Source organism: Pinus tabuliformis, chromosome 5_2 (assembly GCF_031772625.1).
Source record: "Pinus tabuliformis cultivar Carrire ecotype Pingquan chromosome 5_2, CPIR1, whole genome shotgun sequence".
Classification (NCBI taxonomy): domain Eukaryota; kingdom Viridiplantae; phylum Streptophyta; class Pinopsida; order Pinales; family Pinaceae; genus Pinus; species Pinus tabuliformis.
The window spans coordinates 100,822,176-100,894,264 of NC_142306.1; the positions used below are offsets into that span (position 1 = coordinate 100,822,176).

Consider the following 72,089-nt stretch of genomic DNA (forward strand, 5'->3'; position numbering starts at 1 on the left):
GGAAAAAGTGTTAGGAGAAGACCAACACAAGGCTACACTTAAATCAGCCGCCAAGAGCACGAATAAGAACTTTGGAGATGAAGAGGCCCAAGCACAAGAGCAAATGGAATTCCCTTTAACCTACAAAAGGAAGGAGAATTCAAAACATAATGAAAACTACCAAGGAAATGGAAGTTACTAATTGCATTGCAATATCATTAAGTTGAGGATGATGCAACTTCTTGAAATTGGCAATTGTCCAATTATGAAGGTTGATTTTACCTAACCAGAGCATGGAGGAATAAGGCAATGGAGGGTAATGAGCTAAATTAGTGCATGTCCTTGTTGGCGAAACAATTTGATTACACTAACTACCAGATGTTGTCTAACAAGACATAGAATGAACTAGAATATTTGGAGCCATAGTTAAATTTTTCCCTTGCTGGAGAACCCCACGAGTGAAAACACAATTGACAAGAAATATGCATAAGAGACAACTATGAGTTGAACACAGGCTGGCCTAAATGATAATTAGCATGCGTTAGGAGTAGAGTTATTAAGTTTATCATGGGGGCGTGTTGCCACATCCCTCGATCCTTTGGCTAGGTGGGACAACAACAACCCACCCCTTGCCACCCTTTTTGTCTCAATAAGCACCCCAGTTGGGGATTAATGATAAAAGTAATTAATATACAAATGAAAATATATACATTTGTAACAACATTCTAAACCATGAAGATTCATCCCCACTTTATCATGGAGATTCTTAATCTATAAATTAGATTTGTTACAATACTATGAGGCAATACCATCGCTTATCAATATCATTTGCCGAAAAAACCATAACTCATTTCATATAAATTTTGTTCATACGCCATTTTTGAAAATTAATGAATTTAATTAAAAGGAAAAAAAAGACATAACTACTTTGGAAATTTTAGCTTTTGATTTGTGTATATCACTAAGAATATTTTAAAATATTCTATTGAGGTTAAATCCCTACCATCCACCTAATAATTATTGATAATTAAATTAAATTCTAAAGGCTTATTTCAAAATAGACATTTTATCGACATAATCCAAACAATTTATTTAAGAAAAAATTCACAATATGTAAGTTAAATTAAAAGAAATTTAAATAATAATGATCCATATCCCTACCCATTATAGTTTAGAACTCCATCTTTAAATTTAATAAATAAACATATAATAATAATAAGAATATTTTTATACACATATAGTCAATTAGGAATATCTTAAGTGGTTGGGAGCAAAATGGTTGTTATCTCCCCTACCCAAAGCCAAAGTTCAATTCCTTGGTAGTGACATGATGATAAGAAATATTTTTGTAATGGCTATTTTTATACTAACCCTTAAAGAGAGGATAATTTCCCTTAAACTATAAATAATATCTATAAATTAACATTCATTTTATCATACAAAATAAAATAATAATAATTTATATGAGTAATTATGATATTTAAATTTAATTAACAAACATTAAAAAAACTTAATAACTACAATAAATTCCTTTTTCATATATATATAATCAATACTATGCATATTATATTAAAAAATTAGTATTTTTATACGCACATATAAAATAATATTTCAATTTAGTGGTTTCGGCTCTAGTGCTAATGACATTTCCCAAACTCCAGAAGGAGATGCAGATTCACCCGCAAAGGTTAAGGCATAGCCATGAATATAAGTGTCACTATACTATATAAATTAAAATAATTTAAATTTAAATTTAAATTATAATATTTTAGAATTTCATATTTAAATTTAATTAATAAGTATAAAAAAATTAAGAATTAAAATAAATTCTAGAATTTATTGTAATTCAAATCAGTAATTATAATATTTTAGAGTTTTATATTTAAATTTAATTAATAAATTTAAAAACTACAATAAATTCTTTTTTTTTTTTTATATATATTTAAAGAATTGATTGTAATTCATATATATATATATATGTGTGTGTGCTAGTTTTTAAGGTTAGTTTAACTTGTTGAGCCTTTGTTGTTTAAAAACTTTTGCTATTGAAAGGTCACACGTTCAATTCTCTAGACTTTTAAGAGGTCACAGTGCTTTCTTGAGCCCTCTTAAGGGGTGAGGGTTCCTTGTTGAGCCCAAAAAAAAATTTGATCTTTTCGAGTGGATCTACTTAGTACAAATAGTATGTAGACATCCCATGAACCACATAAAAAATATATAAAATCTATGTATACCATATTAAAAAAATAAATTTTAAAAATTTATAAAACATATCCAAAAAAAATACTAGAAATAGTATATTATTAAGAATTAACATGCATATGCATTTATCAAATTTTCAAAGAAAAATACAGAAACATATGTAGTGTATTAGCATATATATAGATTTAATATTAAAAAGACCAAATTATGCAAATTTGGTAAATTTTGCATTAAAAAACTTTATTGCATGAGAAATTTGATTTTTCTATTTTTAATGAATCCCAAATTAAAATAAATATATAAAAGTAACATCAAAGTGGTTAAAATTAACTATAAAATATAAATATCTATTGTTTTTTTGTTTTGTTTTGTTTTTTTTTTTCCTGAATAAGGCTAATTCTATTATAATACAAAAAGGTCAAAAATTACATAGGAGTTACAAAAGGGCCATGGCTCAGTAATCCTGCCCAGAAATTGTTCATTTACCCAGTTTACATCTTCCAAAATTGAACACCATCAAAATTGAATTACTGTCTTCTGTTGTATCTATTGCCTCTAAGACTCGAGACCATGACTCTAAACGGTGCATAACAGGGACCCGTAGACATACAGACATATAAACCCAAACGGCCGACACATAGACAGACAGACCCATGCTGTCGAACTGATACATAGACACAGAAAACAAAGACAAAATATAGCTCTTACGGCCTAGGTTGCCGAGAGCAAACTTCTTGTCTTGCTCATTCATCATCCGTGGTGTAGGGCGCTTCCTCAATTTGGCACCCAAAATGTAGAGAGTCATCAGAATCAGAGAGAGGGATCATCACGCTGGAAGGCCGTCCCTGAACAGGCGCGCTTGGACCTGCAAGAGCTGGTGGACAAGCTATGGGGGAGCTTTCCCTGTCAGGCTCGCTTGGACCTGCAAGAGCTGAAGGACCGGCTAAGGGGGAGCTTTCCCGGACAGGGCGTTGCAGGTCGATAATAGGCCCTGTCCCATGAACAGGAGGAGGAAAATCCAGCGTGGCTTCTGCCGGTTCTCTAAGAATATCACAATGCTCAACCGTTACAGAGATAATAAAAGTGGAATTAGCGAGAGCGCAGGGAACCCGATACCTGACCATAGGATGCTCGTCATGCCCACAATCCATTCTTCGTTCGCTTTCCATTCCTCTGCCGCGCCCAGCTCTATTGCCATGGAAATGTTGCGGCTCAGAAGTAACTTCGACGGAGGAGGAAGGAGAAGTGGGGGCAGGCCGCTGGATGGTGGCCCGTCCGCGAGAGCCTCCGCGCCTACTGCACATTCTCTGTCGCTCACCCCGCATTTCTGAATTCCGAAAATGAACTCGCGTGTCGGAACCTGGTGAGGAGGACTTAATCGGGACGAGGGTAGACAAATTGAGCTCACGACGTCGATTTCTCTGGCATATGGCAGTCCCTGAGTAGGCTACAGAGCATGGATGCTCTTGTTCCCTTCCCCACTCCACCAAGTGATGCACCAGTGAAGCAGCAGTATGCCAGACGAATGCAGTGGTATGCACAAATGCCAGAGGAGTTCCGGGTATATTAATCTCCATCGCGCAGTTAACCAGGCAGTGCAGTATGGACGACATGACCAGCATTAATGCCGGCATTAGTTCTACAGCATGCGAGCCTCCTTTATCTACCGCGGGGTACTGCATGTCACTAATGGGCTGACACCTGCCCATGTGACACCCCATCTGTCCGCTACGCTTATTAGACACCCGCATCCGGGAAATATCTAATAGGTTTTATTACACGTAATGAATAAAAATAGAACTGCATGAAATTGAAAATATCCCATTCTAAATACATATGTTTTGCATATTGTTTTTAGTAAAAAAACAGGAAGAGGAAGAATTGGATGTTCACTATCTACGCTCTACCACAACTAGGTAGAAATGCAAATCACATATTCAGTGTTCGAAACCAAATTGATAATTTGTAACATCACTGGCTTATCGAGGCTCGAAAGGAATCAATATTCCAAGGGAGAGAACCAGGCATTCTAATCTACATTGTGATCACCCGCACAGAATTTGCATGGGGTTTGGAGTGATAGTATCATGGTTTCAATCCGCGCCTTCCATGAACCAGAGTCTCTTCTGCTACTTGTACTCTGGTTATCTCAGTAATAAAGTATGGATGATGAAGGCGGCTAGGTAAATGGATTGATAACCCTGTAATTTCTCCTATCCATGTCCATTGTATATGACTCCAGGGTTCCATGAAATTACACTTCCAGGCGACGACGTCATTCAGGACTTTTGACAAACGATTGGTGGACAATAATTGGATAGGGTGCAGGTCAAAAGCCTATAACCAGGCACGCGGTTTACATTTCGTTCACAAGCACAAACGCACAGATTACCATTCATCCGGGAGACCAGACAGATACACAGAAATGAGGAGGCAGGCGATCTTAATGCCGCTAAAATTCTCCGCATCAATCTCCAAATTAAATTCGCTGCAGTTACAAAGTTCACCGTTTTTTCTATCTTCCTCCCGATTTGTGAATGGACATTATTTATGTCGCGAGCGCCATAGTTTAACTGCATCCGATCCAATTCCCGCCCAATCATTTGTAGAGAGGAATGCTTCCGCTGATCCACCATTGGGTTCTTCATCAATTCATTTATGGGCTTTGGTGCACCGAGTTTACGAAGTAATACGCCAATTTGGGTGGCAAAAAGATTCTTCCCTTAAGAAGTTATCGGCTAAGCTGACCCCAGAACACGTTGAGAAGGTTTTAGAGCTTCTCACCGACGCCAAAACTGCCTTGCAGTTTTTCCATTGGATGAGGCTGGTCCCTGGTTATAAGCATAACTTTGATTGCCATGTGATGCTGATAAATTTGCTCCTCGACGCCCAACTTTTTCGGTCAGCAGAGCATATTCGAACACTTATGATCCAAGTCTGTGCCCGAGTGGAAGAAATAGAAAAAGTAATGCAATTCCTTAAAACATTGCAAAATAAGGGTTTCAAGCTCAATCTGCAAGCTTATAATACTTTGTTAATAGCTTTGGCAAGGCTCAACATGACCGATACTGCAGAGAGGGTTTATAGGGAGATGCTGAACAATGGGATTGAGCCAAGCCTTTTGACATACAATACTATGATTAATACACTCTGCAAACAGGGAAAAGTGCAAAATGCTAAACAGCTGTTTAATCGAATTCTTCAAGCAGGTTGGTTTCCCGATACATTCACTTACACGTCCTTGATTCTCGGGCATTGCAGGAACCGGATGTTGGCCGAAGCATTCAAGGTCTTTCAACAGATGCAGGAAGAGGGCTGTGCGCCAAATTCAGTGACTTATACGACTCTCATTAATGGTCTATGTAATGAGGGTAGAATAGATGAGGCTTTTCGAATGCTGGGTGAGATGGTGGAGAATGGATGTGAGCCCACTGTTCATACTTATACCATGCCTATCACTGTTCTTTGTGATGCAGGGAGGTTAAGAGAGGCGTTCATTCTGGTTAATAAAATGGCGGAAAGGGGCTGTCAACCAAACATTTATAATTATACTGCATTGATCGGTGGATTGTGCAAAGAAAACAGGCTGGAAGAAGCAAGCGAATTATTCAATAAAGTATTGGAACAAGGCTTAGTTCCCAATGTAATCACTTACAATACCCTGATTAACGGCCTTTGCAGAGAGGGGAAATTGGATGCTGCTTTTGAGGTTCTTGAAAAGATGGAAAAGGCTGGTTGCAAACCAACTGTTCGTACCCACAATGAACTGATCTATGGGCTTTGCAAAGAGCGGGAGCTGCAGAAGGCTATGATGATTTTTTATCGAATGCTTAAAAGTGGTTTGGCTCCTACTTCAATAACATATAACACTTTGATTGATGGTTATTGTAAAGAGCGTAAAACCAATAATGCTTTTAGGCTCCTTCATATGATGGAGAAAAATGGTTGCGAGCCTGACCTGCACACTTACAGTGAATTGATTCATGGTCTTTGTAAGGTGGGCAAACTGGAACAAGCCCACGAGTTATTTGTTAAGATCCTTGAGAAAGGTCTGACCCCAAATGAAGTAACATACACTATATTGATTGATGGGCACTGCAAAGGAGGCAAAGTTGACATTGCTCTTGTAATTGCGGAGAGGATGAAAGAAAATGGTTGTGAACCAAATATTCAAACTTACAATGCTCTGATGAATGGATTTTGCAAGGAAAATCGGGTATATGAGGCAGACAAACTGTTTAAAAAACTGCTAGAGGGGGGCTTAGTTCCAAATGTGTTTAGTTATACAACCCTGATTGATGGATTTTGCAAAGCAGGTGCAGTGGATCATGCATTTAGCATCCTTGATGAAATGGTGCGTCAGGGATGTCAGCCAAATCTTCAAACTTATAGTGCGTTGGTTCATGGCCTTTGCAGGGAAGGGAAGCCAGAGGAAGCAGAATTACTTCTTGAAAAATTCGAGAAAAAGGGTCTGAAAGCTGATCAAGTGACATATACCTCTCTCATTGATGGCAATATCAAATTAGGTAGAGTTGACCATGCTTTTGATATTCTGAGAAAAATGATAAGGAATGAATGCCAGCCTAATTATCGAACTTATAGTGTACTTGTGAATGGACTTCTTCGTGAAAGTAAGACGCAGGAAGTAAAACTGATTGCTCCCGAAGAGGCAATTGATGTTTCGGATCCTGAAGAAAATGTTTTCAATATTAATATTGCTTTCAAGCTCTTGGATAGAATGGTAGAAAAGGATTGCCAACCTACTGTAGATACTTACAGTGCATTGATAGCTGGACTATGCAAAGGAGGCAGGTTGCACGAGGCAGATCAGTTGGTAAAAAGTATGTTAGCGAGAGGCTTGCTTCCTCATAAAGAAATATATAGCTGTCTTATTATGGCGTATTGCAAACAGGAAGAATATGAGCATGCACTAGATATTTTACATTCAATGAGCGAAAATGGCTTTGAACCTACTCTATCAATATATAATGTAATAATTCCTGGTCTTTATAGAGAAGGCAGGACAGAAGAGGCAGAAAGATTGTTTGATAATGCTATTTCTAGTTTTTCCAGTCCGGATGAAATTACTTGGACCATACTCATTGATGGTTTTTTAAAACAACGTCAATTTGATACGTGTCTTAAACTGCTCCACAGGATGGAGGAGAGAGGCTGTGAACCTAGTGTTCAAACATATTCTTTATTAATCAAAGAACTTCACAAAGAAGATAAACACTTGGAAGCAAAAGCGCTTGCTAATAAGATTATGGAGAAAGGATTTGTTCTGGATGAAGCTTTTTCATGAATGATTTTGACAAATTTTAATGTTACCTTTGTGAAAGGAAAAAGCGCATTTATGAGACAATTCAGTTGTTATGAGCTGCAGGGTTGTGTATCACCAAAAACCTTGGGGGGAATTGAGTTCCTGTGGACCATAAGTACCTTGTAAGATGGCAGGAGAAAATTGCTTTCCTCGTCAGAAACAATGAATAAATATTCCTAGTGTATAAGCTGTGATTCTGTGGCTACGGGCAAGAAGATGGATCAGAGTTAGGTGGTTTCATGCTCAAACGATATGGACCCTACAGGCAAAATTATGCTTATAAGTGAAATGCGGGAGAAGTTCCTTCCATGGCCCCTATCATTATTGCCGGCGCCAACAATATTTAAGAGCCACAAGTGCCAACGATTGGTAATTTCTCCAATCTCATGCTTTTGGTTTTTGCCTTTGATTATGAAGTGTATATGAATTGATCCTGAATTTTCTGCGTATAATGAGGATGTCATCCCAAAGAAAGAATAGTTGATAGAAAGAAGATAAAATAGGTTATTGCCATGTTGTTTGTTGCCAAATCTTATATACAAATTTCTGGTGAAGCAGATAATGGGGTTTCAGCAGAGTGGGCAAATAAGCTGGTTGGTAGGCAAATCTTTAACAGAAGCCAAGAATCTTCAGATTATGCTTTCAAACGGCCCTGCATTACTCTTATAATGAATGAGTTCCCCAGATTATATTGTATTCTCTTATTTGAAATTTCTTATTCATTTTGTGTAGATTCTCTCTCTCTCCTTCTTTCTATATATATATATATTTCTTTTTCCTGTTGCCATGTTCCCCCCTCTGACTCGTAGGCAAGAATGAGATTGCTAGTGCTTTGTTAGCCCCAATCAACAATTATCTCACGAAGAACCCCAATCAACATTTGACTCATGAAGATGAACATGTCACAAGTGGGAACTAAACCTGTATGGGAAGGATAACAGCCTCTTCTCTGCACCACTCGAGATCTAATTGACATATATTGAATTTGAGCTGGCAAAGCTCCAGGCTCGAACATAGCTGTGTGCTTACTATGCACCCATGTTTTCACTTTGGCTTGGGAGGTCCACACTGGCTGCCCGCATTCTCACAGTGGCTTGGGATGTCCACACTGGCTGCCTGTGCTCTCACTGTGGCGTGGGAGGTCCCCATTGGCTGTTTATAAATTTTTGGTCATTGCAGTTCATCTGCTTATATACATGTATATATTGATTTTAATCTTGTAAAACTTAGGGCTCAAATGCAGCTGTATGCTTATTATGCACCCACGTTCTCAATGTGGCTTGGGATGTCCACAGTAGCTGCTCACATTCTTACTGTGGCTTGGGAGGTTCACACTGGCTGTTTATGAAATTTCAGTCATCACGGTTTGTCTGTTTATACTTTTACTCATACCTGTGCTAGTGACCTGGAGCACTCCCCAAATCAGCCTCCTAATTATCAATACAATTTCAAGCCAAATATCTTCCATATTATCCTTCCCAGAGCCTTAACTATATTTAACAAATATTTCAGAATGTATTCTGAGAATGGTTCAGGGTGCCGTGCCTCAATTTCCTTAGTAAACTCCTTTACGTGATTAAGGTCCAAAACTTACTTTCTCAACTTCCTCTGGTAGAAGTTAAATTTTAGAATGAGTTTCAGCTTCCCTCCATTTCTCAGGCTGGATTTCTGCACATGGGATTAATAAGTTGGTTCCTTAAACTGGGTATATAAACATTGTCTTGTTTGAACTTCAACTTATTAGTTTATAGCGGCAAATTCACATGCATCCTGTCATAAATTGCTAGATTTTAACAAACTTTTGCTTTTATATTCAAATATCAAAGTCATAGTTCTAAAACCGTCCGATTTGAACTGGTAACCGGTCAAACCAGCCAGTCAGCACCCCTCCACTATCAATTTGGCACAAAAATCTGGTTAGGGGTCTCATTGGTACCAGTTAGGTCAGTAGGGGTACATACAATTTTTTGCAGCTTTTTTTACTACCGTTAAGCCCAAGGCCACAAGTCAAAAGCCTTGTAACAACCATGTGAGGCCCTATATTAGGTGTCTTAGACTTGTTTGGTTGGACCATGACTAGTCCCTTTGGGTTATGTTGACCATGTACATGTCAACAATTCCAAGAAGCAGAGTATAATGCAGTGGATACAATTTTTTGAGTCATTATCATTATTGTAATTCCAAATTCTGCTATTATATTGTAAAAATGATTCTAGTATGACTATTAAGCCATGTAACAACACCTAGGTAAGCCTATGATTCTTGTCAAAGGGTTTCACTCTAGGGAGTTTTTTAACCTCTCCAATTATTTGTGTTTGTGTTAGTAAACACAAATAATTGGCAGAGTTTTATTCCCAAATATACCCCAAAGCTATGGTGGAACTCATTGATAATGTTTTAGGTGAGTCCTAGTGTTATCGAGTCTATGTATTTTTATCATACTAGATCATGTGTCTTGTGTCGTAGAGTTTGGTTGAGTCTTAAGAGGTTGTGTCTATTTGTAAAATTCTCCTTCTAAGAGTTGATTGTTGTAATATCTTGATGTAAAAATGTGTTTAGGAATATTTTTGTTGAATGGTTCCTCACAATTAGAACACTATTAGCAAAATATTTTTTAGATCCACTTAGAGGGTGGAAAAATATTTAATCCCCTCTTGAGTCTATAATTTTATTTTATGGCAAAAATAAAAATAAATTAGCCAGAAATTGTGAAAAAATAAAATGAAGGGAAAAATTAAATTACCCTCCAAGTGGAAAAATTATTCAAAAAAATAGTGAGGCTATTTTTCAAAAGGAAAAATGCAAGTAAAAAATAAAAACCTCATTTCCAAGGCCAGATGGACCAGTCCAAAAATTCGTTGGGCCAGAGAAGACTATTTTTCCAACAAATATTTTTTTTTGGATCAAGCAGTTAATTATTTTGCACAAGTAACGATAATTCTATTTTTGAAGGTCCTCTAGTGGTCCAGAAGTCAAAGTTTGATCTCTCCAGCACAGTAAACAAAGAAAATCGAATTCTTTTGGAGATTTGTGCTAGCTAATCAAGGGTTCAAATTTTTTTCACAAGGATCAAGCCATGGATCAAGCTACTCGCTGTTATTTTCCACTTGGAGGGGTTGATTCCTATCATTATCTATATAAGGAAGCTTTCTAGCTCCTCATTGTAACTTCATCTAGTGATGTACTGAGCTAAGCTCAGTTGGAATTTTTTGGATTAATAAAAAGTCTTTGGGGTTTCAATTCAAGGTGTGTCTCTCTTGATGATTCATGGTATGTGTTGAATGATTTTAATGCTCTAATTGTGTTCATTATTGAAGATTATTAGCTAGGAGTTGCAGGTCTAAGGTGCAGGAAGGAGAGTCGCAACTATTGGGAGACCTTAGGAGTTGATTGGAAGGGCTTAACAAGGGGTGTTTAGAAGCTCTAACCAGGCAGCCAAGGTGACAGTAATGTGACACCAGTTCAAAGGTATGTGTTGATGAGTTTTGTTGCTAGGTGGATGGTGTCCTAATTAGGACAATTTGTATTGGGCATCTTGTGGTTTGCGAAGGGCAACATAGAGCGGTTGATAAGGACTTTGGACAAATGTGAGTTGGGTGAAGTTTTGGTCGCCTAAGTGGCACCTTGATGGACTAAGGTGACTACTAGAGGAGGTAGATTGCAGCTCAATGTTTGGCCAGCCAGAAGAGCAGATTGTTGTAGTCCGTGTTCATTGTTGGAGAAGTGACATTCGATGGTGATAGGTGGTAGGCCTTTTGCTCTATGTTAGTCTTTATTGGATTAACGCAAGAAGACTATAGTGGGAAGAAGTCCTTGAGTAGCTTGGAGCAACGCAAGAAGACTATAGTGAGGAGAAGTCCTTGAGTAGCTGAGGAGCAGTAGTGGGCAGTTGAGAGTTGTTCACAAATGACGTTGTGAACAACTCGATAGGAGTCTCGATGTGTTGATGCATTGATGGGCAAATGATCAAAGAGAGAGTAGATTGGATAGTCGAGATTCAGTGGCCAGATGGACTTGGAGCTAAGTTGCACGAAACGGGGAAACGGAAACGAGTTTCCGAAACGGGAAGCGATACGAAACACGACCTCCCCAAATTTTGGAAACAGGGAAACGCGAATATATATATATATATATATATATATATATATATATATATATGTATGTATATATATTAAAAATATTAAAAAATTATTATATATATGTGCAATGATCAATCATAAAGCATTAATGATACATTATAATGTATTACATTTAAACATTAAGATTAAATTTACATCACATTTACTCATGAGTCATGAATGATCACATAATGAAAATAAAAATATAGGAAAATCCAAAAGCAACCTTTATTATATATCCAAGGGAAAAATCTCAAAATCAGCCTTTATTTATATTAGTATATGAGGCTGCAAGTACAATAAAGACTATAAGGCTGCAAGAACTATAGAGACAAAAGACTAATCCTCATCATAACAATCTTCATCAAAAATAAAAGCAGCACAATGCTCACCAATGGATGGTGGTGCAGAAGAAGATGATGCACCAATTCCACTTCCAGACTCGGCCTCAATATTCAGGGCAGCAAGAGAGAGCTCCAAATCAGGATTTTCTGCATCCACATCCCATTCTTTAGAAGGACCACTGTTGTATTCTGGACCCCTACGAGATGCAAGGCGAAGGTTGGAGTGCACATAAACAAGATCCTCTGCTTTCTGTGAGCCCAACCTATTGCGCTTCACAGAATGAATAAAACCATAAGTGCTCCAATTCCTTTCTGCTGATGAAGAGCTTGCCACTTGTGAAAGAATACGAATGGCAAGGTTTTGCAAATGTACACCATTTGCTCCATGACAAATCCACCACCTAACTGGATTCATGGTGCTTCTCTCCTCCAAAGCTGATATATCTGCGTAATCATCTATTCCTGCAGCAAAACTGGCAAATTCCTCCTTTACCTCCCTATGTAGATGAGAAGGAAACATTCTCATAAGGGCTTTTTTCACCCCATTAGCCACCTCTCTATCCTTATGGGGTGCCTTCCTCTTCCCATTGCTTTGAGCAATAAGCTCCTCATCATAAAATTTGGGGTTCAAAGCATGTGCTAAAGTGTGCAATGGAGTATTGAAATTGTTCCACCTATCAACAATGATTTTCTTGATCAAACTAGCAAAATGATCATCAACAAACAAAAGTTGTGGAGACTCTTGCGAAATGATTTCCATAGTTTTCTCAACCATGGAATCCATGTCATCATATACCTCTCCCAAGAAAGGTTGGTCAGTGTCAGCACTCCGGAGAAGCTCAAATGCAGGGGTTGTGAACTTTAGCAAGAAATCTACCTTGCTCGACCAATCCTCATCAAGGCACAATCTACGCACCATAGATCGCCGCTCTGAATCTACTTGTCTCCACTCAATCCAAAGTTGACTCACCACCATAGAAACTAATGCATGCTTAACCTCAACAAGGCGGCGCAACATCACGAAGTTTGAGGCATATCTTGTCTCAGCAACTTTTAACGACTCCAATTTGGAGTACTCTCGAAATATGGCCTGAGATTGGTGGTGGTTGGTGATGAATTAGATAATCTCCCTTGCTTCCCCTATGAGTTCCTTTATCCAGGAAACTTTGTTGTCGATCTCCTCTAAGATCAGATTCAGATTATGGACAATGCATGGTGTCCAAAAGATGTGGTCATACCTCCCCTCAATAATTAAACCTGCAGCGTTGCAAACTGGTGCATTATCCGTGATAACTTGCACCACCTTGTTAGGCCGTATTTGTTCAATAGCTTTTATAATAACATCAGCAATGAACTGTGCATCTTTCATCTCTCCTGAGCAGTCTTCTGCCTTGATAAGCATTGCTCCTTTGGGGGAAGTGGCAATGATATTTATCAATGGTCTGCGCCTTATACCTGTCCAACCATCTGAGACTATGGTAACCCCAGAGCTACTCCAGGAAGAACGAGTTGGAGCTAAAATTTCCTCCACAAGGTCCTTCTCATTTTTGAGAAGCTGGGTTCTGACTTTCTCATAGTTGGGCCCCTTGTACCCTTGAGGAGCTTTGTTAACTGCCCTTATAATATCTTGCCAGTAAGGAGAGCGAACAACATTGAATGGGATACCACATGCATAAATGCACCTAGCCACTCTGGAATCAGTTTCTTCACTTGCTTGCACATTCACCAATTTAGCAATTCTACTATCCTGAACTGAAGGGGATGCCCCTGGGCCTCTGGTATTTTTGGGTGCTGGTTGTTCATGTTGTTGAGTGTGACCAGCTCTCCTCTTTCTTGCTTCAGCTACAATCCTTGGCTCAATGTTAGATGGAGCTTGAGTAAGGTCATCATGCCTTCTCTTAGTACCATCTGCCTCATCTTGCTCTCTTTGATATGCCCTCCTTGCCAATGGATCTGTTGTTTTTGTGCAACCTGAAATCCCCTGTCCTCCTCCATGCAATAGATGTGCCTTCACTCTTGGGTAGGAGCCCTTGTACGTATTATTGCAAAGATTGCATCGCCATTCCCATGAGCCACCACCTCCACATCTTTGAAGCTTCGTCACATGCCTCCAAAGAGGATAATATTCAGCCCTTGGGTTGGCCCTAGGGCTTGAACTTGCAGCTGCACTTTGGCTAGAAGCCATTGCTGCAAAAATAAATTTAAAAAACAAATCTATAAATAAAAAACGTTTTTCATATTTCTGGCTGCATAAACCCTAGAAAAATTGAAGAAATAGTAAGAAAAAACTAACAAAATGAATGTGGCTTACCCAAATTAATTTTCTGTGGCTGAAACTACCCTAAAATGCCAGAAAAGAGGAGAAATATTGCTGTAGCTGAGCCAAATCTGCTGCAAAAATAAATTTAAAAAACAAATCTATAAATAAAAAACGTTTTTCATATTTCTGGCTGCATAAACCCTAGAAAAATTGAAGAAATAGTAAGAAAAAAACTAACAAAATGAATGTGGCTTACCCAAATTAATTTTCTGTGGCTGAAACTACCCCAAAATGCCAGAAAAGAGAAGAGAAATATGGTTGTAGCTGAGCCAAATCTGCTGCTGAAATCTCTTTCTCTTGCTGCTGAAATCTCTTTCTCCTGCTGCTGAAATCTACTTTGCTCACTGCTCAAAACACCCTAGCTGAAACAACTGCCAGTCTCCAAGAGAAACGACTTGCTGAATAGTGTGATGAGAGAATGAGACAAACTTCTCTTTTATAAGTTTAGACAGGCTTCTAGAACTCACTAGACAACCTAAAAAAAATTAAAAAACAAATTAAAAAAACAAAAAAAAAAAAAAAAAAAAAAAAAAAAACACAAGTTTTTGGGGAAACGTGGGCTGTACGGCCGTGAAACGCGTTTCCGGCCGTACTGGCCACGTTTCCGTTTCGGGAAACGTGGCAGTACGGCCGGAAACGCGTTTCACGGCCGTACCAAATGCGTTTCCGCGTTTCGCCCCAGCTTCCGGCCGGAAACGCACCTCCCCCCCACGTTTCCTGCAACATAGACTTGGAGCATTGATAGAGGCAAGTGTTGTAGAACGAAAGCAAAGGACCTGCAGGTGTACATGATATGACAAAGGAGCTGTGATCGTGCGCTACATTAGCTAGATTGTCAGATTATCTTGTATTTTGTATTCTTGTACTTGTGGATATTTGAGGGCCATTATCCTTGGTATGGGAGCCCTAGATTGTTGCATTATTCAGTTGGATTAATATAACAAAGATTGGGTTATTGTACAAAATTGTGTAAAAAGTTGTGTATATTTTGACCACTAGTAGATTTACTATTGTTTATATTCTGCTGTGCAAAGTAGACTCGTTGTGATACTTGGTTTAGTAGCGTCAGTGATCTAAGATTCCATCTTGGACACTAGTATTGTGGAAAAACAACAAGGCCTTGAATAGGGAAACCCTACAAGACATGAGCTAGATAAAGTGCTAACAATGGGGTAGAGGCCCAATGTCACCTTAGCCAAAACTCCTCGCTCTTTATGGACTTTCACTGATGGGAGGAGTCTTGGTAGGAAGGAGTTCACTTAAAATAGATATGCTAGGTGTAAGGCACAAAGTGATGAAGCTAGAGCTCATTCAAGAAAGAGACTCAATAATGGTTCAAGGCTTCAAGGAAGCAAAATGTTGTCAAAGAAAAGCCTTAGAAAAGAAGGCTCAAGAACTAGGGTTTTGAGTGTTTTTGATGATGATAGGTATTCACAAGGTCAGGTCCCGAGTGAAAGGGTTTCTTGCACTGATATTCAACTAAGCCAAGGCTCATGAAACCCTCAAGAAAGCTTTCAAGTTGAGGGAGAAGAAACTAGGGTTTCCTTCTTGGAGCAACACCAAGGGCATGAGATTTTATGGATGAAATTTGAGTGGATGCCCACCAAATCGATAATTTAGGTAGCCTAGACCTATCTCTTGATGTTTAGGCCCTCAAATCACCAAAAATCCTCCTCCCTAAAATTTCGATCCAAGCCCTAGAATTTCACCCTAGCCTTAAAAGGATCGATTTTAAGGAGAGAAAATTATGGAGAAAATTTTGGATTGATCACCAATGACTTGGACTAGTGCCTTGTCCTTTAGGCATATGGAGTCAAGCATGCGATAGATAAGTCAAATTTGTTGCTAAGGAGGTTGAAATTTGATGCCGTAGGTATCAAAATTCCAACATTTAGCCACTCAATGATAAATGGAGTTTGATGGAGAGTCATAAGAATTTCTACACTAAGAACATTCATTACATGTTGTACAATGAGTAACATATGCAATTCTTAACTAGATAGGCTTTAAAATTTATTTTCAACAAATTCACGCATAATCAAGCACGATCTAGAAGCAACAATTCGATACATTAGACAAATTCAAAATGATAATCTTCAACAATAAGCACTTACAAAATAACATGTAGTATATCCATCCATTCACCAAAGAAATAGCTCCAAAGACAATCCAAAATAACTTCCAAACATCAAAATGGATTCTAAGAATCTCCAATAGCCAAGAAGGAACAAGTGCGAGTTTTTCTAGTGAGGTCGAAGTGTCCAAGAGATGATGAGAGACTCAAATGAGGTCTCTCTTATTTATACATGTCTTATGATCTCTATTTTAGCCTAAGACCCCTTCAAGTTATAAAATAATGGGCTTGATACTAAGTGAGGTTACAAGTCAACCTCATAACCATTGCAAAACATAAAAGTAAGCCCACAAAGGAGGCTGAAATGCTGACATCATGCATGTGTAGGTCTTTTTAGGGCAAGCGTTGGGATCCTCCAGTGCCAAGTTGAGTGTAGAGGGCTCCATAAATCACGATCTAGGGGTTGGCCCTTCAATATCCATGCAAGTCATCGTGTGGACCCCAGTTTTTTGTTTGGGGCGCAAAATGGGTCTTGTGGTGATAGAATAGCCGGGATCAACTCCAACGTTGAGGGCTTGGAGAATGGTGCTAGCCCTCCCATGTCTCAAGGAGTGAGACAAACCTCATCTGGGCCTCGAATCAACTGCCAAACTATGTGCACACTGCTAAGCTGACTGGGGGCATGCTGGTCCAAGTGCATCATCTCATGAATAATGTGGGGCAAAGCCTAGACTGTTGGGGTGTTGTAGGTGCCCATCGAATGGAGCGATTCTCTGCAAGTAGATAGGAGTCCCATGGCTCTCAATGCTTCACCTGGAGGGTGTCAAATGCTCCTTTAGTGGACCCGAGCCCCAATTAAGTTGCCTAGACAATGATGAAAACCACCAGCCAATCACACACCATGTCCAGTGCTGCATCTTCACCATTAGGTACATTTAGTCATTAATGCGTCTAAGTGGACCAAGCTTGTCAATCAAGGGCAAATTGAGACTTCATATGGAGCTTCTCTTCCAAATTTGGGGCTTTGGTCTCGTAATAGTGTTACCTCCTTAGGTAGGAGTGGCTAATAGACGACCCTATTAGGTGTTCTCAACCTTTAAGGGGAAAGGCATATCCCTGGCACATCCTTCAATCAATAGGTGGCATATGAATAATGATGGAATGGATGGGGATAAGGGGGTTGGGGGTCTTAGAGCCAAATGGCAGGGGTCAAGGGGTAACAATAATGAGGAAGTCTACGTATTGGGTATAAGATGTGGGGAGGGAGCAATCGTGGATGCATGAGTTACCTCGAACTTTATTTTTCCACCTCTTTTTATTTGCCTTTTGCTTTTTCTTACTTTTTCTTTTTTATTACTGCTCGAAGCTCTAGGAAATGATAACATGCTGTGAATGATGTGTAGCAGTTATTACCCCCTTAGAGGTGGGGTAGTTCATCGCCTACTAGGGGTTGGGACGTGCATGGGTTCCTTTAATGATATGATGGGGCAATTAATGGCCATAATGATAAGAGTAGAGCTCCTGCTTGGCTTTTTCCCATGTGCTATTATTAAAGTTCTGACCATCTTTTGCATTTTATGATTTTATTTTTCTTTTGTTTCTTGCTTGTGGCCATGATTTTCTTTTAACTTTCATTTAGCTGCATCAACCTTCGGGGCAATATTTCCACGCTTGACCCAGATATGTGGACAAGGGGAGGGGGCATGCCAGACTCCGTGGACCCAATGGTCATGTTGACCTAGAGAAGGGAAATGGTGAATAGGGCTTGTAATGTGCGGAGGGAAGTGATAAATATGGAACGGGAAAATGGGATTGCACTGCCGAGATTGGGGTTTCCCAAATAGTGCCTCCTAAAGCCATAGGCCAATAGGGGAGATCCCACGGGACTAGGATTGAAGATTAACCCCCCATTTTAAGGTGAGGGATCAAAACCACCATCAAGGCCCTTCCTTCTTCCAAGTCACCCAATAATTCACGCAGATTGCCCAAATGAAAAACAAGCATAAACACCCGATTGCACAATGAAACACATACCTTTTGGGTTGGATTCCCCACCTTCTAACATGTGCTCTTGACAAATGGGTGAAGAAACATACAACTGATGTAGGTGGCAGAGAGAAGTGGCACATCACATTGGCTACTCTGTGCTTGTCAGGGGCTGCTGGCTACAGGTTGGAAGAAGATGAATAGAAGAAATGCTCTCCTAGGGGTACCCACTTTTGGTGGGTAACAGGTCCTCTATATAGTATATACTCAATCGGGTAGAACTGGTACTTACTGAGGGTTTTGAAGTCCTACCACTTAGTTATTGGTGGATTGCCCTCCAACTTAAGTTTCTTCGTATGAGTTTCCCACCAAGTTATTGCATGGCCCTCTAATTTCAATATGGTGGAAATTGAAATAGTGCTCTAACTATTTCAACCAAAGATTCAACTTTACTGCATCGATCTCACTTTTGTATGGTTTGATATCCTCTTCCACTTCCATTTTTGATATGGACTATGAAGGGGTAAAGGCATCAGAACTTGATTGCTCTTTCTTGAGCCCTTTCCTTGACTTCATTTTTGGGTCTTCATTTTCTCATGGTTTTTCGTTTAATTTGATATCTGAATTAGAGCCTTGAGCCTCCTCGAACAGTTTGAGCATGCTTGCTAAAGCCACTTTGAGGAGGTCCATATTGCAAGAGATGTAAGTGACTTTCCCTTCTGACCTTACAAATCTTTCTTTTGCTATATCTTGAGGGTTGTTGTGAGTAGACTCAACCACTATGGCTATCCACCATGGCTATGTTTCCCTCACATTTTTCTTAAGCCTATACTTGGATTCTACAAGTTCCCACAAATACTCCAATGAAAACTTCTCTGATACCAACATAATTCGTAAATTGCCATGGATATTGCATTGGAATGATTCATCATAATAGATCTTATAATATTATGAAATCATAGACTGCGAATTAATTTTTCCTTAGATCCCACATTAATTAATTACTAGCTTTGCTTGAATTTTATGAAATAACTGAAATACAAAATTGAAAGAATAGGTAGGAGTATACACCTTCCACACAAATGAACACAATATTTATATTTATCCTTGGAAACCTGGTATGGTAGAAAACCTATCTAGAAGGTGAGGCCTATGCTCTGTTCTCTTTGCTTCAGTTTTAAAATGCATATACAAAGAATGGGAACTCAATATAGAGTTACCTTTTGACATTGTGGTCTGAGCTACTACTACAAATTCATTCTCCTCTATTATGCTCACAAAATGCCACTATTAGATTTTTTTCTCAGCTATGGAAGAAAATACAAAGCTAAGAATGGAACCCCTTCTCCTCATAGAGGTTGGATATTTGACATAATTTGATTGCCATCTAGGGGTAAGGTTTTGACTTCCGAAACTCTCACTTATGATAAGGTTTTGGACCTTCTAGAATCTTCTCAAAAGTCTTGATGTGGCTAGCCCCAAATGTGTGAGTAATGGGGGGTTGACATGGCATCCACTTGTGCCATGATGGTCAACTGGTAGGTCAACTTCTAGGAAGCATAACTTTCTTGTACGAACTCCAGTTGAGGTGATTTTTGTTGGAAAGTCGATAAAATCAACATCTTTAGGTTAACATTTTCCATACATGACATTTACTTGTGATATTTACATCTTCTTAGATTATTATGTTTATGTTCTTATCATCAAATAAATGCCAAAAACATGAAGATCACAACCATAAAGAGAGAGACACCATAAATAGGCTCAAGCTAGGGCAAAACCCCTCCAAGGGGAAAACCCATCAGAACTTTATCTTCTTATAGAATAAATTCAAAGGAGACTTCCAAGACCAAATCCTAGACTAGGGCTCCCATGAAAAACAAGGCAACCAGCCTGCCTTCCCATACAAAGTCTTCAAAATAGCGAAACAAAAATTCTCCATACTCTGATCTTTCTTCGTGCAACTTGGACCTGAAGAAACCCTAGCATAATCTAGGGACCTCGCATGAGAGAATAGATGATGATGTGTGAAAAATGTTGATTTTTGGTAGCATCGGATGTGCTCTAGCCTTGAAAATTGGTGGAGAGGCTAAGGCACATGAGATCTACAAGACCTAGAAATCGTTTGGAGAAATCCACCGGAATAGTTATTAAAATAATTAATATTTTTAACAGGTTCCTAAGTCTAAACTTAGGAAAATGAAAAATATTAATGTGTATTAATAAAATATGGGTGAGAAAGTTCTAAGTGACGAGGATCAAGCTAGTTCTAATCTCTGCCGTTGATTAGGGACTTAATCTCGGCCATTGATTCGTCAATAGGAAAAGTATAAGGGGAGGCTTGAGGGTCAGTTGGAGATACACTAAGAGATCAAAGAATTCAATTTTCTAGGGCGAGGTTTGCTAAGGAAATCGAGTTAGTGATCAAAGTTACAGTGAGGGGCAATTCAGCAAGGGATTTTCATTTGAGGCTGAAGAATACATAGCAGAGAGGCAACACAGTGCTGGGAGAGACAACGCAGGCCCTAGAAGGGCTAACGCAAAGGCCGAAGAGCTGATGCAGAAGGCTAACGCTGGGCCTCAGATGGGGAGATTCTGTGGGGCAGACTGGGAGCAGATCAACAGATTCTGAGCCGGGAGAGGGTGACGCAGCTCCTGGAGGAGTGACGTAGTTCCAGAGCAGTGCTTGGAGCAGCTTTCGCTGTCCAGCATAGGGAACAACCAGAGTCATTGTGGGGTTTGATCATCCGATTGCTGATTTGCCGGAATATTTGTCTCTGGATAGAGGTACTACTGTCGAGGATATTCTCTGTTGGGTGAGCCATTTCTGGCACCCTAGTTGTATTCACGAAATCTTCTTAATAATACAAACCCTCTATATGTTGCACCGGTTTTCCCGAATTGGGTTTTTCTGGGGACAATTGTCCAAAAATAACGGTGTCCCTTGTGTTATTGTCTCAATTTATTTCAGTGCATGATCTGTATATTTGTGAAGGCTCCAATAGTGTTTAATTCGATGTTTATGAAATTAAATAACTTGTTAATGTAAAGAACAAGTAGGAGATTGTAAACCAGTAATTGTAGTAGGGGATTTTGATGTGTTAGATTCATAAATTTTCACAAAAAACTCTACTAAATTTCTATTGCAGCAACTAGAATTAATTCTTTTAATTGTAAAAATTAATTATGCAGTTTATTACTATGACAACAACAAATTAATCACACTGCAATCTTCACAAATAAAATACTGTGGAAAATAAAAGCATTTGAAACTGAGAAATGCTAGCACACACAAAAATTGTGACACCTTTATTTTTGGACAAAAGTCCCAGGAAGAACCGGTTGCAACAGTTGAGGGTTTATATTATTATTATGCAGCATAAGTTATGAGTACAATAAAATGTTGCCAAATTGGCGATTCTACCCAAGAGAAATACTAGCAAAAATATATTGAGGGATTTTACCCTCTTTTCGAACAATCCCGATACTTGATTACCTCTAAAAAGTAAGTCGTCCACCTATTCTGCGCAGGCCCTGCATCACCCTAGCACATACCCTCGCACGCTTGACTTGGAACTGTTGCCAATCTAGTTATCCTGCTTGCTGCTAACTGGGAAAATGCTTCTTCGGCCCTCTAGAAAATCTTCCCAGCCTCTGGAACTGAAAATGTCCTCCCTTAAGCCAAATCAAATTGCTCACTTGAGGCTCTACACAACATCCTTGATAATAATTTTAACCTCCTCTTTTTGACTCTTCGGAACTGTAAAACTTCCTCCAAAATACTGTTGACCTCTCTTGCCACCTGCTACTCACCCACTAGCTTGACCTCTGCTGCTATTGGGAATTTGACCTGCCTGAGCAACTGAGTATCTGAAATGGTTTGTTCTCCATCAACGCATCGACCTCTTCTTATAATCTCCAATTGGGACTCCAACGACCAAGATTAAAACTTAATCGATGGCTGAGATCATCTCCAAGTGGATCCGTGTGAGTTTCTAGAGAATTCTCACCTTTCACAATTAATTACTATTAATTAACCAATTTTCCTAAAAATTTAAATGATGGTCAATTAATTTAATTGAACTATCTCTAGGTGGAATTTCCAGAAACGATTTCTGGGTTTGGAGAACTCATGTGTTTTAGCCTTTCCACAAAGTTTTGAGACTAGAACACCATTTGATGCTACAAAAACTAACACTCCCTCTTAGCGAGGAAGGTGTTCTCCAACTTTGTCTCCATAACATCTACCCATGCTGGTGATGTCTGACAACTGTAGCTGCTTGTTACAGTCAACCAACCACTGCGATAACTCTGTCTCATCTACCGCTGACTATAGCTGAACCATGCTACATTTGTGCTACTGCTGGCATTGCACTGTACAACCTGTATTGCTGCCAATTCTGCATCTGCACTGCAACCCAACTAACACTCCCTCTCACTGTTGTTGCTGCTACTGCAACTACTGCAACTGAGAAGCATCCAAAATACTGAATCATTTGTCTCTGTGCTGCAACTGTCTCTTGAGCATTTGATTGCTACTTGCCTCTGCATTGTCTACTGGGAAATCGGCGTTGCTGCTGACTCTGCTACTGAGCCTCCTGCTCTGATGTCAACACTACTTTGTGCTCTCTCAGCATCTGACTGCTACTAGCCTGCAACTGTCACTCTGGAATTGACTGCATCAACTGACACTGATCCTCCTGCTACCGAATATTGTGGGCCCCTGTAGCAAAGGTAATGATCCATGAGGAAACACCATCTGATGCTCACCTCAATTGACTCTGCCCAATTCCTTGTGCAACTCTAAGGCTAACTCTCCATATCGCCCCACCTCACTCCTGGAGGTATAGCTACAAACATGGCAAAATCTTCCTCCAGCCCGGAGGAGAATTTCTCTATCTCTGGAAATGTTGTCACTTGATCCCACTTCTTCTGCTTGTCCTTCTTCCTTTGAGGACATTGAGTATTGTAGTTGCCAAACTCGCCACACAGGAAGCACTTGACCTTAGATAGATCCTTTTTTTTTTTTTCTCCCCCCTGTGAACCTTGTTCCTGACTGGGACCCTTTGATATAAGGGCCACATTATCTTCCTCCTTCACACCTTTCATTCCCTTTCTGCTGCTGCTGCTGATAGAGGTCTTCACTAGCGCACGCCTCATCTCCTCCTGTTGCAGTTCCGAACACATCTGTCCCACCTTGGTAATGTATCTTGTCCCAAAATACCTCGGACGAATATTTCCCAATCCTCTGAGACACTGTTTAGGGCCAAACACACAAGCTTTGTATCTTGATTAGTGCTTCTCCTATGACTGCAAGTTGATCCCGAATTTCCTAAATTTTGGTGAGAAAGGGATCAATGCCTTCACCCTTATGCATCCTGATGTTCCTTGGCTTTTCTTTCAAGAACATCTTTCGCTGCTTGGAAGGATTCTGGTATAGCCCTGCGAGAGCATCCCACATCTCCTTGGCTGTATTCTTGGCTGATATATGCGAGACTATATGGTCCCAGACTCCACCCAAGATCATTCGCTTTGTCTTGGCCATCTCCTTGAATTCTTTCAGCTGATTTGCATTAGTAGGATCTGCCACGACGTTCTCTGCATAGGTCTTCAAACCATGCTCATCAAGGAGAAAGGACATCCTAGCCTTCCAAATGACATAGTTGGAGGCACTATCCAATCGCTCTTGATCTCTAAGCCCAACTGTGGCCATCTCTGCAAAAACTCAAAATTGGGATCTCCTCTTGTTTTCCTGCCCGGTTGTCTATTCTGAAACTCACACTCCCTCCTGGAAAATTGCTTTGTCTACCTCACTTTGCCTTTTGATGCTTTTTGGAACTACCCACTCAACATTTCCAAATGTCCTTTTCCGGAATACTGACATGTGAACTGTAACCCTAACAACTCAAACTGGCTTGTCTAGCAAACTTGCATGGCTTTTTGCAACTGGAAAATTATGGATATCCCCCAGAAAACTGGAACTGGAAACCCTTTAGGAAAATCTGGAAATTCCTCCCTTTGTGTGTGCACTTTCTCTTCCACCCGACATGGATCCTGCTTTAGCAAATTGCTGCAAAACCCTTTGTGCCCAGACAAGAAATCTGCTTAGTGAAAATATTGATTTGTTGCTAGTCCCTCTGACTGCTGGAATCACTTCTGGGAAATTCAAACTTTTTCTGCCACTTGCAATTGAAAATTGAATTCTTCCCAACTATTTGCACTGCTTGGCTAGGCACTACGCAACCCCAAAAAATTTTGGCCTGTTGCTCCCTCTGAACAACAAAATTTTCCTCTTCCGCTTTTGAGCTTCCCCTCTGTGAAACTCGCTCTGACACCATGTGAAAATTTCTACTAAATTTCTATTGCACCAACTTGAACGAATTTTTCTAACTGTAAAAATTAATTATGTAGTTTATTGCTACGATAACAACGAATTAATCACCTTCACAAATAAAATACTTCGGAAAATAAAAGCGTTGGAAACTGAGAAATGTTAGCACACACAAAAATTGTGACACCGTTATTTTTGGACAAAAGTCCCCGAAAAAACCCAATGTGGGAAAACTGGTTGCAGCAGCTGAGGGTTTATATTATTATTATGCAGCAGAAATTCTGAGTACAATAAAATGTTGCCAAACTGGCGATTCTACCCAAGAGAAATACTGGCAAAAATATACTGAGGGATTTTACCCTCTCTCTGAACAATCTCGACACCTGACTACCTCTGAAAAGCAAGCCGTCCACCTGCTTTGCACAGGCCCTGCGTCACCCTAGTGCAAACCCTCACATGCTTGGCTTGGAACTGCTGCCAATCTAGTTGTCTTGCCTGCTGCTAACTGGGAAAATGCTTCTTCGACCCTCTGGAAAATCGTCCCAGCCTCTGGAACTGAAAACGTCCCCCCCTTTAGCCAAATTGAACTGCTCACTTGAGACCCTGCGCTGCCTCTGTCCAACCTACTGGAGAATAATTTCGGCCTCTTCTTTGTGACGATCTAGAACTGGAAAACTTCCTCTAGAATACTGCTGACCTCTCCAGCCACCTGCTACTCACCCACTAGCTTGACCTCCACTGCTGAATCACTGCTACAGGGAATTTGATCTACTTGGGCAACTAAGTATCTGAACTAGTGTGTTCTCCATCTACCCATCGACCTCTTCTTATAATCTCTAGTCTGGACTCCAAAGGCCAAGATTAAAACTTAATTGATGGTTGTGATCATCTCCAAGTCGATTCGTGTGAGTTTCTAGAGAATACTCACCTTTCTCAATTAATTACTATTAATTAACCAATTTTCCTATGTTAGACTTAGGAAAAATATAAATGATGGTCAATTAATTTAATTGAGCTATTTCTAGCTGGAATTTCCAGAAACGATATCTGGATTTTGGAGAACTCGTGTTTTAGCGTCTCCACAAAGTTTCGAGACTAGAACACCATCCGATGCTACAAAAACTAACATGACAGAGATTAGATCCTCTTTAGACTTCCTAACCTCTTCGCATCCCTTTAAGACCGCAGACCACATTCAAGAGAAGCACGTGTGTATATATCTCTAAGGAAGTCGAAGTACCTCCTTTATATAGCCTTTCCAAGAGGCTCTTTAAGCCCTCTTAGTCTGACTTAAGCAAGGCTTGTCGACTTGTCTCTTGGAGCCCTCTAGACTTATAATTCACAAAATAATATTTGTTTCTTTGATACAAGTGCCCAATAGGCTCTTTAACAATGCAACAATGACCTTTGACTCATAACAAACCCTATAAGCACACAATGGATGCTTTGACCTATTGACCATTGACCTAAGCATGAAACCCATGCTTTATAAATAATTTTCTTTTACAATTTTTCTTTCTTTTTTTGATCAATACATAGAGATTACATCGTTACATGAGTAAAATGATAATTATGAAGACCGAAACTAGTTACATTCTCCAACACTCCCTCTTAATTAGGTAGGTATTCATAATTGATCAATCGGTACAAGGATAGTACTCCCTTTGAAAAGTTCTCATGAGAAGAGTCAGACTGATTAGCCATCTTGTAAGCATCAACATTATGATCAACCAACATTGTCTTTGAGGCCTAACTAGACAAGCTCTACTTCATTCAAGAGCATTATACTAGGAGGATTTATGTGTGATACCACACTACCTCTACAAGGCACATACCCCATCCGGATGTTCACAAGGTATGTCCTTTTAAGACTATTATTATCTTGGATTCCTGGCCTTGAATCCTCAAATAATATCGGTCCTCTTCGCCCACTCTTATCTTGAATACCTGTCATATTCCCAAAGAGTGTCGTTCCACGAGACTAGTTCCTATCTTGGATTCTCAACCCTCAAGGAGTAATAGTCTTAGATGTTTATCCAATCCTCCGGACACCATTTTGTCCTTATGGCCTTCATGAAGACTTACATCTGTTAGTCCTGGTCTAGTGCATGACACTTAAGGATAAGAACTATCCACCATCACTCCCTCTCAAACAGGGAGGATATCTTGCTCCTATTCAAGGATACTCCTTTTTACTCCCTCTCAAATCTTAGAGGAAATTCCAGACTTCCACAATTTCTCTTACTTGTCTTTCATTCAACTATCAGTTCCTCAAAGCTTGTATGGCTACCTCTTTCGTCCGCATCTCATTACACCAGGCATGCTTCCTTTCTCGGTATCACGGGTTACAAAGCCATCTTTTCACGACAAGTTCCAGATCATCCATTTTGTACATCACTTTTGTCTTGTCTTCACTCTTGAAGGCATTTTGTCGAGCCTTCCCAAACTTCAAGCTGATCATAGTTTCCTTGAAAGTGATCTTCCTTCTCGTAGTATGAACTTTGACCTTCAAGTTATCTTCTCACACTGCCACCTTCCAATCCTAGGATGAGCACATCTTAATCTTCATAGTTGCCAGGTGTCAGAGATTGAGTTCCTCCCCATATTTTTCAAGTATTCCATCCACATAGTTAAGCTTGCTTCAACTGTCATTATGAATACCTGCAACATTCCTTCAAGTAGCAACATAACATGTTAACCAGATTACCAATAATAGATATTAACAACATATTTACCTCATCATGACAACCTTCTCAACAAGGCATCAACATCTTCATAGACCATCTCCACACGAGTCTACCTTTATGCATAAGAGTGCCCAAGGATATTCTCTTCTGGAGATCATGTTAGATGTAGAACATATAAATTCTAACGAGAAAGTCTTCAACATTCTATTCTTTCTTAGAGTAAGTCAATTACATCTTCCTAGGCATCATAATGACTAACTTTTCTTGCAGGATTTATATGAGTCCTACCCAAAAGTTATTTCAAATATACATTCCTATGCTTTCATACAATCATCTAGATATTAGACCTTAAATGAATTAGCATCTCATTTTAAAGAGAAATGGATCTCTTTCCTTATGAGACTGCAACCTGATCAACTGCAATCCATCATCCTTCAAGAGAATTGTCATGATGCTTCTTCCTAGAACCTCCAAAGTGATGGTTCTTATAGGATCTTGAGGATCCACCTTAGCAGAATGACTGCCTCTAACATAATGTTAGATAATGAGAGGATGAACCTTATGCAAGTTGATCTCAAACTTTAAAAGACTAGATGATTCTTATAAAGCAATCCAATCAAGTAGACTCTAAATATGCTACTATCACATGATGCCATACTAAATAAAAAATACAATGATGCATGCTTACTCCTTTAATGAACTTGATATCATCAATACTTCCAGGGTCCTTACAATTCCCTCCTTCCATCATGCTTACCAAAGCACAAGGGTTGCTTTGCTTCTCATTTTGCTTCCTTCATTTTGTACCTGCAACATTCACCGACAAGTACGACCAAGCAAAATACAAGAACAAGAGCATGATAATGACCTAGGGTTTCAAGGTTTTCATAGAGGGTATTCTCCTAGGATTCTTAGACACAAACCCTAAATTCCTTTGATATTTCTCATAGAAACATCAACCCTAGGGTTTTCGATGTCATATCCTAGATTTCAATTCCACCCTCACTCAAGATTACCTTATACCCTAGGCTATCTACAAACCCAAGAAATCAAGAGATATGGTTTCTATGAGGGAATAATTAGATTAGGGTTTCAACATGACTAGGGTTCCCAAATCCCAACTAGGGTTTACAAATCCTAGTTACCAACAACTTTAAACAAGCTGAAGACTGCAAAACCCTAGAATTCCTTTTATTCGAATCATATAGCAAAACCCTAATGCATCCAAACCCTTTATTCATAAAACAAATATACATACCTCATGAGCTGTTGTGCATACCTTCTGAAGTCTGACTACTGGTTAGGGTACATCTGATGTCCACGTCAGCCCTTCATCTAAGGTTAAACCTCCTTCAGAAATCAACGACCTCCTTTCTACAAGTCCATGCAACTCGCTGCCTTGGAAGACACTTCCAACGCCATGTTTAGGCCTATTCGACGCTTCCAATAGTTACCACAGGTGCTCGGCCTTGTCTTCATAGATCTTTGTGGATTTGATGCTACTTCAAAATGTCAAGTTGTTGCTTCCTTTTGATATCCGGTTAGAGTATGCTGTAGGTGCTAGACTCCTACTATAGCTCCTTTCAAACGAATGTTGAATGGTATACATCAATTTTCCATTATCCTTGATGATAGGAATGAGGCTTGTTCTGTGACGTTGACCCTCTAGTTAGAGCTCACCACAGTTACTACAAAAACCTTGATGCTAGGCTTAGAAAGGCCTCTCCAACCTGGGGTTTTATAAATTATAACTTCTCATTTTGCTGGACGTCAAGCCTAGAATTCCAAAGGTAACGAGGTTATGGGTCTCGGCCCATCTTATTAGAATTTTCTCAGAGGTTAGGTTTTTGATAACCACAGCAAAGTCCTTACAAACAGACTTCAAAGTATCTTCCATAACTGTAGCCCTTTTGCTTTCTTTAAGGAGACTTCTTTGCTGGCCTGATAGTCCTCATCTGAACTTGTTTAAGGCCTTTTGGCCCCTCCAGATAGGACCCACGAATCTTCTGCAATTTTACAACAAATGTGACCTGATATTGTCACCTAAAGATAGCCCAGAAATATTTTCCAAGTCTCGGCCTTATTCATTGAATTTGATACTGCTGTTCTAGCTTGTCGACTAGCTCTTCAAGCAACTCTTGGTGCCAAAAACAATTCAGCCTAATTTCAGAAATATGTATGCTCAGAAAAGTGGTCCTCCTCTGTATTCTTAGGCTTGGCCCTTTTAGATACTTCTGATATTTAAACTCAGAACCTCGGATTAGGCCTAATCCTTCTCCAAAACTTTACTCGTAGCATTTGTTCTTTCACAGGTAGCTAATTCACATTTGAATAGATTCCTGGAAGCCTTTACACAAGAGTTCGAATCTGAGGCTATCTCAGAAAATTTTTGGCCATCCTACCACAGAACTTTCGGCCTCGTGAGTTTGGTCCTGAGTTCAGTACTGAGTTTGGTCCTTTTGATAGACTCGAAGTTATTCTTTGACACAACAATTGTGACCTTTCTGCTGCCTATGTTACTGACCATAGCTCTGATGCCATGTTGGAAAATAGATAAAATACTTGTGATATTTACATCTTCTTAGATTATTATGTTTATGTTCTCATTATCAAATAAATGCCAAATACATGCCAAATACATGAAGATCACAACCATAAAGAGAGTGACACCAAAAACAGGCTCAAGCCAGGGCTAAACCCCTCCAAGGGGAAAACCCATCAAAACGTTCTTTTCTTATAGAATAAATTCAAAGGGGACTTCCAAGACCAAATCCTAGACCAGGGCTCCCATCAAAAGCAAGTCGACCAGCCTGCCTTCCCATACAAAGTCTTCAAAATGCAAAACATAAGTTCTCCATAGTTTGATCTTTCTTCCTACAACTTGGACCTGAAGAAACCCTAGCAAAATCTAGGGATCTCACATGAGATAACAAAAGATGATGTAGATCAGATCCTCTTGAGACTTCCTAACCTCTTCAAATCCCTTTAAGGCCATAGACCACATTCAAGAGAAGTGTGTGTATATATCTCCAAGGAGGTCGAAGTACCTCCTTTATATAGCCTTTCCAAGAGGCTCTTTAAGCCCTCTTAGGCCGACTTAAGCAAGGCTGGCTGACTTGTCTCTTGGAGCCCTCTAAACACTTCTAATTCACAAAATAATATTTGTTTCTTTGATACAAGTGCCCAATAGGGTCTTTAACAATGTAACAATGACCTTTGACTCATAACAAACCCTATAAGCATACAATGGATGCTTTGACCTATTGACCATTGACCCAAGCATGAAACCCATGCTTTATAAATAATTTTCTTTTACAATTTTTCTTTCTTCTTTTGATCAATACATAGAGATTACATCATTATATGAGTCAAATGATAATTATGAAGACCAAAACTAGTTACATGCTCCAACAATTTTCACATCATTGGAAAGGTCTTGATGTGTGTTAGTTTTTGTAGCATCTGATGGTGTTCTAGTCCCGACAGTTGTCAGAGAGGCTAAGAAACACTAGGATTCCATAACCCATAAAAGGTTTAAGGAAAATCCAGCTAGAAATGCCTTGATTAGGTTAATTAATCAGTAATTGAATTTTTCCCAAGTCTAACTTAGGGAAAATGATTAATTAACAACAATTAATTGAGGAAGGTGAGATTTCTCTAGAAAATCACACAGATCAACTAGGAAATAATCTTAGCCATTGATTAAGTTTTAATCTTGGCCGTTGGAGTCCCAACTGGAGGTTATAAGAAGAAGTCGATGGGTAGATGGAGGAACACACTTGAGATCAATTTCCTTGGGTAGTTCGACTTTCCAGAGAGAAACAACATTCTTCTTGAAGATTTTGAGCCAGAGAGGGGACGCAGAGACAGAAAGGGGCAGAGACAGAAAGGGGCAGAGACAGTGACTCCGAAAGAAGTCTTCTAGTTCTGGAGAGTCAGCTACAAGAGGGTCGATTTTCCTCAATGAGGTTGCGAAGTGCTGGTGCAGAAGCTTTAGAGGAAGAGTTCGATTTGGCTAGTCAGAGGGTTGATTCAGTTGTTAGAGTCCGGGAGAATTTCCGGAGAGGGCTAGCTAATCATTCTCAGAGGTAGAATTTGGCAGACGACTCGATGAGGCGTAGTTTCCAAGCAGAGCATACTCTAGTGCTTGCGCAGGAGTGACACAGGGGTTTTGTGGAGCCAAATATTTGCTAGTTTTGGAGCTAGATCAGTGCCAGGTGAGACAAAATTTGTCTCAATAATTTTTGTGGCCAGTTTCTTCTATAGTGGATTGCCAATTTGGGCATCCGGTTGTACTAAAAATTTTCTCACTGCTGCTTAAAAGTAAAAACCCTTAGCTGCTGTACCGGTTTTCCCATATTGGACTTTTTCGGGGACTTTTGTCCAAAAATAATGGTGTTATATTTTTGTGTGTGCGCGGCAATATTTTTTCAATTTCCAGTTTATCTTCCGCATGATCTTTTTTGGTGAAAATTCCAGTTGTGAATTATTTGTTGTTTGCCGTAGCAAATAATTAATTAATTTACAGTTAGAAGAATAATTTCCAGTCGCTGCAATAGTTGAAAATTTCACATGTTATTAGAGCAAATTTGATCAAACAAAAAACTCAAAAGTGAAAGGAAGGAATCGTCCAGATTCAAAGGGAGTCTGGTAGATCGATTTCCTGATTTGCGCTTTGGCTGGCCAGGCAGTTCAAACTGCAGGGTTGAGGGTTCGATATTTCTAGTGCAGGTGGGAACAAAAATTTGCAGAGCCCAATAGCAGTTCCAACTTGCAGTAGGGAAGTCGGGAAGTAATTCTGGTAAAGCAAATTAATATTTTCATTGAACAGGTTTCCTGTCTGGGCGCATAAGGGTTTTGCAGCAAATTTGCTAGAGTAGAATCAACACCGGGTGGAAGAGAAAGTGCACACACAGAGGGAATTTCTCTCAGAGGGTTTTTAGCTTCAGAAATCCAAATTTCTAGTTGTAGTCGGCAGTAGCAGCATGCAAATTTTCTCACTCTAGAAGGGAGTGCGAATAACAAAGCTAGCAACTGAGCAGGAGAAAGAGGGAGATTTCAGTTTCAGGTCGAGTTTTTGAAAAGATGGCCACAGTTGGGTTAAGAGATTAAGATAGATTGGACGGTGCCTCCAACTATGTCATTTGGAAGGCTAGGATGTCCTTTCTCCTTGATGAGCATGGTCTGAAGACCTATGTAGAGAACATTGTGGCAGAACCTACTGATGCAGATCAGCTGAAGGAATTCAAGAAGGAGATGGCCAAGACGAAGTGAATGATCTTGGATGGAGTCCAAGACCATATAGTCTTGCATATATCGGCCGAGAATATGGCCAAGGAGATGTGGGATGCTCTCACACAACTATAATAGAATCAATCTAAGCAGCGAAAGATGTTCTTGAAAGAGAAACTAAGAAACAACAGGATGTATAAGGGTGAAGGCATTGATCCCTTTCTCACTAGAAATCAAGAAATCTGGGATCAACTTTCAGCCGTTGGGGAGGCGCCTTAGGACACGGAGCTTGTATGTTTGGCACTGAACAATGTCTCAGAGGATTGGGAGATCTTCGTCCAAGGCATCTTGGGATGAGATACTCTACCTAGGTGGGACACAATGTGGTTAGACCTGTAGCAGGAGGAGATGAGGCAAGCTCTTGTGAAGACCTCCATCAGCATAAGCAACAACAAGGGTTCGAAAGGTGAGGAGGAAGATAAGGTGGCCCTTGCATCAAAGGGTCCTAGTCAGGGATAGGGGGAGAAGAAAAAAAATGACCTATCTAAGGTTAAGTGCTTCATTTGTGGCGAGTTTGACCACTACAATACTTGATGTCCTCAAAGGAAGAAGGATAAGCATGAGAAGCAGGACTAGGTGGCAACATTCGCAGAGATAGACAAATTGTCCTCCAGGTTGGAGGAAGACTTCGCCATGTTTGCAGTTATACCTCCATGAGTGAGGTGGGGCTATATGGAGTTATAGTCTCAGAGTTGCATAGAGTTTCGGGCAGGGTCCATTGAGGTGTCTTCCTTATGGATCATTACCTTGCTACAGGGGCCCACAGTATTTAGTAGCAGGATGGATTAGTTTCAGTTGATGCAGTCAGATTCCAGAGTGACAGTTGTAGACTAGTTGCAAGTCAGGTGCCGAGGAGTGCGAAACACTGTTAATAACAGAGTAGGAGGCTTAGTAGTAGAGTCAACAATAATGCAGATTCCTTAGTGGACAGTGCAGAGGTTAGTAGCAGTCAGATGCTCAGGAGATAGATTTAGCACAAAGACATAGTTGATTCAATATTTCAGATGCTTCTCGGTTGCAGTGGTTGCAATTGCAATAGCAACAACAACAGTTGAGAGGGAGTTGTAGTGCAGATGCAGAGTTAGCAACAGTATGGCAGCGTCAACAACAACACATATGCAACATGAGAGTTGCACAGTGGTTGTTGGAAAGTGGCAGGTAGTCTCAGTGGCCAGACAACAACAGTGTATGGAGGATGATGCAGAGACAGGGTGTTGGAGCAATTCAACACTAGAACACCTTCCTCGCTAAGAGTGAGTGTTAGTTTTTGTAGCATCAGATGGTGTTCTAGTCTTGACAATTGTCAGAGTGGCTAAGAAACACTAAGAATCCATAACCCAGAAAAAGTTTCAAGAAAATCCACTTAGAAATGCCTTAATTAAATTAATTAATCAGTAATTAATTTTTTCCTGAGTCTAACTTAGGGAAAATGATTAATTAACAACAATTAATTGAGGAAGGTGAGATTTCTCTAGAAAGTCACACAGATCTACTAGAAAATATCTTAGGCATTGATTAAGTTTTAATCTTGGCCGTTGGAGTTTCAACTGGAGGTTATGAGAAGAAGTCGATGGGTAGATGGAGGAACACACTTGAGATCGATTTCTTTGGGCAGTTCAAATTTCCAGAGAGCAACAACATTCTATCGGAAGAGTTCGAGCCAGAGAGGGGATACAAAGACAGAGAGGGGCAGAGATAGTGAGTTTGGAGGAAGTCTTCTAGTTCTAGAGAGTGAGCTACAGGAGGGCCGAGTTTCCTCAGTGAGCCTGTGTAGTGTTGGCGCAAAAGCTTTAGAGGCAGAATTCGATTTGGCTAGTCAGAGGGTCGATTCAGTTGCTGGAGACCAGGAGAATTTCCGGAGAGGGCCAGCAAGTCATTCTCAGAGGTCGAATTGGGCAGACGGCTTGATCAATTGCAGTTTCCAGGCAGAGCGTACCAGTGCTTGTGTAGGAGTGACGCAGAGGCTGACACAGGCGTTTCGTGGAGCCTAATATTTGCCAGTTTTGGAGCTGGATCGGTGCCGGGTGAGAAAATTTATCTCACTAATTTTTGTGACTAGTTTCTTCTGCAGTGGATTGCCAGTTTGAGCATCCAATTGTACTCAAAATTTTCTCACTGCTGCTTATTAATAAATTCCCTCAGCTACTGCACTGGTTTTCCCACATTGGTTTTTTCTGGGGACTTTTGTCCAAAAATAACGGTGTTATATTTTTGTGTGTGTGCTAGTATTTTCTCAGTTTCCAGTTTCTCTTCCGCAGTATTTATTTTGGTGAAAATTGCAGTTGTGAATTATTTGTTGTTTGCAGTAGCAAATAAATTGCAAACTTAATTTACAATTAGAAAAATAATTTCCAGTTGATGCAATAGTTGAAAATTTCACAATTTGTAGATCAGTGTTGAGGGTGTGTGCAAAATTTCTTGACACCACAACCCAAAAAGGCACTGTTTGAAGACTCAAAATGACTCTAGAAGGTTTTGAACCTCAATTTTACAACCTAGGGCTTGTCACTAGAATGGGCCTTGCATGCCAATTCCTCCAATTTTTCTATTTAGAATATACCAAGATAGATGATAAATTATATGATGACCCAATCCGGATTAGTCCTTGAGGGGCATGAGACTTGCCAATAAGTCCTTGATAGGCTTGTTAATACTACTTGTAAGACCTAGATAATATTATGAGTTGCTTGTGAGTCCTTGAGGGACAACAAACTCATCCTATGCATATTCAATGCTAGTTGGTTGTGCGTGGCTGATCTCGTTTAGGTTCCTTAGTGTCCTTATTGCCAAAAATAGGCCCTATCTTATGCCACACAAATCATTTTCCTCTATATAACAATTCTACTGTGCATCTATATTTATGTTTTCTTTTAAGCTAATAATCTAATGAGTTCTTGTTGAGTTGTGGATTCTGCATGGGTAGATGGTGACTCTTAAAGATTCAGGAGACTTCTACACGGCCACAAGATAATTCTCCTTGGCATGGGTTAGTTGAAATTTGACAGAGTATGTTACTATGTACAAAAACAAAGTTACTTGTTGAACTATTAAGAGTTCTATATGAGGTCATATAACTTACTTACTTTCACCTTATTATATATGAGATTGATATAGAATGATAGGAGAGTCTCTTATTTCTTGGTAGGAATTACTTGACTTTTTTCCAAGATTGCACACGATCCATGATATTAGTTTGCAATTGATGCTGTTGGGCATGTTCTGCAAGAATTTATGGCGATGAAAGAGAAGGATGATATTTGAGAGTAGTGATAGTTGTTTTGTGCGTTTGTACTTTTGTTTTTCTGTTTTGTATTGAGCTTGGAGATGCCTTGGGAAATCCCTTCCCATACTGCACTTAATGTAATCAATGAACCCAATAACAAATTTTTCAACAGAGGAAATTAGTATTACATTGTTCTTTCTTTTTTCCTATGATAATCAGAAATATAGTTCATATTTTTTTTAGGTTTGGAGCCGTTTTGAGTTCATAGCATAGTACATTCGATGTAGTCGATATATCCACTAACTAATTTTTCATGAGTGGAAATTTATATAATTTCATTCATTCTTTCTTGGCACGATAATCATAAATAGAGTTTATATCTTAGGGTTTGTAGCCTAGTTGAGTTGAAATTTGGCAACTTGGATTGCATTAGTAACTTTGACTACCTTGGGCAAAATTTATATAATTTGTTGTCTTTTTTCTTATTGCCATGTAACATCACTTAGGATTCTAGGCTTCTAAACTGATCACACAAGTGTAGTCATTTTTTTAGATTGATATGATTTTTTGTGTAATGAAAATGAAATCCTTTATGTAGAGGTTCATGTGTTCTCAAGTTGTCCTTGAGAATCCTAAGCAACAGGAAATGGAAAACGATAGGAAATAGGGACATTTATGGTCTAGTAAGCGCAGGGGGACTTGAGGTAGACTTAAGAAATGAAGAGAAATTGGGGAAGTGGTGGGAAAAGAGGGGAAATGATTGGAAATTGTGAGGAAAATTTAATAAAAAATTGGGGAAATTGGTCACCCCATTAAAGAAGGAATTCAAGAGAATGCAACAAACATTAAACACAGGCGTTCCCGCTCCTCAGCTATAACTGAGCATGCGGAAAAAACCAAGCACCATGTCTGCGTTGAGGATTCTCGAGTCATCACGAGGATTGATCACTTACATCATAGGAAGTTAAGGGAAGCCATTGAAATTGAGAAGCAGACGAATAATCTCAACAGGGACGATGGTTGGAAATTAAGTAAGGGTTGGATTCCCGCCCTCTTGTCATGATGACCTTGTTGAGAAATCAATGCATGTAGTTGTTAGGGTTTTGATTCCTCTTTTCTTGATAATTACTTGCTAAGTAATCGGATTCGTTATATAGGGTCCACGAATCCGAATCCGGCGTGTCGGACACGATTCACTCGAAATTGTGTCCAAAAAACATGACATGTCAAATCCCAAGCGTGTCACGATTTTTGACATCGTGTCCTGTTTTCCAACACTTGTTTGGCGGAAAAGTGACCTGCGCGGGTTAGAAAAGGCCGCATTTGTTCATTACAACCACGCTGTTTATCATTTGGCAAGCGTTGTTTGAGCTGTTGGCAAGTGGAGAAGGGTTTATTTTGTGGAAAACGAAATGCTGTCCCACTAGAAGATAAATGTCAAGGTAGAGGGAATAGCAAACAAACTACCAAAGGAAACTACTAGTTGGTCCAAAATAACGTGTTTGTTCAATGTCCCAAAGGTGTTTCAACACTGTGCTGAAGATAGAAGCTTTGTTCCTTGTTATAGACATTTTTGTGCCTTACAGCATGAAACATGAAATGTCAATAATCTGAGGGATCCAAAGTCCCTAAACATGTTGTTCCTACCCCTAGAGGAACAAGGTCAGCAAACCACAACACTAAAAATCAGTTCTCCACCTGAAAACACTCAAAAACAAGCTAATTCTGGATCATGTCAACTGCTCCACTGAGCATCTGCGCTGAATGTCAACTGCTCCACTCTGTACCTGCGCTGAATGTCAAAAGCAATGAAGGCTACCTGCGCTGGGCGAGATTGGCCAAGTGGCACAGTCATTCTGCAAGGTGTCAAATGCCCAGGAAGCTTCCAAAATGACACTTGGATCAGGGAATTCGCCTTGTGATGAGTAAGAGGATCTAGATCTCCAAGTGGAAGCAAGAAACTCCAAGTGGACTCAAGAACTGAAGTATAACTGAAGTGGGAAAGGACACTAGTCAGCTCCATGCCAAGCTCAAGCTGACTCATCCTTTCTCCAAAACTCCTATATATAGAGCTCTCTCATGAGGTCTAAAGAGGCTGGAATTTTGTGAATGTAAGGAAGTGCTGTTGGTTTGAGTATAGAACTATTGGGTGATTGCTTTGAGGGAGGTGAAGAGGAGATTTCTTTCTGCTGGGAGGTGTTGCTGGATTGGGCCTCTTATGGTTGTAACACTCCCAGAACTTTACTTCTTCCATTAATAAAGTATTTGAGGTTCTTCTATATGCATGTGTCTCTGTGGCGTATTGATGCTTGTATATTTGATTTATTCTAATCCTTGAATCAATTATGGATGTATGCTTCTTGTAGTTTCCTTTTCTTGTGCTTTTGCAGGATCTTTGTGTAGCTGGGCCAGTGAAAGAGCAAGGAGCTGGGAGCAAGCAGCAAAGAGGGAAGATCGGATCGATCATTAGCGGAAGATAACGGTTAGTGGATCTCTTTCTCCTCTCTCTTACATCTCATAAAGAAGTAATCTTGAATAGCGTTGCTTTGATTGTTGCTGAGGTACTATCACCCTTAGAGTGGGATAGGGTCATTCCGTATTGGATACTTTTCTCAACAACAAATTGGCGACTCCGCTGGGGATCGTATCTTGTTGGTTGTTTGTGTTTTTGCTATTCATTTCATAAACAAAGGGAGTACCGAATCGAACTGCATTTGGATCTTTCAAATGTAAAGTAGAGGGCAACTACTCTAGCTCAGTTTCTGGGCAAGTTTATGATTTGAAGAGATGATCCACAAAGACTCTGAACAGCTCTTAGTGATAGCTTTTCATCCTCCTTTTCATCCCTTAGTGTGTACTTGACTGATAGCTTCTGATTTGGCCAAAAACTGTGAATTTTTGAGCAATCTGTGACCCGGAAACTGAGAGAAACGAAAGTTTCGTTCTTCAGTGCAGGCTGTGTGAAGGCTGTTTGCATTTCAGTGCAGTTCCCGAAGGGGCTACCTGCGCTGAATGTCAAAGTGACAGTGTACTACCTGCGCTGAACCAGTGTTGCCTTGTGCTACTGGGGTTCCCTGCTGTTTCTTGCCCTGTTTTCACTCTTGTTTTTGCAGCCTGTTACCAGTCAATGTACCTATCTGAAACCAACTTTCCTTGCCACTATTCCGCCTCGGTTGTATAAAGAAACTGTATTTGTTCTTTGCGTATTTCTTATATCATTTGCAGTTTACCATAACGAAAGTGAACTAGTCTTGCTGTGACCTCTTAGATCTAGACCTGTGATAAAGTGTCGTTTTGATCTTAAGAGTTAGTTTGTTTGCTGTTCATAGCTAACTGAGCATTTGCTTTCGTCATATGGTTTGAATTTATATATTTCTAGTGTCGAAACAAGTAAATCTTAAGGTGTCTTTTGATTTTGGACAAGCTTGTTTGCTTTCACTTGAAATTGAATTCAAAGTTATACAACAACTTTCTTTTTGTATCGCACAAACATTAAGAAAGAGAAAAGAAATACCTGCATTGTGCATGTGCATTATGACAGTTTGCATGTTGATTTAGGGAAAAGTGCATTAGTGTGTGCTCTATGATCTGTGTGAAAAGATGTTGTCTTTCTTTTCCCTCAGTAGTTAAGATTTTCAAAGTTAAAAGATTGAAAAAGCTTGCTTTTCATCTTAGACTGCATTTAGGAATTTGTATCAAAACATCTCGTGGTGAACCTTGAAAGGCAAACTTTAAAAAGATCAACTTAAAATATATTGAATGAACCTAACAACGCTTTGAAACATAACGCAAACACATAGAGGTCTAAGCTAGAGACGTGTTCCGGCGTCGTTAAACGTAGTGACTGTCGATCTCGACGAAGGTGGGTGATTCCTCCTGAGAGTCGGTGGCACTAATACGGACTTGTGCTCCCACGTACCGTCGCGTATATATTGGGAGACCCCTATAGGCATATATCTTTTATCCTTAGGAAGCCGTGTCGGCCGCCCTACTGATCGCAATGCAGTGAACACAGCATTCACGAAGATCGACCACCCGTACCGTAAAACGTATTCTGTGGTTTTGCGAAAGGTTTGGCACACCCTCTGCCTAGATCTCCAGAGCAGTTTCTTTTGGCCTTTTTCAAACTCTATAACTGAAAAAGTCCATCCGAGCATTTGTCACTTCGGGCTCGTTAAAACATCGAAGGAGACTAGAGTCATCTTTAGCTTTTTCTCGACTCTTTAAAACTGAAAAAGCAAGTTGTGTCTAAAGCGTCGTTATAAAATTTATTTTAAGCGGAATAATCATCACCTTTCCCTCGTTGATCTTCGAAGTTAGTCCACCACAAGTGGAAGTTCCTGTAGAATCGCTAAGAATTTTTTTGGATAGACTAGATATGTCTGAACAACCGTCGACATCTAGGACTGTGTCGTCCGACACAGCAGCAGCAGAGCCTCCTGCTACTACTCCAACGATGTTCGCTGGTATACCATCTGTCCCGGCAAATTGTCAACAACAAGCCGGAGTCCAATCAGGGACAACGACATGGTTAGTTCCTATTTCTTCATCCGGATTATCATCTGGTATTTCTTATGTTGAAACTCAACAAATTGATCCAATGTGTCTTCAAAGGCCAGTTTACCCTTTAAGTACTGGATTTCCACCATATGGAGGGCAGTATGCTCTTTCATTGTTCCCTCCCAGAGAACAACCATATGGGAGTTTACAACAAAGTTCAGGTCAAACTGGAATTACATCCAGCGGTTGGGTACCAATACTGCCTCAACAACCAGGGGTTGTATATTCAATGCAACCAGTACACCCTGTGTCGAATATTCCCACCATACCTGCTATAGTGAATGTGTCGCAAGTACAAGCTCCACCTGTTGTATGTCAACCCCAAGTTTCTCAGGTTGCAATACAACAACCTCTTGTCTCAACGACTCAATCACAATCTCAGGGTAGTGCCTCCTTATCTGGAGCGACTCAGGCTCAAACACGTAGTGTGACTCCTCATCCCGGTCAATCATCCAGTATTGGTCAACAGCAAATGGTCCAACAACCAGAGCTGGTTCAATCTCAACAACCGCCATTCCAGCAATCATATCAAGAACCTGAGCAACAAGTCTTTGTAAGTAATGGGCAACCATACTATAATGGTTATGCCCATCAACCTTGTCAAAGTTGCCAGCATTATGCTGGTTTGCAAAGACCCATTGCTCAGGCGATCCCATCTTATCCTGGGTATGCTTCGCCTAACCTGAATCAACAGTTGCCCTTTGTAGCAACTCTAGAATTACCAGATCTAAACCGGCTGACGAATGATCCAATTGCTTATGCTCCTTGGTGGCCAGCGATTCCGCATAAACTTCCGTCAGATATTCCTAAATTTAATGGAAATCCGGGTGAAGATCCGTCGAATCATGTGATGACATTCCATCTATGGTGTTCATCGAACACCCTGAATGATGATTCGATAAGACTTCGCCTCTTTCAGAGGACGTTAACGGGTTCAGCGGCAAAATGGTACATTGAATTGCCTAGAGCTTCGTTCGACAACTTCAGTACCTTAGCCACAACCTTTTTAACCCATTTTCAATTACCGATAAGGTATGAAACGGGAACAGAACTCCTTACCAACTTCAAACAGACGACTGCCACCCACATATCTGATCATATACATGAGTGGCATCGTCGTCGTAGGATGGTGAAAACATATGTTCCCGATCAGCTGTTAGCTGAATGGTTTATAAAGTCGTTACTTCCTGCTATAACGGAAGATGTGGCCAAGGGGGGAGTCGTAACAGAGGAGCAAGTTATCGCTCGTGCACAGTATTTGGACTTAGTTTATACTCAGTCCGGCACGCTCTACGACAAAATACCCGACGCTCCTAGACCGAAATTTTCAATTCCTCCTCCTCCTAAATCAAACAATGACTCTCACGCTAGCGATGGCGTGATTGGCAAGCACAAAATTTATAGTCAAAATGCAAATGAAGAACTTCTTGCCTCAGAAGTAAATGCCATGTCGACCGACAAGGGCAAACAACTGAAGCAACCAGGGGGCAAGAAGAAAAAGAAAGGGAGAAAAAGGAAACCCCCAACAGGGTGTCATATATGCGATGAGGATCATTGGACGAAAGATTGTCCACATATAGCTGAAGTTAAGAAACTCTTTAAGAGTTCAAAAACCCCAGCAGTATTGACTGATCCGTTTCCTAATCCAGGTCAAAATCTGGTTGCTAATCAAAATGCTTCCCGATCCCAAGTGCTTATGTTGTCTACCTCAAAGCAGCAAAATAATGCTTTGACGAGGAATAAGGATTACAGGAATCCAAAGCTGTCGAACAACAAGGCTAACGAACAACCTAGTAGTTAGACAACAACTTTGACCGAAGTTGTGCCACCCATCGTCCCTGAGCCAATAATAAAGTCGCAAAAGGGAGCAGTACACAAATCGACATTTAATCCTTGTGCGAAAATAGCACAGATAGAGGACCTGGCCCAATCGCCATCCGTTATGTCGACACTTGAGGTACCGCAAAATTGCTTCTCCCAAGAACGAGCTTTATTATCAGCAATAGGTGGAATTGACCCAATGGATTCCAATCTTGTCGCCTTTGATCATAAAGGATATGACCCTCAGTTACCAGCTCAACTAGCTTTCCTTATTCAAGTGAAAGCCCTCAACAAAACTGTTCATCGAACAATTATTGATGAGGGGGCATCTACATGTCTTATGTCGATGAGTTGCTGGAAAGATTTAGGCTCACCACCCTTGTCGAAATCGTCAACGACGTTAAAAGCATTTGATGGACGATCATACACTCCATACGGGATTTTAAGTAACTTGCAAGTTGAACTGGGGGGCAAAACAGTAGGAATTGATGTTGAAGTAATTGATGGAAACCTCGATTACAACATCCTACTCGGAAGACCATGGATCTATGCCATGGCCACAATTGTGTCGACCTACTTCAGGAAGATTGCATTTCCCTTCCAAGGAGGAATTACAATCGTCGACCAACAAACTTTTCTCCCCAACAGTCCACAAGTTACGGGAAGCATTCCAATGATCCATGGAAGGAATCATTCGCTCCAAAATATCGGAGTAGGTCTCCTAAAAGACCTTGCCTTAATGGGTACTTTTGCCCTACCGCCTCCAAGTAATCTGGCGGAAGTGGCCACAGTGGAATATGAAACCTTCTATGTCTGATGGATTTGGACTCCGAGGACGGTTCTTATCTTGTGTCAACCTCATTAAAAAATGAAACAAATCCCCTTTCTCAAAGGTAAACCTTCATTCCAACCACCGAGTTGAATGCAATGAAGCTTGGGGGGCATGCACCTCGATTTGCGTTATTATGCTGGGGGCATGCGAACTTATCACCGAGCAGTTTTAGCACATAGTTCATGCTCGTTAAAAAATAAACATAAGATTGAGCAGTGTTTTGGCGCATTCAAGCTCGTTAAAAAATGAACCCATCTCGGTAAATAACCATTAAGTATGTAACCTGATCAACCATAAAAGCCTTGGTCGTGTTTTGCACCTGCCACCTCCACTTTCATTTGGCCGATCGTTCACCTCCATATGATTGTTTACCCATTTTGAGGAACAGCTGCAAAGAGTGATTTCACCTAGCCATCCTTGTGACACTGCCGTGATTGGAAAATTCCAACCTGCACCTGGAATCAGCTGCTATCCCTGTTCATCACTCGTTCCTCAAAAGACGAGTCTTCTTTAAGCTCTTTTCAACTGACTCGTAAAATATGAAAAGATTGCCGAGTTTTGGCCTTCCAGCTCGTTAAACGACTGGAAGAGCTATCCCTCCTCTAGATTTTAATCTTTTTGGACCTGAGGGATTATTGCACAAAAAGATCGAGCGCTTGTTTTGTTCGGCTCGTTAAAACTATCGAAAACTCATCCCTTCTGTATTGTTTTATACTTTTTCGGACTTAAGGGATTAGATGACGAAAAAGGAATTTTGGAGTTAACTTTCTGTACCTTTTCAGACTCTCTAAAAATGAAAAGGACCGAGTTTTCCTTGTCGTTAGACTCGTTAAAATGATTAAATAGCGACAAACTTGTCTTTAGACGAGAACGAGTTTCCCTATCGCTAGGCTCGTTAAAACATAGCGATGGGCTTGCCCGAAGGGCAGGTTATAGAACAAGCATATGTTATCCTCCTCAAGCTTGACAAAAATAAAGAGGTACTGGTCAGAAATGACTGGGGAAAAATTGGGAGAACCTCAAAGCTTTAATGGTAGCAAGTCGCTCTTGAACATGACACTTTTCCTCCGTATCACATCGGGTTGGGTTGTTTCATTCACCGGTCTCATCACCATGGTCTTCGCCAAACCATCCGTATTTGGGGTAATGCTACCGATCCATCGCATCAGTGTCGTTATATGTTCAAGAGATGTTGTTCAGAAAGAGTCAACCGTGTCCCATCCACTGCCATACATTATCCTTCATCCACCCATGATCGCCACCCTGAATCATATTTCACAGATTGTTTTCACCTCCACTAAAATCATTAGCTCCGTTCCGTGTCAGTGATGTGGGATTCATTAAGGCCCTCCTTTGACGGATCGCTTCTTGTCGACTTCAGCTCATTATCCAAGAAGTTGATCTAGGAACAACCCCCTCAGTACTTTGAAGCTTGCATGCCTCAATGGCAAGTTTCTCACTTCCGGCGACAGGTATACATCAATGACCTTCGACCAGAAGATTTTGCGTGGTGTTCGACGCCAAGTCCTTTATTCACACCACGTAAATTGTACTGCAGTACCTTGAGGGTCATTGTCATTATTGGTGATTCCTCTCGCGCTTGTTAACGGTTTACATTATTGACCGGTAATCAAGCGATGTCTTTCCATGTTCGACTTCAGCGCAGTTCTCACATGGATCGACTTGTACTTAGAGTGAAGATCGAACGAGTTTGAAGACCCCGGATCTAGTTTCATCCATCCGGGCTGCGATATATATTCAGGAAGCATAAAGACATTTGATATGTACATCATTGTAGCAGATGATCATCCTACTCAAAGGATGATAATTTCAGCAGAGAATTATCAGTCTACCATCAGACGATCGTCTTTTCTATGTACCAAAATGAATTTATAAAGCTGAGCATGGGAATGCCCGCCTCAGCTAGATCATGAAAGCAGAATGAAAAATAATGTATTGTATTGTATTTTATTACAGGGCACCTCTCAGCGATTGAATGAACTTCGGATCCTCCTGATAAAGCATTTCACCCGATAAACGACCTCATACTTTAGGGGGCAACTGTTATAGACATTTTTGTGCCTTACAGCATGAAACATGAAATGTCAATAATCTGAGGGATCCAAAGTCCCTAAACATGTTGTTCCTACCCCTAGAGGAACAAGGTCAGCAAACCACAGCACTAAAAATCAGTTCTCCACCTGAAAACACTCAAAAACAAGCTAATTCTGGATCATGTCAACTGCTCCACTGAGCATCTGCGCTGAATGTCAACTGCTCCACTCTGTACCTGCGCTGAATGTCAAAAGCAATGAAGGCTACCTGCGCTGGGCGAGATTGGCCAAGTGGCACAGTCATTCTGCAAGGTGTCAAATGCCCAGGAAGCTTCCAAAATGACACTTGGATCAGTGAATTCGCCTTGTGATGAGTAAGAGGATCTAGATCTCCAAGTGGAAGCAAGAAACTCCAAGTGGACTCAAGAACTGAAGTATAACTGAAGTGGGAGAGGACACTAGTCAGCTCCATGCCAAGCTCAAGCTGACTCATCCTTTCTCCAAAACTCCTATATATAGAGCTCTCTCATGAGGTCTAAAGAGGCTGGAATTTTGTGAATGTAAGGAAGTGCTGTTGGTTTGAGTATAGAACTATTGGGTGATTGCTTTGAGGGAGGTGAAGAGGAGATTTCTTTCTGCTGGGAGGTGTTGCTGGATTGGGCCTCTTATGGTTGTAACACTCCCAGAACTTTACTTCTTCCATTAATAAAGTATTTGAGGTTCTTCTATATGCATGTGTCTCTGTGGCGTATTGATGCTTGTATATTTGATTTATTCTAATCCTTGAATCAATTATGGATGTATGCTTCTTGTAGTTTCCTTTTCTTGTGCTTTTGCAGGATCTTTGTGTAGCTGGGCCAGTGAAAGAGCAAGGAGCTGGGAGCAAGCAGCAAAGAGGGAAGATCGGATCGATCATTAGCGGAAGATAACGGTTAGTGGATCTCTTTCTCCTCTCTCTTACATCTCATAAAGAAGTAATCTTGAATAGCTTTGCTTTGATTGTTGCTGAGGTACTATCACCCTTAGAGTGGGATAGGGTCATTCCGTATTGGATACTTTTCCCAACAACATTCCTGTTCCTTTTATAGAAGATATATAATCATATTTAACTTGAGGCCTGGGGTTTCTGGAAACTATATAAATTTCTTCATAAGCACAATTGCCCTCAAAATACATATATGTCAAATAGTGATGCCTAGATCTTTTGAAATGTAATATAATTCATTTGACTGCTCAGTGCTTGCAATGCTGTCTCTTTTGGGAACTACCTCTCATTTATATGTGAACAGCTAAAGAATGAACCGACAATTCTACAATTGTTTGAGTAGACAAAGAATGGATGCATTGACCCAAAAAAACATGATCATATGACCTTAATTGGGTACATTATATGTAGTGATCTAGCTGCACTTTGTCTGCAGAAGATACACAGTAATTGGACATTTTCGTTTTGGGTGATACAAATTTCTATTTGCCATTGGCATTGCACCAGCACTACCTATGTAACACATTTTGATTTGATGACTTAATGAGAAAACTACAATTGTCAGTGTGTTTATCTTACTATCTTGTAGTTGTAAGTTGTCTTTCAGTTATGAATTATGAATCATGATTTATGTGACCGGTACCACTGACATGTATTTGAATTTTGTATGTACTATGCATGCTATAGATGAAGATCTATGTTTGAAATCAATAACTTTGTATCATTAATTAAAATTTGTGTAAGAAATATCTAATTTTTAATATATATAATATATATATATATATATATATATATATATATATATATTTTTAAATATATATATATATATTTTTAATTATATATATATATATATTTTTTAATAAAATAATATATAACGAATCCTACGTGTCCTGTTCCGGGGGGTCAACGTGTCCGAATCCGACACCACTAATCCCGAATCCTATGAATCCTGAATCCCCGTGTCAGGTGATTTAGATTACTTGTGATATGTGTTGGCTTCTTTACTTCTTTATTATGTTATCTTTCATCAAGCAATTACCAAATCAAAAATATATGAAGATCATAAGAACAAGAGACACCAAGAACTCAATCAGGGAAAAACCCCTCTCCTAGGGGAAAACCCAGTCAAACTCTTCTTCTCTAAGAGAATGAAGTCAAAGTGATACAATCCAAGACCTTTTGACGAAGACAAAGACCTCCAATAACCAAGTCAACCCTCCTTCCAAGTAGACAAACATTGCCAAAGTCAACAAGGGTCAACACCCTCAAAATCTTCTTCAACTGAAATTTCGGCCCTCCCGCAACAAAACTTCGGACTTGCAGTGAGATCAGAAATTTCGGCCCCTTGCAGTTACCCAGAAACCCTAGAAGAACTCGCATGTGTGAGAGAGAGATGCCCAAAAACTTGTCTTTTCACTTCTTCTTGAGTTTGTCTTCCTTCCTCTTGATTTCACACTTCTTTCTTGTCCTCTTCCACTATAGATTGAACTTGTTGTGAATGAATGCCAAGGAGGTTGAATTCTCCTTCTATATATATTGTTCATTAGGTTGAAAAAATTTGCCCCATACAGGGCCGACTTGGTGGAGGAGAAAATGACTTATTTGATTCAAAATAATTTTTCTTTACATGATACAAAAGCCTAAGAAGGGTCAAATATATATGATATTGACTCTTATGACTCAAGAAAAACCCTAGAAGCATTCAATGGATGTTTTGAACTAATAAACAAGTGAAAAGAGCATGAAATCCATGCTTAAAAATAACTTTTCTTTTTTTCTTTTTCAATATTTCAATAAATACATAATAATAAAGTACAATAGCAATTATGAAAATCGACCATAGTTACATTTTCAACACTCCCTCTTAACTAGGGAGGTATTCATAATTGTACAAACAGGTACAAAAATGAACTCAAATTGACATGTTCTCAGAAGAGTATCATCATACACAATGCTAGGGATCTAGATACCATCTAGGCTAATTTCCAAGGTATCAATCCAACAGGGACTAAGGTGTTATCAAGGCAACTTGCCACTATAGGTACCATCCGGCTATAACCAAGGTATCAATCCAACTGGATATAGATACCATTTAGGTCTCCATGCCAAGACACCAACACTCACAGGGATCTAGGTATTGTTACCCACCATTTTGTGGGTAATATCCCTGGGAGAATTTTTTTCTCCAAGATGGTCCTTAGCCAGCAGCCAACAACCCCTTGCAGCCACCAACTAGCTCATTGTGCCATTCTCTACCACCTGAGCTAGCCATGTGGTCCCTCGCCCATCTGCCATGATCATATGTTTGAAGGTGGGCCTCTCGAACCTAAATGTATGCCTTGTCATTTGAAATTGAGTATTGTAGTTTGCTTATTATGGACACTTCTGGGCATGGATTAATGGGGAGATTTGGCAGAAAGAATGGGCTAGGTCTGTGCTCTTGTCCCTTAGACCCCTATTAGGTATTAACCTTGGATTCTAGTCTTGTGAGATCTCTTTTACTGACCATTTGGCTCTAGGGATGGTATTTCATGGGAAACCCCAATTTTGGTTGCGTGGTCCAACTCCCTTATCTGCTTATATTACCCTCTTTCCATTCATTATTGCCCATTGATCATTTCTCCCACTTGGGTCCACATTCCTCCACTGGGTCCACATAGGGTTAGCATGCCCCTTTCCCTTGCCCACACCTTGGGTCACAACTTGGAATGAAGCTCGGAGGTTGATGCAGCTAAAAAGAAAGATAAAAGCATATATGGCCACATTCAACATGAAATGTACCACAAAATACAAAAGATGGCCGAGACAAACACATTTAGCACGTGGGCAAAAGCCAATACATGAGCTCTACCCCATCATCATGGCCGTCACCCTGGTTCCTATAGGTTCTATGAGCCTCCATCATATAGGAACCCATGATTGTCCCAACGCCTGGTGGGCAATGAACCGCCCCACCTTAAAAGGGTTTATTCATTGTTGTATCTTATACATCATGCTCTTACCCCTTAAGCCCCAAGCAATTAATCAAAGAAAATCATAAAAAGGCAAAAGACATATAAAGAAGGGTGGAAAAATCAAGGCCGAGGCACCTCATGTACCACGATTTCTCCCTCCTATACATCATAAACCTAAGTCTGGGCTTCCCTCTTGTTAGCTACCCTTGTACCCCAGCATGTGACCTAGGGCTGCCCTTTCTCATTCCCCACTTCATTCACCTATCTGTCACATGCCACCACCTTTTGAAGCATGTACCTTGACTATATTATCCTCTTTATAAGTACAAAACCACCTAATAGGATTATTGGTTAACCCCATTTGGAGTTTAGGAGACATTGGCACATCTCGAAGCCCATTATGGAAGGGCAGGCCATTATGAAGTTCCCACCTGTGGTCCATGATTAGTAAGCTCATTTACTCGATTTCTCTAATGACTTGTTGTATTGGAAGGCTAGGGGATGCATTGGATCTTATGCAGGATTGCAAATGGTCTCCATTTTGGGTTTGGTCTCCCTATACAGGGTCTTAATCGTCCAGAGGACTATATTGGCACATGTAGGGTGTGTGTTGAGAGCCGTGGGCCTCCACAATAGCAGACAACGCTCCATGGATGCCCATAGTTCACTTATTGGACAAGGAAGATGCACCTGATCCATCATGCCCAGCTGGCCCCAGATTTGCACCATACACTTGGTAGACGATCCAGGACTTGCACAATGATGTGGCATCACCTACACCGTCATCCTAGCCCTTGTAGGTGCCCCCACATGTCATTTGGAGCACCATAGGTTATTACAAGGAGCCAACCCCTTGTCCACTACTTTTGAGGGTCCTATTCTTCATTGTGGCACCCATGGACCTCATTAGGACTCTTAAAGGGCCATACGACATGCATAGGTTATTATTTGACCTCTTAAGAGGCTTACTCTTTCATTTATGAGCTAGTTTGGCGGGCTTGTCACCGAAAGTTGAATTATTAGAACATTATTTTGTTTTTGGGGTTTATGTAGGCCAAGGAGGCTAATTCAAACTCCTAAGTTGTGTATAAATACAAGTGAGATGAGCTCATTTTCTCATCATCACTTTGGATTGGATCTTTTCTCTCTCTGGAGAATTTCACACTTTTTCTAGAGGATGAATTGGAGCTTTATGGATGAATTTTGATGTGTGGATATTGGTCTATCTTCTCTTGGAGCTTCTCTCTTGTCAATTGTGAATGGTTGGATATATTCTGTTACATGTAAGTACATGCTTTTAATGTTATTCTTGTTTACTTTGTCATATACATTGGATTGGATTTTCGCTATTCTAGGGCTAATTGTTGCATGCATTTATTGCTTAAAATTGTGGAATTTTGTCTCTATTATAACATCTCTCAATGTATGGGCCATGTAATATGAACAAAATCTCCTAGGGGTAATTCTATCAAAGAATTTGACCTTGATAAGCCATTTCCTTTGCATATCGAAGTATAAAAGCTGCAAGATTGCTTCTCATTGACCTAGAAGGTTAGCAAAGTGGTCTTGAGGCCTCCTTGACTGGGAATCAAGAAATCCTCCTCATATTCATCATAGACTCCATTCTCCCAAAGATTAAGGCACTGATCTACCAAGAGGTGGTCACCAAAAATCACATTCTTTCACCTTCTTTCAAGTCTAGCCAAGTTGGGGTACCTAGGGCATCAATTTCCCGACAAGCTAGCCCTCCAAAAAGTTCGATCTCCTAGGGTCTCCTGCGCTGGTGTTTCCTCAAGGTCTCCTCCAATTTTGAAGCCATTTCGACGGTGGAGTTGGGAGAAAAGCCAAGCCCTAGCTCCGGGATCAAACTTTGCCTTAGCATCCCCAAGGCTAGCACCTCATAGGATCAAATCAACACTTTCAAGTGAAAATCCTTTCCCCACCTTGTCTCGGATAAGCACATCATTGGTTGCCATACTCATTCCTCTTATCCTAGATTGGGTCCACTTGGTTCCGTGTGGTCCCGCTCCTTTGAAAAAACAATTCTTCAAGAACCATCTAGGATACCAATCACAATAAGGATTTTAGGGATTGGGAAGTTCCTTCATAAGTCATATCTCATAAACCTAACCCTTAAATCTTCCTTTCCTTTCCCTAGAATACATTGTACCTTGCTTAGAAAGCAAGCAAGCCTTATCTTTCGAACTCTTCCACGAAAGGGATTATTAGTGTCACCCCCACCATCTCATTGACTTATCCTTCATTGGTGACTCCATAATATACCGGGTCTCTTCCCATTGGTGAAAGTCCGTAAATAGAAGGGAGCCTTAACTGAGGTGACAGTGGGCTAAGCCTCCATTTGTTGCCCTTGACCTAGCATTTGCCCTCCAGGGATCCCCTGCTAGATTGAGCGGTAACATGGATCATCTAGGTCAAGATATCAACCCTAAAAGGGGTCTCCATATCATCAAGACCAAGATACCCTCCCACACAGGGACGTAGACATCATCTAGGCCAAACTATAACTGATATCTCAATACTATCTAGGCCAGGATGTCCTCCCAAGTACCATCATATGGGCACACGGCCTATGATACTCATCTCTCCCTCTCAACCAAATCAGAGGTATCCATCAATCCAAACATGCTTCCAAAATATTCATACTTCTTTTTGGGGAGAGATTTCGTCAACACATCAACTACTTGATCATCTGTCGGAATCTACTGTAGCTTCACGACCCCATCCTGTACCTAACTTCTAATATAGTGGTACTTATTGTTAATATGCTTAGTCCTAGCATGGAATACGGGGTCCTCAGGCATTCTAATGCTGCTTTGGTTATCATAATTTATAATTGTGGGATCCAAGGGCTTAAGTTAGTGTACCTATAAATATCAGTAATTTTCTTAAGATAAAATTGTTAGATCATATAGTGAATCAGATCACCTAAGATAGCATGTATGAATAGAATGTTCTTATCAACAACAAATGAAATAACAATTTATAAAAAAATTATTCAGCACAATATAGGATAACACATAGCTAACACATACCACAAATCAACAGTAGAAGAACACCATGAACTGAACCCCAAAGTCTTTCTATTATGATAAAAAATGTTTCCAACAGAGCAACAACTCAATACCAATGTTATGAAATGTTTCTCATCCAAACATCATCCAAGGATATCGAATAGAAGCTCAATAGCTTCTTTATGTAGAGAAACCCCTCCAAGTGGAAAATAACGACTAGTTGACTTAATCGTTGTCAAAATAATCTCCACCGTGAAAATAACTTAATCATCTTTTAGTCTCCGTCGTCGAATTTTTATTTTGAGGAAAAATTCGAATTTTTCTTAAAAACCACTTTTAATTAATCCAAAAATTAATATTTTGGATTAATTTCCTCAAAAAATTGACTTTGACTTAAACACCAAGGTCCAAGGGCTCAAATTTTCTTAAAATATCCATTTTTCCCTTGGTGGGGGACTTCCAAAAATTGACTTTTTTTTGACCCACGAATTTTTGATTATTTTCCACTTGGAGAGAAATTAATTTCTCTATAATTATTTTTTGACTCAAAATTAATTAATTTTCTGGCTTAGGATTTTAATTTAATTTAGCTAGAAAAATTAATTAATTGACTCTAGAGGGGATTAATAATTTTTCCACCCTCAAATATTTTAGCCATGGTGTCTGACTGTGAGGGACCATGCCCTAAAATATTTTTACATCAAATAATTACAATATCAAACCTTGAAAGGGGAAAACACCTTTCCACATAGACCCTCAATAATTTATCTAATTCAGTGACACGATATGATTTAGTATGAAACCAAGTGTGCTTGTAATAAAATAACTTAGCCATGACGTCTGGTTGCGAGGGACCATGCACCATAATTATTTACAAACACAGTTTTACAATAGACTCGATATAACACTAGGACTCACCTAAGATATTGTCAACGAATTCCACCCTAGCTTTGGGGTTCAAGCTGGAAGAAAAACTTTGCCGATTATGCGTGTTTACAAACACACAATTCGGGGAGGTTAAAAAACTTCCTAGGATCAAGTCTTTTACCAAAATCAGAGGCTTACCTAGGTGTTTGTTACATAATTAAATGGTCATACTAGCATCATTTACAATAAAACTTGTAGAAATTGTGTTTACATTGACATAATCATGCTGGCCGATGACTTTGATCTCTGGAAATTTTTCTTCACTTCTTTATACTCTGCTTCCTTGGATTGCTGACAAAGTGTGGTCAACAACCCACAAAATGACCACGACATTACACCCTTTGGCATATGCACTGCATCCCAAAATATTGTCTTTACCTAGTAGAACAATTCCAAACAAAGATTCTGAAGTGGTATAGGGATATAAGACAAATTTGAGGAAAATCCATAGGGAAGTGGGAATTGCAAAGGAAGTACGTGAGAAGTTCGGAGCATTTGTACAATGCAGTGGGAACTTTCAGATCCACTAGCCATGGATGCTCGAGGGCATATCAATCCTATTACTTGGTGGGGTTTCCATGGTGGGGACAACACTTATCTCTCAACTTTGGCCACAAGGTTTTTATCACAAGTTGCTAGTTCCCCATCAACTGAGAGGAACTAGAGTACATATGACTTCATCCATTCGGTGAAGCGAAACAGACTGGGAGCAACGAAGGCTGAGGATCTTGTATATATTTATTCCAACCTTTGCGTTCTATCACATTCTAGTCCAAAGTATAAGAAAGGTCCAAGTAGGATGCGGGATGTGGAACTTGAGATATCTAACTTAAACATGACATTGAATGCCATGACTCACCTTAATTTACCTGAGGATGCTACACAACCAAGTCCTACTTCTATGACAACTTTTGACATTCCTGATGCACCGTTGTCTATTTGTGACGTAGAGTTGCAATATGCAAATGATTATGATGTAGACCCATTTCAGGAGTTGTAGACAAACCTACTTTATATTATCATATTAATAAAGTGATTATTGATGAAACACTCATTTTTGTATTTACTACTATCATTTTTGTCTGAAGCAAGATGCATCATTTTAGTGTTCAAATTCATAAATTATCTAATGATTTTAGTTCTAATGTTGTGATTCATGAATGGTTTTGATTTTGAACATTGAATATGTTTTCTAGAAGTTAAAAAATATTATTATATAAATTTGTACTTGCAGTATCCAGACCTGAGTTTTCAAAAATCCAATGGATTCGTATCCGGATCCGGATCTGTATCTATATTTGTATCCTGGTAACTTAGGTTATGATCCTTGCGCTTTAAAAATGATAAGAAACCAATGATTACAGTCCACTTCAAAGGGGAAACCCCTTTATACAGTAAATACAAATGAACAAGACAATATTTGATGATCCTATGACTAGGCCTCCTTAGCATATATATAGGGGACAAATGATACAATTATAATAACATGGGACCACTACGGGTTCTAGCCTACATAACAGTATAACAATAGAAATGTAATCACTCAATATCAAGGGCTTAATAAGGGTTTTTGGTTTAACATGGGGCTTATATAGGGCTTAGCATTGAATCTGTTCATGTCTTAAAATGAGAGGAAGTTAAGACCAGGAGTTTGAAAATTGCATGGGATGGTATGCTCTGTAAGCATGAATGTCAGCACAGTGGGTTCATGAGCATGAAAAAGGATCGGAGTCAAACTATTGGTAATGGAAACATTAATTAAATTACCAAAGGCATTGTAATGCATGAGAAGAATAGGAAAGTCCTACATTTGCCACTTATAAAAATGACAGGAAGCTCTTGTATGACTAGCAATGGCTTATATTATTCATCTTGACTACAAATTTTTTAACTAAAATATTTGTTTATGAAAGTTCTAGATTGCTTGTAAAAGTTATTGGTAATGGGGTGTAACTCCCACACCTAATTAATGCATCCTAATTAATGATTCTGACTTCCATGTGCTAATGATGAAAACTAAAGAATCAATGTTGATGTGTTGTGTGACAATACAATTAGTATTGGGATTTCAATAGGACTACTATGAGGGAGGTATATCTCTGATAGATTTTCCTACTGTCATCAGGAATAATTAAATTTCCTGTTTTTTTTATCAATGCAGGTAAGCATGCTCTATTTAAATTTTATCAACACCTACTTCAGATAAATTGTGCTGAAGAGCTGAAGAGAATGGGAGCTTGTGAAAATATTAATGACACAAGCAGGAAGAGAAATTCTTTACATGGGCTGTAAAATTTGTGGCCAGCTTATAAGGGATAGTTATTTTGATACTTCTTCAACTTTTGAGCAGAATGTTGCCAAAGGAACCAAAGAAAAACGTAAATGCCACCGCTAGAATCTACTTCAAATTGATGATATATCTAGATGAATTTCACTTGTGAAAGGCTGCTCAGAGTTTTCTGTTAAAGGTTGACATCAAATTCAGAATGAATTCTAAAGAACATTGGAATTTTATTGTGCTCAATCTGGAGGTGTAGCTGTAGTTGGGAGCTTCTGCATCATTGCAAAGAATACAGTATCTTAAAGATAGAAGGCAATAAGCTGAGTCATGTTTACATACAAGGCATCTGTGTTCCTGTTATCTTTATTAAATATACCTTCAGAGTTCTAAGCATTTCTGGCTGCACCCTACAATGTGACTAAATCTGATGCTGTTGACTAAAAACATCAGATCCAGTTAGGAAAACTGTAAACAGTATAATTTAGAGAAGATATCAATTCTTGTCGTGATTGTCTTTAAGCTAGGAATATTGTTGGAAATTAAAATAATCTGATGAGAAATAACCATAGAAATCCAATTTTAGCCATCTTGAATACTTTGTTTGTAACTTTGTACTTGATAAGGGAGATGAAAAGCAGATTTAAATGGTCATGTTCAAAATTTTGTTCATGGCTTTGTTCAGTGTGAAGTCTATAGTGGGTACTTGCTTACTTTTCTGATTTTTCCAAGGGGTTAGAGTTTCCTGTATTTTTCAGTTGCTTTGAATATGTTTGAATTAGTTTGATTCAGTCAATTTCTGTACCCTTTGCCTTGTCTTGCACAATTTTGTGGAGCTTTATTATGCGCAAGTGTTTTAAGTTGTTTCTTTGCCTTGCAGGTTTCAGTCTATATAAACAGATCTTTGGAAAGAAAATATATGGGAGGTAAGCAAGTTTATAGGTACCTCTTTCATATGTCCCTTAAAATGTAATTAATTCAAGTGGTGGGTTGATAAATTTGAGGTCCACTAGTCCATGTTAGCTGCAAAAGCATATTTGACTTGCTCAAAACCATGGATGTTTTGTTAATGCCTTGCACAGAATCTATATGCAGTTCCCAAATTCATTTTCAACCTTGTTAAGCAAGAGTAGTAGTCCCAATCTTCTGTCCATATGGTGTCTCTATCCAGATTGGAGGCACTGCATGCTATATCATATTATGACGTACATATAGCCTTGTATGTGAATTAGTCAAACATGTATAGTCTTGCTTTTCAGTTCTGTTGTATTTGAAGATGTCTTGCTACTTTTGGACCACAAGGCTTTGGTTTTGCACACATTCTGGCACTTCTCTGAAGATTTGGGTGGGACTGTCTAGGATTTTTTTAGTGTTCTGCACATGGTTTCCATGACACGAGTCTTGACCCTTCACAGCTTTTAGGTATTGATCTCAGCAATTTTTCATCTTTTCTTTTGTGGGTGACTACATTTGCTGTTGGTTCAAGGAAATCATGCATAAGGTGATATTCTACTTTATGATGAGCTGGGAAGTAATACCTTGGTATAAACTCATTCAATGTGCGGTGTGCTGAAATGTAATTTTGACTATTATAATTCCAATTGGACTTCCTTCATTGGGATATTGTTTTACTGTGTTAAAATTGAAAATTTGGCATCTCTTTTTTGTCCAACAATTTTTGGTGTTGTGACATTTTTTAAATAGTTTTAAGATTTTATATGAAAGCATAGAATAACAGGGAGGAAATTATATTCCTTTTCATGGTTGCTTGATTTTTTGTTCATTATTGCTACATATGTGGGTTGAGACAATGTACAACACACGTTATATTGTTCTTGCAAATGAGTAGTTCGTTAGAATTAAAATTATTGGCAGTTTGTTTCTTCCCCCGACACTTTCATGCTTTTAGTGACCTATCTATGCCAAATGAACTTGTGTTGATACTTTCATATTTTTAGTCACCTATCTATGCCAAATGAACTTATGTAAGGGCCTTCTCTTTTGATAGAGTTTATACACACAAGAACCATAATGAACTATGATCAACTCAAGATTTTATGATGTTCTCCTCTATTATTTAGGTTCCCTCAAAATTAAATCAAATATTCATCAGGTACATTAAAGTCATGAGCTCCAAACCATGGTTTTTTGATAACTATCCTAAAATCATTGAACAGTTTATACATATAAGTGACCACCTAAGTCACATGACACTTGGACATGGATGTCTGACATGGACCTGTAAATCCCTTGGCATGGTACACAGGGGCCACATATGTGTGTGAGAGTATATATATTTATAAAATCATATAATTTTGTGATATTAAAGTTATGGAAATAAAATAGAGACATAAAAATGTACATTTTTTGAACAAAAGATAGAACTACAATGTACAAAAGTTAAATCACACAGGAATACAGCATAGATCATACATAAGGAAACCATGAACTACAATTTTCTCATTTGATGTCATTAAAATGTGTTACAAAGATGATAGATGGGAATGCCAATGGGAAGTACAAAATAATGTCCAAGAATCTTATAGCCTGTTCTCTTGTATCCATTATCAGAATCATCAGTATCACCACCAATGGCACTGCTTCTGTGCTCTCCTCGTTCCTGTTCAAAATTGGCAGCTCAGGGATGAATTTCCTTGAATAAAATTTTATTTTTGACAATCCTGGAGTGACTTTCTAAAAATAGAAAGTCATGTCTAGCATCTTAAGTATGACTTTCCAAAAATAGTAAATCACCTTGTATCAATTGGTAATCAGGTATAGTTGATGGAAAATCACTCAACTTATCATTAATGAATCTTGACAGTTCAATTTTGACTTAATTATCAATATCGTCATTATCCTTATGATACTATGATATTATTATCAAAAATAAATTCAAGTCACCTTAACTTCATACTTCGCACCCATCTTTCCTTAATGTTTCACATGACTCTACGTTACACTCTCTCTTACTCTCTCAATAAAGACTTGGCATAATCCTCTTACACACTCATTGAAGACATGTCATAAAAGATTCCTCTTACGCACTCTTTAAAGCGTATGTTACTCTCTCTCTCTTAAATGCATAAGTTACAAAGGCATCCATACCTCTCCTTAAATGGAATTCGTTACCCTCTTCCTTAATGGCATGAGTTACATTTCCTTCCTTCTTTATAGGCATGCACAGTCTCTCTCCATAATGGCTTAAGTTACTCTCCCCTATTTGGCATACGAGTTACTATAGGACATGCTCCTCCTTTATGGCATGAACTCAATGTTCCTCCTATATATATGCACCTCGTATCTTCTCCCCTCACTACTTGTGCATTGTGAAAGAAGGATTCAAAATTGAGAGACAGAGAGTTGGAGAGACTTGAAGAAGATTGCGAGGAAGAGAAACTTGGAAAGTAAGAGCAGAACTTGAAGGTTGATTCACTGTTTGCATCAGCTACTGCTATCAGTGATCTTCATGCTTTAACTTGTTTAGATTTGGATGAACTTACTCATTCTCTTGATCTCTCATTGTACTTTGTATCTCTGCTAAACAATTAATATCTAATGGAAGAAGAATCTGGTTGGGTTTTCCTCTTGTGGGTTTTCCCTTGGTCATTGGACCTAAATTCTCTGTTTCTCATTATGTTCTTGGCTGTCTTCCATTGTGCATTTGGTTTATGTTCTATCTCCAATTCTGTGATGGTTGACCACCCGGGAAGTCCTGGTTACCGGGTGCAAGCCTCGGAAGTGATGATTGATGCTATGTGATTCATTTCACTAGTTTCAATCCCACTTCTTCACCCCTGTGAGCATCACCCGATGCAATGAATGCTAAGTGGACTGCTAAAAAATCATGAGAAATTAGTCAGTTATGACTACCTTTCATGGAAATGGTCATAGATGAATGAATTACTTAACATAGTTAAATCCCAAAAATGATATCTAATATAATGCATTGCGAAAACCCCCCAATACTTAAATGCTTAACTAGTATTGCAACATAAAGAAGTTTTGTAATAAGTGATTGTAACAACATAGAGCATAAGATTTTAACACCTCCAACATATCTAGTCCAAGTGTTACTTTTACTAGTGTGGTGGATGACCTCTTGATAGGATCATGGACATCAAAAGTGGTCTACTCAAGGATTAGTGCATTAAGATCCAAGTATTTATATAGCACACGTATATTCGATAAAACAAATATATTTATATATTATTTAATAACTTAATGACTGAATGATTACAATTGTGAGGGGCCCTCGCTTGAATACAGCCGTGGGTGCCTCTCCCCTTGCCCAAATTAATTAACGATTACAAACTTAATTAATTTTTATATAACATTGCCTTCCTCTTGAAAATATGCTTTGTCCTCCAAGCATACGTAATGACGGGTGTTGTTGACGAAATGCTTCTATCTCCCAAAAAACTTCTTCTTATGGTAAATCCTTCCACTTGATCATATATTCTTTGATTACTTGTGATCGCAACTTTTTTTCCCTGATGGAGATAATACGTTCTGGTTTTAGAATGAACTTTCCTTCATCATCTAAAGTCGGAAGTGTTGTAAGATGTTCGCGAAGTGCCCTTTTAAGGTAGGATACATGGAAAATGTTGTGAACATCACTTTTATCAGGAAGGCTTAAACTGTATGCTAGTTGGCTAATCTTTTTGTTGATTTGGTATGGTCCATAAAACCTTGGTGCCAATTTGTTTTTTCCCTTCTGTTTGAAGGACAACTGCTTGTAAGGTTGAAGTTTAACAAATACCCATTCTCCCACTTCAAATTCTCTCTCTGTTATATTTCGGTCAGCTTGCTGCTTCATACGATTTCTTGCATTATTTAGATTTTTCTTTTAGAGTTTGGACGACTTTTTGGGTTTCTTCTAATTGGTTTTTAACAGTGGAAAGTTTCCTCTCAATGATAGCAAAGTGCTTCCATTTCGGAGGTTCGTAACCATACAGAGATTGAAATGGAGTCATTTTCGCTAACGCGTGGCAAGTAGAATTGTACCGCCATTCATCGAGATGTAACCACTGAACCCACTTATTTTGTTTGTTTGTGGCATATCAACGTAGGTAGGCTTCTAAACATTTATTGACAATTTCTGTTTGGCCATCTGTTTGAGGATGGTAGGCTGAACTCATGCTGAGGTAGGTTTCTATATGTTTGAAAAATTCCTTCCAAAAGTTACCCTTAAATTTGGCATCTCTATCGCTCACAATGACCTTGGGAAATTCATGTAATTTGTAAACATTTTTGCAAAATATCTCAACGATTTGTTTTGCTGACTCTAATTTCCTCATTCCAATAAAGTGAGCATACTTGGTGAGTCTGTCAACCACTACAAGAATTTTATCCTTACCATCAGACTCAGGTAAACATTTGATAAAGTCCATTGATATTTCTTCCAATTTCTGATTGGGGATATTTAAAGGATGAAGTAGTCTAGCTGTCATAATATTTTTATTTCTATTCCTTTGGCATTTATCGCATTCTACTACATATTTCTGAATATTGCTCTCATCCCCTTCCAAAAGAATGACTGACGTGCATTATAGTAGGTTTTAAAGAATCTTACATGTCTGTCTAACAGTGAATCATGCGACTCTTTGAAAATCTTGGCTTTAAATTTGGAATTTGAATTCATATAAATTCTTACCTTGTACCATAGAATATCGTTCTTCCATTCAAATTTTGAATGTCAAGGAAGGTTATTGATTATAGCACTTGTTTCTGGATCTTTTGCATATTCACTTTGAATCTCAGTAATCCATTCAGGAGCAACAATTGAAATTGCAAGTAATGATGGTTCTTCGTCTTTCGTAGATAGAGCGTCAACTACTATGTTATCTTTCTCTTTCTTATGTAATATATCCATGTCGAAGGCATTGATTTTTTCGATCCATTTTTGTTGTTCTGTAGATAGTGTTTTTTGCTGGAGGAGATGCTGAAGACTATTATGATTTTTATGTATTAAGAACTTACTTCCCAAGAGATATTGTCTCCATTTGGCTAATGCGTGCATAATAGCAAGCATTTCCTTGTTGTATGTAGACTTGAGATGTTCTTGCTTATTTAGCTTCCTGCTTTCAAACGTGATTGGCTGACCATCCTGCATTAGTACTGCTCCTATGCCAAAACCTGAAGCATCACACTCAATTACTAATGGTTTTGAGAAGTCTGGAGTTGCCAATACAGAGGCATTTGACATAACTTCCTTCAAGTCTTCAAAACACTTTTCTGCTTCATCATTCCATCAAAATGAGTTCTTCTTTAGAAGGTTCGTTAGGGGTGCAGTTATATGGGCATAATTTATAATAAATCTTCGATAATACCTGGTCAATCCTAAGAATCCTCTCAGCTTGGAGATATTAACTGGTTTGGACCATTTCCTTATGGCCTTGATCTTATTAGGATCTACTTTTACTCCTTCCTTGGATATTATATGTCTGAGATACTCTACTTCTTCTTTCCCAAAAGTGCATTTGGACTTCTTGGCATAAAATTCATGCTTTTCTAATACAGTAAGAACTTGCTCCAAATGTTATAGGTGCTTTGTCCATGTTTTACTATAAATTAGAATGTCATTGAATAACACTAATACAAACTTCCTAGATATGGATGGAATAGCTCGTTCGTAGTAGCCTGGAATGTTGCTGGTGCATTGGTTAAACCAAAAGGCATTATTTTAAACTCGTAATGACATTCATGTGTTTGGAACGCAGTTTTCGCTATGTCTTCCAACCTTATTCTGATTTGGTAATACCTTGACCTTAAGTCCAATTTTGAGAAGTATCTAACTCCATGTAGTTCATCCATCATTTCATCGATAAAAGGAATTGGAAACTTCTTTTTAATTGTTATTTTGTTTAGTCCTCTATAATTGACACATAATCTGAATGATCCATCTTCTTTCTTTCGAACTAATACAATGGGAGCAACATACAAACTTCTACTTTTTGTGATAATGCCGCATTTTAAAAGAGCCTGGACCAATCTTTCAATTTTGGGTTTTTGATGATGTGGATATCGATACGGTTTGATGTTGATGGGATTTGATCCTGATTTGATTTTGATATTATGCTCGATTTCTCTTTTAGGAGTCAACTTCATTGGAAGATCTTGGAATACTTTTTTGTGCTTTTGAATTAGCTCTTGGACTTTCGGTGCTTCTTTGTTGACCAAATTTGAAGTTAACATTTCTAATTGATGACACTATACTAAATAAGTTGGTGCTCCCTTTTGGATCATCTCCATGATCTGAGATGATGATACAATTGATTTTCACGGGGCTGGAACCCATATAACTTGTATTTCTGCCCTTCCCATTTAAATTTTAAAAATTGCTTTTGATGGTTGGCAGAGCAAATGCTTAGGGTTTGAAGCCACTGGATACCTAGGACCACATCCACTCCTCCTAATGGTACAATGTAGAATGAAGATTCTAGATTATAGTCTTGAATTTGTAATTTGACTTTATGGCATTTCCCTACTTTTTCAATTTTCTTACCATCAACTACCATAACCTTCATGTTGGGCATGGGAAATGTGAAAATGTTGAGTCTTTTCGCCATAGTTGAGTCCAAAAAGTTGTGGGTGCTACCAGTATCGATCAGAACCATTACATTGTTCTTCTTGATATGTCCTTTTAACTTTAATGTTTGGGGTTGTGATATACCTGTCATGGCCGATAATGACACTTGCAAAATATTCTCGTTATCTAGTTCTGGAGAGAATTCTAGGGAATCTTCGATTTCTTCTACGTCTGATTCATCACTGTCTAAATCATTAGTTGCTTCACATTTATACAGGTTCTTGGTCTCTTTTCCTTTAGCACACCTATGTTTAGGGTCCCATTTTTTGCCACAACGTTTGCACTTGCCCTCTTTCATTCTTTGCATTTCCAAGTTAGTTTTTTCTCCTTCACGAAGATGTGGTGGAACCAATGTTGCAGGAAGCGCCCCCCCCCCCCCCCCCCGGATCCTAGGCCCGAAGCGCGCCCCGTACGGAAGCGCCCCCGGAAGCGCGCTTCCGAAATTTTTAGACGCTTCCTGGAAATTTGGAAGCGCTGGCGCTTCCGAAGCGCCGAAGCGCGCTTCGTACGGCGCTTCCCAGACGCTTCCCAGGCGCTTCCCAGACGCTTCCGAGACGCTTCCAGAAAAGCTTCCGGAAAAGCATTTAGAAAATCGTTTTTTTTTCAATTTTTTTTTAAATTTTAGGTGAGTTTGCTTGTTGGGGGTGGGTCCACCTTGGGTTAGGGTGACAAATGAAAGCAAAAAAAAATATAAATATAGCAGATGCTCCCTCATCTGGTCCCTTGGTTCCTAGGTTCCATGGTTCAACACCAACAGCAGGGGGTTCTTCTTCATCAGTTTCAGTGCCACGACTTCCAGAGGCACCATCTTCTTCATTGCCACCACGTGGAGGCCCGCCACCACGTTCTATTCGTGGTGGAAGGAGGAGAGATTAGTAGATATATTCACAATCTACTACTTTTTGTCATAGATTACTCATTAGACTTGTAGACTTGTGAATTTGAATTTTGAACCTTTTTGGCTTGGCGGTGACCAAGTGACATATTTTGTAAACATTATTATTTGAATTTTGGACATGACAAATGTTGACAGTTGCTCACTTGCTAGATAAATCATAATATGCTCTATGTTTTATGTTTTATAATATGCTTAAATGTTTTTATGTTTTATAATATGCTTAAAAATTTTATGTATGTTTGTAATAGCTAGAATATAGATGATTGTTGTACAAACTAGTAACTACAATGGAATCATGGATGCCATATCTATCTTGATTTATGCAAAAATATGCATGTTTTCATGTCTTCTACAATTAATTTGGTATTTGGGATGTTTGTTTTGAGTATAAATGCAAAAAAATATAAAAAATATATATATATAGCAGACGCTTCCGCGGACGCTTCGCTTCCTAGATTTTTGGAAAATGACGCTTCCGCGCTTCCGCTTCCGCTTCCGCGCTTCCGCTTCGCTCCCGCTTCGTGCAACATTGGGTGGAACATATTTTGTGTTATCTGTGTTCGCAGCTTGGGAAAATCTTTGCCTCGAATATACTCTTTCAACTTTCGACCATTGCATCTTTTCGTGCTTCTTTTCAACAACTATTGCCTTATGTCTGGCTACCTCTATAGAAGTGATGACATGAAGCTCAAGCTTAGCGTGGAGATGGGGTTTAAGTCCTGTGGTGTATGATTGAATTAGACGAGTTTATGATAATCCAGGGACTCATGTAGCTAAAGTTTCCCGTTATTGAGTGTATTCGTCCACATCTCCTTTTGTTGCAGTTTGGTGAGTGTCAAGAAGAACTCTTCTTCCTTGACACCTTGGAACCTTTTAAAGGATGCATTTTTGAATTTTATCCAACTGATAGCAAGTGTCATATTTTTCCACCACATATACCAATTATATGCTTCGCCTAATCTTTTTGCATGGATGCATGCCTAATCTTTTCATCATCATTGTCAATACCGTAAATCTTGAAATATTCTTATGCTTTATTTAACCATGCAACGTTGCACTTCTCGTTACTGTCAAATTTGGAGAGTTCAAGTTTTTCTCTTCGTTGATATGTCACAACTGTTGGAGTAAAGAGAGGGTATTGATTCACAAGCTACATATTTGAGAATTGATTCCAGAGCTGCATATTTTGAAAATTCGTGTTACTATTTTGTTGATGGGGTATGGACGATGCTTTTGGAGACTCAGGTTTCTCATGTGATTTTGACGAGTTTGATGAATCCAGAGAATTGAGATGTTGAGTAGCTTCATTATTTTGGGGTATTTGATCGGGTGTAATCTTCAACTTGTCACAAATATAGGTCAACATCACCATTGCTTGACTATGATTTAGATTCACCGTATTTGAAAGGATTGCATGATCCTTTTTAAATTTGTTATGGTTTTGCTCGAGCTGACTTTCTATTCTCTTTGTTGTATCCTGGAGCTCCTTGATTTCATTGGAATGCCCGGTAACCTTATTCTCAAGATCAATCAATTTTTTACTAAAATCAACCATTGTCATAGACGACGACATTGAACGGGTATGTGGTGGTGTATATTTATCCAACTTTAACTTTTTCCTTAAATTGAACCTAACTTTTTATTTATTATTTATTTTTAACTTACTTTATTTAAATATTAATTAACCTATATAGTTATTAAATATTAATTAACCTATATAGTTATTAAATATTAATTAATTATATAATATAAATTATATAATGAATTAATATTTTGAACTATAATGAATTATTATTAGATAAAGTTTAGAATTAATACAACAATATATTAATGTTTAGACTAATTATTGACCGGTCGGTTTTGAGAGATGTCAATTTATGATTCTGATGGATGCATCGAGCGAGGAGCGACCACAATCGAGTCGGCCTCTGGTCACAACATACGTGGATGGTCACAACGTTTGGACGACATGATAACATTGCGGAAAAGCGGAGAACAGGCGGCTTGGCAGGGATGTGGGGAAGTAGAGACGGATGAGACCAAGATGCGGAAGATAAGGACGCGGTCGAGCAGGGATGTTGTCGGACTGTTGGAGAAAGCGAAGTCAGTAGATAGGTGAAATACACAATGCCACTGTTGACCTAACATATTAGTGACCATTAATATCAAAATCACTTTAACAACCTATTATTCCCATAATAAGTGACTCAAGGACACCTTGATGCGTAACTATAAAAGGACAAAATATGGTTTTCGTTTGCCACTTTGGGTCTTATAGTGGATTATATACCTGTTTACAATGCTTCACTAGAACACACTTTCACTTCAATGGACTTTGATATAGCCTTCAAATTACCCTTTGTGGATCTTTAAATTTATATCCTCTTACCATCACCCATAATGGGTCTTCAAATTTACCTCTTTAATTCATCCACATAACACCACCCATTATAGTGCTTCAAGCCAACTTTTTCTTGCCTTCACCCTCTGCGGGTCTCCAATCCACCCTTGTGGATTTTCTAAACACCCTTTGCATGTCTTTAAGGAATCTACCTTTTTGTGGGACATGTTACCGCTCAAACTAGTAGGATCCTAGGAGGGGTTCCTATAGAGAAACAACTAGGTCAAGTGGCAACAATGGAGCAATAGCCCACTGTCACCTCAGCTAAACCTCCCTGCTCTTTACAGACTTTCACCGATGGGAGGAGTCCTGGTATTAGGGAAATCACTAGAAGAAATGTGTCAATAGCGTGAGGGTAGTGATTTCCTACGCTTATTCGAAAGAGATTCGAAAGAGAGTCTCTATTGACAGGGATTGCTTGCTTTGGAAGCAAGATGGATGGCTCTCCAAGAAGGTTTAGAAGGAAACTTGGACCTAGGTTTAAGGGGTATGTCTTGATATGAAATGCCCTAGGCCAAAGAATCCTAGAAGAATAGGGTTTCTAAGCAATCCTTGTGAAATTGGAGTGTCAAGGTTGCAGGACCACAAAGAAGCCCTAGTGGACCCAAACGAGGTCAAGGGTGTGGGGTAAAACTTCAAATAGGTGGACTTGACCAAGTGAGGGAGGAGAAAAGGATCAAAGATGTAAGATTCTGTTGGAAATAATACTGAGAGGGGGGGGGTGAATCAGTATTATCAGATCAGATAAAAATTTTTCAATTTCATACTCAGATTCATACACGCAGCTTCAGTTAAGGATATCAGTGTATATACGCGACTTCGTTAAGGGCAACTAGCGTACATGCAGTAATCTTATGATTCAGTTAGCTTATCTTCAGTAAATGCATCAGAACATTATTAACCATATTAACAGTAAACAGGTGCAGTATAACAGAACAGATCATCACATGTAAGGCACACACATGAACACCATGATATAAGGTGGAAACCCAATGTGGGTGAAAACCACCTGCTGCAATTTGTTTCTATCTTCCTTTAATAAGAAACTTCTTTTACAATGTACTGGTGCAGTCCTTTACCAGCACGCAGGCTACAACCTGCAGAGGGCTACAACCCTCTTAGCTCTTGTACTAGCTGATCCATTTACTAGTACGTAGGTGCCTGCCTACAGAATGCTCCAACCTTTACTCGTTCTCCAGCTGCTCCTGGAAGGGAGCTACAACCCCCTGGCTCTTGTACTGGCTGATATGTTTACCAGTACGTAGGTGCTAGCCTACTGAACTCTACGATCTTCCCGGGACCACGTTTCATACATTTTCATACTGGATCCATAAAACAACCTGCATCATCAATCTCTGAATCACCCAATACTGAATCACTGAAACCCTGTCAACAACATAGACAACATAACAGTAACCAGATCCAACTTCATCTTCAAATATCATACTTCACATTGTATACGCTACTTGGACAAACCCAACCTGCGTGTATACGCTCTTTTGCCAAAGACAACCTGCGTACAGATCTGCAAATCCTAACTTATAATTCCGCAGCTATATCAGACATCAAAACATACCCAGATCATAACAATAAACATGCGTCAATAGATCTAGTCTATCCACAGTCAAACCATATGAAGATAATCATTCCAAGCCTTGAGATCCCGTTCCATAGTTCATCATCCTCCACATGAGTGAAACCATGGTTCAGATCACCAACCCATAACCAGCATTTGGATCTCACACTTCATCAGATATTCATTACTCACTCACACCATTTGGCCTAATGATCTTCTCCTTATATAGGTTTAGGCCTTTCATAATACCACGGTCCAAAACCATAGTAAAACAATACCATCAACTCAATACTAGGGATCAACACGTCTGTCGAGATACTTTGGTCCAAAAACATAGGCTCAAGTACCGAGGACTAACTACCACGGACCAAAAGTAAGCTTTCCGACACGTACACTCTTTTCCGTTCATGAACCTGCATGTATACCCTACTTGGTATATAGCGAACCTGTGTATACGCGACTTAGTGTATAGCTTACCAGCGTATATACACAACTTGGGCTTAATGAACCTGCGTATATGAATTTTCTCTTCTTCTTATAGTCTGAACATCAATTCCTTGCTGCTGACCTTCTGCACTATGATTTGTCATCAGTGTGGTTTGCCATCAAGGACAACACTTATCTCATAATGCCAACAATCTCCCCCTTTGGACTTGATGGCAAAGCTAACTTGTCACACTTAGATCTATCATTTGAGCTGTCCTGCATCCCATGCATTCAGTCACATCTGATATCCCTTCTGTAGATTCATCTAGTTATATGTAAGAGAGATGATCTTTTGTGAGAGGGTTGCCATCAAGTACAACACATGCACCATAATGCCAACAATCTCCCCCTTTGGACTTGATGGCAACAACACCAAATCACTCTCCCCCTTTGACATCAAGGGCAAAGGGTGGACCAAGATATTCTCTTTCCTTGATAAACATTCTGCTGTCCATACTCCCCCTGAGTACCTGCTGAAATCTCCAAATGTTCTCCCCCTTTGTATATGCCAAAGTGTACCAATCTATCCATGCTCCCTCTGAGTACATGCCAAGTCTCTTTACTGCTGAAGTTAGCTGTTCATGCTCCCCCTGACTATAAGCAAGGTCTGCAAAAAGATGTTCTACAAGAAAGAACACGACTCTATACATCATAAGTGACCTTCCTAGCACCAAAGACTCATACATACATCCTTCACCCAACCAAGTGGGGATCAACCTCCCAACTAAGTGGGGATACATCAGAAGTTTACATATGACAACCAATTACATTACATCTTCATCCCAGGCATAGTGGGGAAACCAATATAGGCCGTTACATGACCTTGACACCATGAAAGAGATACCACAAAAGAGATATATGACATAGAGATGAAATATCAAGACTATGCAAATCATCAATAACTACTATCAGCAGCATCTGTCAATCACTGTATATATCAGCAGTCATGTTCTCCTTCTGATCTTCTTTCTGCAGCTGATCCACCTGAACCAAAAACAACTTGAGTACTAGAACCAAGAGCTTCTAAGGTAATGCCAACAATGCATTATTAGAAGATTATCTGCTCCCCCTGAACCTGTGCCTGATGGTCTCTGTCAGACCCATATCAGACTCTCTGCAACCAACATCTGTCCCTGCTGATTTCCTTCAAAACTCCATATACGCGTCTGCATCCACATAAACAAGCGTATATACGCGGATAGGCCTTATGAAACTCGCGTACAACCATTTCCATATCAGCAACCTGTAACTGTCCTGCAACAAGGTATGTCTGAACATAGATGTCAACTCCTCCTTTTAAACATCATCATGAAATCATTCACATTATATGTGAAACCACCATAGCCATTACATCAACGTCAAGATCTACATGATCCAAGTATTATTACTTGGGAACATCTGCATCAATCAACATATGTAAGTATCAACCTATCATCATATAGATAAGAACTCATCACCATGTCTCCAACAAAGCAACTTTGAGTAGTCATCCATGTATCAACACTATGTATCTTGAGCTCAAGCTCATTTGACAAAACTTATTGATATCATCAACAGCAACAATCCTTATCCACAAGAGTGCCTGCATCATAACTGTATGCATATGATGACATCATCAAGTGAGGAAGATGTGAATTCAAGCTTTGTACTTCTCCTTATCCTTATGAAGATTACCATGTACGCACCATGTATGCATCATCAATGAGTCAACCATAAATCTGATCTGAACATCAACTATGAAATCCCAAGAATCATATGAGATTTTATCATGGACTACTCACAACCACATCATAGCAAGATATATCATTTAGCCATATAAGTAACATCACCAAGGACTATTAATCCATAATGCCAACAATGCAATATTAAAGGCATATTCTCCCCCTCAACATGTGCCATCTGTTTGCTGTTAGATCTGAACATGCATACATCAGTAGTAAGCATCAAGACATCATCATCATCAAGTTAGGATTAAAACACTTCTAGCATCTTACAAGTATCAAGTCATTTCTAGACATTCTCAGCAGACTGTAACTGTTAACCAATAGAGCAGATACTGGATTGAATCATATCAGACCCCTTTTCTGAGCCTGTCCCCACTGCTTTTCCACAGACTGACATATACGCGACTTTGCAGTGTATAACTCGCGTATATACGCGACTTCAATTTATGAAACTTGCGTATGAGTTTCAGGACACTGAAGTTTTACACCTTCAGCTCCCTCTGAGTTTATTATGTCTGTGTTGTGCTGAACCTCAGTATTTTGTGCTGTGTCACATCTTTCTGGCTGAACTTCCTTCTTCTTCCATATCTTCAAGTGTGATGATGTTTTCTCCTTTTGGTGTGATGGACGTCCTTTGTTCCTGCATTCCTTTGCTATATGTCCAAGATTGTTATATGCATAACATCTTACATGTTTCATATTCCTCCTGTAGCAATTAGCAGCTTTGTGACCAAACTTATTGCAAGCAAAGCAATATCCATTAAAGTACCTTGAATGTGATGATCTTTCTGCATGATGGTCTTGATCTCTTCTTCTTCCACATCTGGCTGCAACATGTCCAAGATTATGACATACATAACATTCAACATTATTCATAGGAGAAGTAAAAGATTTTCTTTGAAGAATCTCTTTCCTTGGTTGATGATGAGATGGATCTTTCATTTCTTCATTGATCACTTTAGATTTCTCTTTAGAGTTCCTTGCCTTACCTTGTGAACTAGATTCACCTTCAATAGATTCATGGAAACCAAGACCAGTCTTTATAGCAGGAGATCTTTGACTACTAAGAATATCATCCAAGACTTTAGAGCTATCTTGAAATCGTAAAAGCTTATCCTTTTCTTCTATTTTACCTTTCAAGATATTTACCTCATCCTGAAGCTGTTCTTCCTTTTCAAGAGATTGCTTTTTCAAATCTTCTTCAGCTTTTCTTCCTTCTTCCATTTGTTCCCTTAGTTTGAGAATCTCCTTTTCTTGTACTTCATTCAGATCCTGCTGCATTTGACGAACTTGGAAGGCACATTCCTGCTGGGATTTTAAGCTGATGACTTCATTGTCTTGTTTTTCAATTGCTTGATGTAGACCTTCATTCTGCTTCCTTGATTCTTCAAGATCTCCCTTTAGTGAGAGGATTGTAGCTTCAAGATTTTCATAGTAGCTGGATCTATCTTTGAGTTTCTTGATGGTTGTGCTTCTTTCGTTGACTTCTTTTCTTAATGATGTCACTTCATGCTGCAATTTTTGACATTGGGCTTCCTTGTCCTTGAGTAGTTTTCTTACCTTGTTTCCTTCTTCAAGTTGGGCCTTTAGTTTGGTAGCTTCTTCTTTGAAGTCACACTCCCTTTTGTTCAATAGATCTTGTTGATCTCTAATTTTGTCTGTCAGCCTTTTAAATTCTGCCTCTATTTGATATCTTTCTTGTTCACCCATAAGAGCAAGTTCAGTAGTTTCACTATCACTTCCATCTCTTTCACAAGGAAATATAGCTGGAACATCAGAGGATAACACATTCATACCTGATAATGATTCTGAATCTGATTCTGAATCTGAAGAGCTTCTTATACCTAATCCCCAATCGATTCTCCCACTGTCATAGTCCTTCTGAGATGTTTTCTTCTTCTTATGAGCTTTCTTCTTAAGCTTCTTTCCCATTGTTCCACGGATCTCCTTCAAGCGATCAAGCTTCTATCAAAGGACCTGCTCTGATACCAATTGTTGGAAATAATACTGAGAGGGGGGGGGGGGGGGGGGGGTGAATCAGTATTATCAAATCAGATAAAACTTTTTCAATTTCATACTCAGATTCATACA

At 39.3% G+C, this 72,089-nt stretch overlaps 1 protein-coding gene across 2 annotated transcripts; it reads left to right on the top strand.

The window, feature by feature from the left end:
- Positions 1–4,015: 4,015 nt before the first annotated feature.
- Positions 4,016–55,619, top strand: LOC149157709 (uncharacterized). Of its 2 annotated transcripts, XM_089435972.1 has the most exons (3): positions 4,016–7,873; positions 8,063–8,101; positions 55,206–55,619. In XM_089435972.1, exon 1 carries the CDS (start codon positions 4,430–4,432, stop codon positions 7,484–7,486), a length of 3,057 nt encoding a protein of 1,018 aa, XP_089292098.1. In that variant the 5' UTR covers positions 4,016–4,429; the 3' UTR covers positions 7,487–7,873; positions 8,063–8,101; positions 55,206–55,619. The 2 variants fall into 2 exon arrangements, with proteins under 2 accessions (XP_089292098.1, XP_089292097.1); XM_089435971.1 differs by lacking the exon at positions 8,063–8,101.
- The last annotated feature ends 16,470 nt before the right edge of the window (positions 55,620–72,089 follow it).

Bases quoted from the DNA above. Each gene is read 5' to 3' on its own strand.
- LOC149157709 (XM_089435972.1), top strand. From the start codon at position 4,430: ATGAAATTACACTTCCAGGCGACGACGTCATTCAGGACTTTTGACAAA.